The sequence below is a fragment of the Tenrec ecaudatus genome, chromosome 1 (genome assembly GCF_050624435.1).
Source record: "Tenrec ecaudatus isolate mTenEca1 chromosome 1, mTenEca1.hap1, whole genome shotgun sequence".
Lineage (NCBI taxonomy): Eukaryota > Metazoa > Chordata > Mammalia > Afrosoricida > Tenrecidae > Tenrec > Tenrec ecaudatus.
Window position 1 is genome coordinate 223,675,151 of NC_134530.1, and position 67,503 is coordinate 223,742,653.

Genomic DNA, 67,503 nt, shown 5'->3' on the forward strand with positions numbered 1-67,503 from the left:
GCTGCCACCCCACCTCCTCCAGACTGCCCTCACCAGGGGCCTCAGCACTCTAGAGCCACAGCCATTCGGCCTCCCCTGCCCCACGCTTTCCCAGCCCTCAGCCTTTCAGTGCTGACACGGGAGGGGCCTGGCACACCAGGTCAACTGACCACAACGGCTTCCGAGTTGCCGATTTCAGTGATGTCACCCAGTCCATCCCATTTCCTCTTGCCTCCTATCCTCTTTTCTCTTGCCTCCTATCCCCCCCTCCCCTGAGCTCCATGTCCTCTGCCAGTTCAGTTCTGCCTGGTTGGCTTCCCCAAGCCCCGGGAGGTGGTCTCCCAGAGGCTCACAATGGGAGTGGGTGCAGGAACAGAGACAGACAGCGAGGTCCTCGGAGTACACTGGGGGATGGAGGAGGAGGGAGAAGGGCAGAGAGGGGCAGACGTGTTCCCGAGGAGGAAGGAATGCCATGCTGTGTGGGCAGCATCAAGGACAGTGTCATGGATGTGGGGACTTTGGGGCTGGGTTTTGAAGAATGAACAGGAGTTTTCCAGCAGTTACTCCAGCTGGGGAGGAGCAACCTGGACCAAGGCACAGAGCAGTGAAAAGGCGGAGTGTGCACAAAGGAAATGTGTGTAGTTTGACGTGGCTGCAGAGAGCGATGGGGGGCAGAAAGGCAAGATAAGCTTTCGAGGGAGGCAGGGGCCAGGTCATGAGGGCCCGGAGGTGCCGGCGTAGGCCACAGCGAGCTTGACGAGACTTGGGACGGGACGGGACAGGGAATGCTGAGCATGTCTTTTGCTTTGATTTTGGAGGGAGGCTTTCAGCTTTCATCAGGTGCTGGGACTGCCTTGGGACAGTGGCAGAGGAGCCCCGCTGTCAGCTCTCTTTAATCCAGTAAGAAAACAAGTGTGCCCCGTTATGGTCATGATGGCTTGGAAGTGCCACTCAAGTTCACCACCGTCAAATCGAGTCTGTCCAAAGCTACAATTTCCAGAATTGTAAATCTTTTTTTTTTTAAAGTTTTGTTAGCACTTCATCCACATGTCATCCACATGTCATCCAATTCAATAATCATATCATATCAAGGAGAGTTATATGATGGTCACCATATTCAACGCTAGAACATCCTCTTCCTTGTGTTCATCATTCTTCTAATTATGGCCAAAACAGACACAACAAAACATTCTCCGATTCCACAGCATCTACTTGTATCGCTCAGTGACGTTGATTATACTCTTCATGTGGCACAACCATTGTTGACATCCTTTTCCAAATTATTCCACTGCCATTGACATAAACTCAGTGCCCCGTAACCAACACCTCTTCCCCTTCCACCCATGGTAACCACCGGTCAAGTTGGGCTTCTCTTTTTTTAGTAATTTTCTCAATATAGTAGTCACATATCATACACTTCCATGGCTAAATCACTTTTTAAATGAGTTGTATGTGTATCCTCACAATCAGTTCTAGTGTTCCCGCTCCCCTCCTGCATCCATTGTCCTCTTACTCTCCCCGCCTCCCAGGCCACCCTCCACATGCCTGATAAGCCATCTCATTAGTTACTGTCTCTATACGTCTACTCCTTTGTACTTCGCAAGCTAGAAAACCCAACAGAAACCATCAAAAGCAAACAACCGTAGTAGGATAAAGATAAAAATAAACGATGAGAGTATTTAAAGTACGAGTAAAATAAAGAGAACGAGTGGAGTATTTAAAATGTCAGAGAAGAAATTTCCTTCGTGGAACAAGCAACCAATACTTGAGCCCAGAACAAATTCAGGTTGAGTCAGGAGGGAGGTCAACTGACCAAGTATCATACTAACCACGGTCAAGTTTACAAGGCTCTGTCCAATAATGAAGCTGTTCCCATCCCTTGCTGGTGGCTGGAGGGGATCTGCCAGTGGCTTAACCTCACTCATCTACTCTGCAGATGGATGTGGGGCTCCACTCTCCTCCATACCCTTCCACAAGTTGGGTGTTCACGATCTAAGCTCGGATACTTTTCCCTTCGTCGTGTTTGGATTTTGTTGTTGTCGTCTCTGGACCGCACCAGCTGGTGTGCCTCTTCCGTGTGCACGCAGTTGATGCCTCCCTGAGACAGCTGCTCAGACGTTCATTTTTAATGAAGCTCGCCAGTGGCAGACTGAAGGGAGGGCTGTGGGGCAGGGAGCTGGAGGGCCTGCAGGGTCCTGGCCTCGGCTCTCCTCTCTGGCCTTCAGTGAGGTTCCCCCCAAGGCAGTTAGTCATCACCAGCCCTGCCCTCTCCCCAGGCCTCCTGGACATCTCCAGACCAGGATGTTGCACCGGCCCCTCAAAGCCCACCTCTCCATCAGCATCTCCGGTCCCCTGTGCCCGTACAGTACAGCGATGCTCCTGACTGCTCATCTTTAGGCAGGGCACCATTGAATGGCTCGAGCGGTTTACAAAGCGTCTTGATCAACCCCATATTGTCCATTCTAGTCTTGAATCTATCCCCGCCCCATGCACACACCCCTATTCACAACCCCCTTGCCCCTGCCTGGACCAACTAACTCAGCTCACTCAAAGGGCCCCTTCCCTCCCCAACACCCTGTCCTCTGCCCTGCCAAACTAAGACACAGGGATAACCTTTAAACCTCAAAGCAAAACGATCCTACGCAGTCATCGGTAAACTAAGCCAAAACCTAGCTCCATTTTCTTTTCAAGTTGGCTGTAAGCATAGAGTTCATATAAAGAAGTACCTGCATGCGTCCCGACCGATCCCAGTCTACTGGAAGCCCAGAGGAGAACTGCAAGGGGCAGAGAGTCTGAACTCCTGATGATGTGACAACATGGGCAGAGGCAGTGCGAACCCCCGGGTCACTGAGCTGTGCATGGAGAGACTGTGAGGGCGTGTGGATTTAGTTGTGTGTGCGGACATCAAAAGGAAAGCTGAAGACAAATATCCAGGCCCCCTTTGGCAAAAACTCCCATTCCCTCCCCCTGCCCAGCAACCGCTAATCAACTTTGGTCTCTATTAGATAGTTGCCTCTTGGAAATACTTCACGTCAGTGTAGCCACATGACTTTGTCCTTTTGTGGACGACTTATTTCACTCAGCCTAATGTTTTCCATGTTAGGTTGGGTTCGGCAATGGGCTTGGGCACAGGCACAATTGTGCGCATGGCGTGAGACAGGGCAGTGCTTCCTTCTGGGCGCGTAGGGCCTCCAGGGGCTGTCCTGTGGCACGTGGGGGCCTCTAGGGGCCATCCTGTGGCACGTGGGGGCCTCTAGGGGCCGTCCTGTGGCGCGTGGGGGCCTCTAGGGACCGTCCTGTGGCACATGGGGGCCTCTAGGGACCGTCTGTGGCGCGTGGGGGCCTCTAGAGGCCGTCCTGTGGCGCGTGGGGGCCTCTAGGGACCGTTCTGTGGCACGTTGGGTCTCTATGAGTTGGCTTGATGGCCCCCCACCAACAACAAGGTTTTTGAGGTTCCTCACGTTATAGCAAATACAGGACTTCCTATCTCTTCCTGGCTGCAGAGTACTGCGTGTGGGCCTGCACCACGTGTTGCTGCGCATCCATTCATCCGTGGACGGACACTTGGTTGTTTCCACGTTCGGGCTCTTAGGACCAATGCTGCCATGACCATCGGTGGCTCTGTTCAAGTCAACCATTTGGGGCAAAGGAAGCAGAGTCGACTGGATGGCAGTGGGGTCTTTTGGTTTACACCTAAGAGTGGAGTTGTTCGGTCATGGGGTGCTCCTTGGTGGGATAAATGCTGGACAGCTAGCCACAAGGTCACAACTTCAAAACAACCTGCTGCTCTGAGGGAGAAAGTGGAGGCTCTCTACTCCTACCAGGATCTAGAGCAGCGGCTCTCCACTCCTACAAGGATCTAGAGCAGCGACTCTCTACTCCTACCAGGATCTAGAGCAGCGGCTCTCCACTCCTACCAGGATCTAGAGCAGCGGCTCTCTACTCCTACAAGGATCTAGAGCAGCGGCTCTCTACTCCTACCAGGATCTAGAGCAGCGGCTCTCCACTCCTACAAGGATCTAGCGCAGCGGCTCTCCACTCCTACCAGGATCTAGAGCAGCGGCTCTCCACTCCTACCAGGATCTAGAGCAGCGGTTCTCCACTCCTACCAGGATCTAGAGCAGCGGCTCTCTACTCCTACAAGGATCTAGAGCAGCGGCTCTCTACTCCTACCAGGATCTAGAGCAGCGGTTCTCCACTCCTACAAGGATCTAGCGCAGCGGCTCTCCACTCCTACCAGGATCTAGAGCAGCGGCTCTCCACTCCTACAAGGATCTAGCGCAGCGGCTCTCCACTCCTACAAGGATCTAGAGCAGCGGCTCTCTACTCCTACCAGGATCTAGAGCAGCGGCTCTCTACTCCTCCCAGGATCTAGAGCAGCGGCTCTCCACTCCTACCAGGATCTAGAGCAGCGGCTCTCCACTCCTACCAGGATCTAGAGCAGCGGCTCTCTACTCCTCCCAGGATCTAGAGCAGCGGCTCTCCACTCCTACCAGGATCTAGAGCAGCGGCTCTCCACTCCTACCAGGATCTAGAGCAGCGGCTCTCTACTCCTACAAGGATCTAGAGCAGCGGCTCTCTACTCCTACCAGGATCTAGCGCAGCGGCTCTCCACTCCTACCAGGATCTAGAGCAGCGGCTCTCCACTCCTACCAGGATCTAGAGCAGCGGTTCTCCACTCCTACCAGGATCTAGAGCAGCGGCTCTCCACTCCTACAAGGATCTAGAGCAGCGGCTCTCTACTCCTACCAGGATCTAGAGCAGCGGTTCTCCACTCCTACAAGGATCTAGCGCAGCGGCTCTCCACTCCTACCAGGATCTAGAGCAGCGGCTCTCCACTCCTACAAGGATCTAGCGCAGCGGCTCTCCACTCCTACAAGGATCTAGAGCAGCGGCTCTCCACTCCTACCAGGATCTAGAGCAGCGGCTCTCTACTCCTACCAGGATCTAGAGCAGCGGCTCTCTACTCCTACCAGGATCTAGAGCAGCGGCTCTCCACTCCTACCAGGATCTAGAGCAGCGGCTCTCCACTCCTACCAGGATCTAGAGCAGCGGCTCTCTACTCCTACAAGGATCTAGAGCAGCGGCTCTCCACTCCTACCAGGATCTAGAGCAGCGGCTCTCTACTCCTACCAGGATCTAGAGCAGCGGCTCTCCACTCCTACCAGGATCTAGAGCAGCGGCTCTCCACTTTCCTAATGCCGCGATCCTTTCATACAGTTCCTCATGTGGTGGTGACTCCCCCAACCATCACATTATCTTCCTTGCTACTTCCTAACTGTCATTTTGTTACTGTTAGGAATTGGGGACCCCTGTGAAAGGGTCATTCAACCCCCAAAGGGGTGATGACCCACAGGTTGAGAACCACTGATCTAGAGTCTCAGAAACCCTTTTGCATCGGTGGCTATGAGTCAGAATTGACTTGCTGGCAGTGGGGTGGGGGTTGGGTTTCTTGGGGTTGATGGGGCTCCCAAGGCCTCTTCATCCTCAACGCGTCATCTCCAAGTCCAGTTCCTCTCTGCGGGTTTCTCTGCTCTGTGCCACCTTTTCTCCCGCCTCTTCAGCTCCTGGAGAGGAACATCCACTCCTACTGTGCTTCACGCATGCTTCTGCGGGAACACTGGACACACTGGGGCCCAGCCACGTGGTTGCATTCCTCTCTCCCTATAAACCCCGAGCGCCTTCGACTTCCCCGTGGCTGGGCTCCCGGCACCAAGCGCAGTGACTGACACACGGAAGAGCCAGCACACGTCTCCACCTGCAGCTGGCGTCTGACTGCACAGAACCCTGGATTTCAGGGCTGGGTTTGGGGTCTTTCTGGGCATTGTCAACTCTCTTTTTGTCAGTGTGGGTCTAAAATAGACACACGTGGCATTCGGCACCCCAAGCATTAAGTGTGCGATTCAGCAGCCTTCGCCGTGCTGTGTGACATCACCACGGTCTACCATCCCCCGGGCTTCCTCGCCTTAAACAGAAACTCCATGCCCCTGAAGGGATCCGTTCTCTCTAACTCAGAGAGCTCAACATCCGTACCATGTCCTGGAAATAAACTCTACACAGAGCTTCTGTCATCAGTGAGTGATTGAATAAGTACATCCTTTGAGAACAAAGAAGGCATTCATCCCATTAGGTAGGTGAACAAACTGAGGCCCAGCTCTGAAAAAACTGGCTTCGGAGGCCCAGGAGAACCAGCGCTCTCTGCTCCCTTCTCCCTGCCATGGGAAACTGAGTGCTTCTGCCCAGCTGAGGCTGCTCGGCAGCCCAGTGACAGGTCCAGTCTGCTAACTAAGGGCCACTTGCTCATTTTATCCATCTTTTTGGGTAGTTTTGTTGCCATGGTGATGTGGTGTGTGTGTGTGTGTGTGTGTGTGTCATTTGGGAGGCACTGTGGGTGCCGGGGTGGGGTTCTAATTGGTTTGATGGTTGCTAGGTCCGCAGGTCTCTGATTGGCCAGCTCTGTTTCTGTGCCCACCCTGTCCTGGAGCCCTCTGGGGCTACAGCTGCTGCCCCATCTGAAGTCTGGATTGGCCCTGCCTGGTGCTGTGCCTGTGTGTGTGTCTGGGTGAGAGGTGTGCACACACGTACACGGGCATGCTTGCCCGTACATTTGGCACGCACAGTGGGGAGAGGGTGTGACGCTGGGTGCAGGGAGAAAGCAGAGGCCGCCAGCTCTCCACCAGAATCATCCGGGAAGCAGGTAAATGACATTTTCCTCCTAATCCGCCTGCCTCTCCATATATAGCTGAAGGCGCTGGCCTGCAGTAGGCCAGGGGAGGAATAAGAATCGGCTGAATCCAGCCAAGTCCTGCTGCCCACCCCCACCCCCCACCCTCAGACTCACAAACCCTGAACACTAGACTGGGGGTGGGGGCAGGGGCGGCCAGTCCTGGGGCTCAGGTTTCTGCTGTCAGTCCCCTGGCTCCCCATCAGCGGTCTGCGGGCCCCCTTGCACTCCGAGGGCCAGGCCCCACGAGCATTCTTCCCAACGTGCTGGATAGGAAAGCAGAAGCCCCCGGGGAGCATGCTGCACCTTACCGACAGACAGACTCAAGCCCACGGACCTCCCTGTGGTTCCTGAGCCACTTTGGGAGACTGCCTGCCGGGGTGCGGGGCTGGGTGTTTGAATCCCCTGGGGAAAGTGGGGCATGTTGGAACTTTTTTTGTTCTCTTTCAGAAGCTGTTTGAAGACACTGCCCACACAGGGTGTGAGGGAGCGTGGGTCCCCCGCTGCCCACTCGGCCGCTCGTGTAACTGCCGGCTGTGGCATGTTGGTGGTAGAAGGCCGCGAGCCAGGCTGCTGCTGCAGCCCCCCTGTGCCACCTGCTGCCCTGGTCTCTCAGCACCCACTGCTAAGGCCACTAGGGATCCACAGAGGCCCAGGCTGGTGCAGGGACCAGGGCCCGGGGGCAGGATCCGAGGGAAACACCCAGCTGAGAGCCTTCAGTCTGACCCTCTGTGGGCTGCAGAGGGGGGAAGAAGCAGCATTGATTGAGCCCCGAGTTTACATCTGGTGGCTCATGAAAACCTCCCAGCAGCCCCAGGAGGGAGGGACTGTTACCTTCTCAGCGTTACAGACAGGAAACTGCAATCAGAGATGTAAGGACCTACCCAAGGTCACACAGCCTAAGGCTTTCAAAAACCCAAGGCCTTTGTTGGGGCAGCAAGATGGGAGTCCCACCTGGGAGGAGGAGGGACCAGGTGATGATGCACGGCTGCTGAGTTGAGACACGTGGGGGTGGGTGGGAGATGACCTGGAGATGGGGCGCGGGGGCGGGCGGGGAACGGGGGGGGGCACTAAAGATTCTGAAAGAGTGTTTAGAAGGGCAGTTGGGAGCAGAAAAATGAGGATGGCTTAAGCAAGGCATGTACACACACACACACACACACACACACACACACACACTGCACTCCCTTCTCAGCTAGGAGGCTTACTCACAAGCCCAGGCTCCTTCTGAACCCACTCTCCCTTCTACCCGTCCAATTCAGCGACATGCCCTCCTCACGCCCCTGTGGCTGCCGGGTTCCAAAGGCCCAACACGCCATATTTTGAGTCTGCTCCCCACAGACCCCCATCAGCAGCCCACCAGCTCCCTCTGACCCTGGGGAGCAAGATGATGCTTCTAAACTTAGAGAAGAGATTGGAAAAGTTCCCTTGGCTATCCCACGGTCAGCTCTCCGCTGAGCAGCTATCCCTGGCTCTCAGGCAGTGAGGGCTCCCTCCTGGCTCACATTGGCTCCCTTGGTGACCGCCTCTTTGCAGGCTGCTTCTCCCACCGACCGCAGAGCTGCATGAGGACAGGGACTGAGATGTCAGCTCAGCCCTATGTCCCTCGGAGTCAGTACAGTCCGGGCACCTAGCAGGTGCTCAAGAAGTGTTTGTTAGACACTGCTGAAGGATACCTACTGCTATGGAGCTGCTACCGTGAGCCAGGCTCCAGGGCTGGCCTGTCACCAACCATGTCATAGGAGCTTGTTCGCTACTTTCTTTCAATGCATTTCTTTATAGAAGAAAAGGGAATGGACATATAATCCAATGCCTTTGAAGCTGACTTTAAATTGGAATCTAAAAGAATCGTTATTATACACAGACGTAGCATAGAGGAATCTCTCGCTCTGCAAAAATAAAATACTTTTTTGCATTAAGACGAATCAGAAGATTGGTAGATGTGTCACCTCAGGCACAGGCTGTGCTACTATCTTGAGTTTGTAAATTGTCCTTTTGATACCATCCTGCTTTCTTCTGTAGGTACAAATAAAAACACCGGTGACACTAAAAGCACCCAAACAGAAAACGTTTTATTTTACATCGAGTGAGGGCTGACCGAGCAGCCGGTCAGTTTCCCATCCAGCAGCTCTGATGCATCTGGTTTTGTGTCATGGACGGCACCCCCCAGTGTACCATCACTTATACCCCTTCCTCTCGGGGTTTCCTGTTCCATTGCTTGGAACCTTGTCCTCAGGGACACGCTGCCCTTTTCGATCCCAGTGGTTGCTCCTCTCAGACATGCGTACCTCCCCGGGGATGGTGCTCTCATTGGAGACTGGTCTGTCGTTGGACAATTGAGCCACAGGGATGAGCTCAGCCCTAGATATGAAGGACGAGTAAGGGCAATGGTCTCAGGGGGCTCTACGGGGATTTCAATCATGGATTTTAAGAAAGTAGACTGCCTAGACTAGACTCCCACTCTGGCACTTCATTTATGGCGTGCGCGCCCCGCCCCCGCCCCCTGCCCAATCACTGGGAAAACCTTTCCTCCCCTCTCACTGGCCTCTCATCCTGCAACCCTCAACAGAGCACCAGCTCTGTTCCCGCCTCCGACAATCAGTGCACTAGCCTCTGCCCCACAGCACAGCGACTGTGGAGGCCGCCTGGCCCCACAAGCTCATGACCTGCACGATGGCTTCTCCCTGTGTTTCAGTGGGTTGATTCTGACTCAAAGGAACCACCGGTGACAGAGTAGCACACTCGTCTCTAAGGAGGTGGCTGCTCTGACAGCTTCACTACCCCTGGGGAGCCAGCGGTGGGGGGGGGCAGCAGGGAGTAGAACTTGGGACCATCTCAAAAGATGTTAGTCAAAGGAGAAGACAACTGTTTTGTGTTAGTGGTTGTTTCTTGTACCATGATGTCCAAGTCCTTACAACAAATGTGTAAGCGAGTTATGACCACCCCATTTCACAGACGCCAACCCGAGGCTCCGCAGTGAAGAATCAAGAGGAGTGGGTACGGAAGTGTGTGTCTGCCCGAGCTGCGTATAATCAGCTCGATGTGAATTGTCCGTTCTTTTCCATTTGCTCGTTTTCCCTCTATTAGCACTTGTCGCCTTCTGCACATACTAAATGTTCTTCTTTGTGTAGTCTGGGAGACTCGGTGGCGTGGCAGTTACGAGTTGGGCTGCCAGCCCCCAGATCAGCAGTCCTTCCTTCTTTCTCCCCACCTTCAGAACCGGTAGGTATCCCTGGGTGGCCTAAATGGGTGCTCAGCTAAATAACCAGAGAATCCACCCCGAGGTGCCCTGGAAGAGAGGCCTGGAGATCGGCTTCCAAAAGGGCACAGCCATGGAAAACCCCCTGGAGCCCATTGGTGGTCTACACAAGGGGCTGCCATGAGGTAGAGCTGGCTCCATATCGTGCATTTGGTTTTGGTTTGCTAGCTCCCGTGGATAGCTTGCGCTGCAGGCTTGATCACATCCATGGTGCACGGCTGGAGGGCTGCGTTCAGTCTGCATTCTCAACCACCCATTCCCCATGGGAAAGACCCATGATCAAAGCTTAAGCCCTAAGGAGTGGTTGTCACATCTGCTTGGCAGTATGGAGAGGAGTAGCCACACCCTTCTTGAGACCCCTCCCTGCCAGGCCCCGACTGCAGGGGACACAGACTGGGATCAGGTGCTCCAGCACCACCTCCCCCACTCCCAGCCTCTAGGCGGCAGCAGGTTGGCTGGAGCCCAGATGGGCGCTGTGATCCTCTGGGCTACTCCAGTTTGCCTTCGATCCCAGGATGTGGGTGGAGTGGCCATTGACTGGTGCTCAGTTCCTAGATTGACACTCACTCCTGGTGGGAGTTGGGCCTGTGCCCTCTCCCTTCTGTTCCTCAGTTTCCCCTTATCTGTGGAACAAGAGCTGGATTAGCAATAGCTGCAGGCGGCCTCAGAGACACTGCGGGTTGGTTCCCAACCACCGCAGTAAAGCGGTATGGGAATAGTCAGCCACATGATTTTGTTTTGGATTCTTGGGGCAGACAAAAGTCCTTCTTATAACATGGTCTGTTAAGTGTGTAGTAGCATGAGGGAAAAGCTTGAAATATTGTGAGAATTACCAAACTACGACACAGATACACAGTGAGCACAGGCTCCTGGGGAAAGACCTGCTGAGAGCAGAACTGCTACAACCCCTTTCAGCAGGCAAAAGCACAATGAGGCAGCCTGCACTCGGCCTGGCTTCTAGGAGGACTCTTCATTGGCCTGTGGCTTCATTCCAAAGGACAAAGGGAATAGCCTTCAGGATAGGAAATAGGAGGGAGGCTGGTAGAGAGGGTGTCATTCTGACCCTGGGGACATGGGGTCAACAGGGGTGGGGAGTCTGCTCTTAAAGGTAAGTGACAAGCCTAGTGGACAGGGCACTGAGTCCCAGGACTCTAAAGAGGGAAATGACAAATGGGATTGATTGTCCACATGTTCACGGCTAGGCCCTAACCTGGGAAGGCAGAGGGCTGTATTTGGAGACCAGCATTCTCAGCAAATCATCCCTGGTCCCCTGGCTCCACGCCAGGAGTGACCCAGCCCCGGACGGCCCGAGGGCCAGCGGTGGCCAGGCCTGGGAAGGAAGCAGGAAGAGGCGCTCGGCCCCTGGTTCTCAGAGTGGGAGAAAGGGGTGGGCACCCGGGCACCGAGAGCCCTGGGGATTGGCAGCGGCCGTGGGCAAGGCGGGAGGGAAGGGGGAGGAGTCAGCCTGTACGTGAAAAACTCTGGCGGGGGCCGGGCTTCTCCCCTCCCCCTTCTCCTCCTCCTCCTCCTCCTCCTCCCCCGCCCCTTCTTACCCACCTCCCTCCACCCCCTCCCTTCCCCTCCCCTTTTACCTCCTCCTCCTTCTCCAGCTCAGGTTGCTGCTTCTGGGGGAGCCGCTCACCTTTCCGGAGCTGGGGAAGCAGCCCCAAGCCGGGCGCGGACCCGGGTAGGGCGCAGGGCACGGCGCTCAGCCCGCGGCACCCTGGCCGTCGCGGGTGGGCGCTGCGCGCGGCAGCCCCCTGGACACGCGCGGTGAGTCCCGCGGGTGCCGCGCTGCGCCCGGCTGGCTGGGCGGGCGGCGGGGGAAGAAGTGTGGGGGTGGTCGGCGTAGGAGGGGGCACCCCGGCGCCGGGTAAACCGAGCAAAGGTAAAGCCCGCGGCTCTTAAAGGCGCAGGTCTGCTTTAGCCCTGGGGCAAGAGGTTGGAAGGAAATACCGGAGCGACGTGGGGCGATCAGAGGCCTCAAGGCGTGCGTGTCTGTGTTTGGGGGTTCGTGGTGGTCTGCAGAGGCCATTCCCAAGTTCCCGGTGCTTACTCAGATCTTCCTCCTCCCCACAGGGAGGCTCCCTCTGGTCCCTGGGCTCCCGCCTGCACCCCTACAAAGCAAAGTTCTCCTCCGTTCTCCTTCTGGAACTGGCTGCTGTCCCGGTGGGCGCCGTGACTTCTGGGGAGGGTCGGGGTCAGGATCCCTGTAGGGGAAAGGACTGGCGTTGAAGGGCTTTCTGGGCTCTTGTTAAGTTTCCATAGTGGCAGGCCGCGGGGTGGGCTGCTGGAGCCCCCGTCCCCTGGAAGGGCACTTGAACCCCTGCTGGCCCCCTGCTGGCCCTGCTGGGGTAGGGGTGTGAGGGAAAGGTTCTCTGGGGAAGACCATACCCACCACTCTGGGCCGCAGTGGGAAAGGAGGTGAGTGTGCCGGGCTTCCTTGCTGGTATTGGGAAATGATTGGAATATATATCTGAGGTCCGGCAAGGACTGGTTGTCACTGCCTCCCAGGCGGCCTGCGGTGGGAGTCCGACTGTGTAGACTGTGACTCATTTTCTCAGGGGAAGGCGCGGCGCGGGCGGGGGGGGGGGGGGGACGGGACACCCTCATAGGCATTGGTGGCCTCTTTCTGAGTCTCTCTAAGACCCTTGAGGCTGCCACTGCCCGCGCGCCCCCCATCAACCTCAGTTCAGACCTGAGTCCCGTGACTCCCTGACACCACCGCTGGCGGCTGGCCCCTCCTGTGTCAGCACCCTGTGAGGTTTGGCAGGGCCCTGTGGCATTCCCCACTGGGCACGGGTACTTCGCACATTCCTGGACACTGACCTGAGGGCACAGCGTCCTCGAGGATGCCCTGGCATCTGGCTGGCAGGCAGGCGATTCCTTACCTGGCTGCTGGGTTTAGAGGATTTGGGTCAACCTCCTGAAGGCAGTCTGGAGAGGGAGTCTCCTTGCCATAGCCAAGTCCCTGAGCAAGGACTACTCTGTCCCTGCTACCTTTTCTGCAACTGCCCGTGCCCCCCTTCTGCTTCCACCTTTGCAGCCTGGGGGGTGCGGGAACCAAACTCACCACCAGTTCCAAGGAATCTCCCTGTTGGCTGCCACTGCCCTGCCACAGATCAGGGCCCCCTGTCCCCAAAGGTACTAGGGCTCCAGGAGCCAGAGTAGACCTCAACACATTACATCCGCTGCCTAATGGGGCTATCTTATTTTATTAAAAAAAATTTTTTTTAACAAAACTGACTGCCATTGAGTCGATTTTGAGTCATAGTGACCCTATGGGACAGAGCTGAACTTCCTCTGTGGGGGCTCCCTTATTTCAGATGTCCCCTGTGGACTGACTGGGACAGCCTCACAGTCACCTTAGGAAGTGGGTATTCTTAGTCCATTTTACAGGTGAGGAAACCAAGAGACCAGCTGTCCCCAACCCACTTTCATCCCCACTTCCAGCTGACCCCGCCTGCCAATCCTCACCCCAGCCCCTGCAGTGGGAGGGCCCCAAGGCCACTCTGAGGTCTCCAGTCTGCCAACCGCAGGGAGGGGGTGGGGCTCCAAGCAAGGAGGCCTGTGCCTGGCAGAGGCAGGCTGCTCGGTGGGTTACAGGAGAGGACAGCAGTTGAAAAACTAGGGGGGGGTCCTGGGCTGAGAGCTATTGGATCTGGGTTCCTGCAGAAAGCCTGCCCTGGGGTCTCAAGGTGACAGAGCTGCCTTTTGAGGCAGTGTGTCTTCTCCCCAGGGACTCAGAGGTCAGTCACTCTCTGCCCACTCTGCCTTTCCTGTGCCCAGGGGGACAGGCTCCTCACTGAGCCTGACTCAGCCCCTCCTGCCACAGGGACTGTCTTCTCCGGGGTCACTCTGCTGGGAACTTGTGTCAGCTATGTGACCCTCACTCCCAGCAAACTCCAGATCATCCCCAGCCTGGATTTCCATGTCTGTGAACTAGGAGCCACAGTAGGGAGCGGGGGCCTATGACCGAAGGGAATGAATGAATGCACAGTGGCTGGTGGATCGCTAGCCTTTCTCCATGTGCCTCTGGGTGGACTGGAACCACCAACCTTTCAGTGAGCAGCTGAGTACTTCATTGTTTGCACGACCCAGGTACTCCCACTGGGTGCACTGAAACACGCACACACATACACACAAACCAACAACTCAAATGCAACCCCCATTGAGTTAACTTTTATTTACTGTGCCCCTCTATGACAGGGTAGAATTTCCCCCTTTGGCTCTCTAAAGCTTTTCAATCTCTCGAGGAGCAGCTGGTGGGCTCAAACTGCTGACCTCATACTTAGCATCTCAGAGTGTAACCCACTGCTCTGCCGGAGCTCCTTACTGGTTGTTCAGCAGATGTTCAATACTCGTAGCTGTAGTGGCAGTTGTTACTTCAGAGGATTTTTCCAGGCATTGTAACGTGCCCAGCATGAGAGGGGAGACTGAGGCAGGCCTTGTTCCCACACTAGGCTGGGCCCTTCGGTCATGCCGTGCCTACTCTCCAAAGCAGGGAGGACAGAGAGGGCAGAAGAAAGCAGCCTGCCGGGAGGGCACCAGGAGTTTGTGCAGTGCTGGGCCCTCCCTTCTAGTTTCCAGAGAATACCAGGGAAGCAGGTATGGGGAGTGTGTGAATCAGCAGCTCCTGCTTTAGGGAGCCCAAGGCCGAGCCTCCTTCCCTGGAGTACCAGACCCTCTCCAGATTCACTAACCGAAGTCCCTGTTCTCCTCTGCTGTCTGAGCGGGAGTGGCTGGCCTGGAGCCAGACCCACCTGATTAGCTTCACCCTTTAGGGAATGAGGCGCTGTCCCACTATGACCCCGGCTCTCCCCATCCCTGAACCCTTCGCCTTCACCCTCCAGGCCTTAGCTGCTGAGTGGGCACTTTCTGGTCTCCAGGAGGCGGGGGCAGACCAAGGCTACCTTGCCCTGTCCTGTCCCTTCTAGCAGCACGCACGCACATGCACACACGCCAAACTCAGAGTCCCTCCGAGGCAGGGCTCGCTGCAGCTTGGGCAGAGGCCTGGGACCCTCAGATCCCGCGGAGTTGGGAGCTCGGCCTGGCCGCTGAGCAGCACGTAGGGAAGAGGGAAGGCTACAGTCGCATCTCAGCTAGACCTCCAGTCCGAGAGAGAGTCCAGCCCAGCAGCTCCTGCAATCTCCCCACTTCTGCCTGCGGGGAGGGTGACAAGGGGGAGGTGTGGCTAAACAGAAGAGGATCTTGCAGTTGCCCGACAGCATGAGTGACTCTGGTGAGACCAGCAGGGGTGCCCTGGTTGGGGACAAGGAGCCCAAGAACACAGTGGGCTACAATGTGGGCTGTTAACTGCCAAGTCAGCAGGTCGAAACCGCCAGCCACCCGTCGGGAGAAAGATGAGGCTGCCTCTTTCCTTCAAGACCCCAGGGAACAGCTCTCCTCTGTCTTAGAGGGTTGTTAGCAGTCAGTGGATTCGATAGCAGTTTGGTTCGGTGGCTGTTTTGGTGGGACAGGGATGCGATCCTCTTTCCTGACAATGGCCCCCATCTGATTCGCTGCCCTCTGACACTCAGTTATGTCTTCCCTGGAAATGGAGTCGTGAGGGTAGACAAGATGGCCCCAGGGGGGCTGGTGGAGGGCTTTGGGCAGTCTGGGGCTTTGGGGGCCATTCCAGCCACCTCTGCTTCTCCATAGGAACGGGTCTTAGGGTAAGTGAATTGCTCTCCCAAGTTACAGGATCCTCATTTGTCAAATGGGGAGAATAATGTTATTCCTTCATGTGGCTCTCAAGATGCAAGTCAGCGCGTGTTCACCATCTCCCACATCAGTGGTGCCGTGGTTCTGTGCTTGGCTACTGCTAGACCAAAGGTCAGTGGTTCAAATCCACCAGCAGTGCCATGGATCAGGCCTGCTTCTTCCGGGCGGTTCTACTCGGTTCTGCAGGGCCGATGTGAGCTGGAGTCAGCTCGGCGCCACACAACAACCCCGCCACGATGGAGGGCCTGGGTAGTGCAAACTATGACTGCCCTCGTGGCTAGCTGAGAGGCTGGGGGTCAAGTCCACCCAGAGGGATGTCACAAGAAAGGCCTGGCGATCCACCTTCCCAAAGCCAGCCCTGGGGAAAGCCTGTGGAGCACAGCTCCACTCAGAGACTAGGGGGGCCTCCCAGAGTCTGCGTCAATGGACACCCTGGCTCGGGTCCTTGGGGATGCGTGGTGGCATGTGGCGAAGGAGTCCCGGTCACCTAGCAGATACACCCTGGGCTGTTTACCACAAAGTCGGCAGTTCAGAGCCACCTGCTTTCTACTTCTGTTAAGAGGCACTTGCAGGGTAAGTTCTCACTGTGAGTCAGCATCACCTCCATGGCAGTGAGTGAGTGTGTGTGGGGGGCATTCTACATCTGGCCCTGCTCAGTACCCTGGCCCCTACTCAGAATTTCTCTACAGTTAGGATCTCTGTAGAAACCAAGGTTCAGACCTCAAATTGAGAAGAAAATTCCCTTCTTAAGACATGTCGACTCCCTCTCCCTCTGTCTTGGCATAAGAAGATGGAGACCCCTCCCTCCCTGCCGCCCCTCATGATTCCCTAACTAAGCCTGACCTTTCCTGCCCGGACCCTTAAGCACCAGAATCTCCTCTCTCCTCTGGCCTCCAGCCGCCCCAACCAAGATGACTGGGCCATGGGGAGACAGACGAGTCTTTTCCCATGTCCTCCCAGCAGGGTAGCACTAGGTCCAGTGCTAGAGGGCCTCATCCCTCATGACGTAGACATAAGCCACTCGGGACACTCAGGATGGGCCCAAGAGAGGGGTAACAGAGCCTCCTTGCCCCTGACCTGGAGCCCTGCTAGCTGGTACCACTCTCCACTTGCTGGGGCTGGGCTGATGCCAGACCTGCCAGGGCACCTTCTCTGGGAAAAGGGGCCTTGAGTGGGCAGCTGACACACACATACACACCTGGCGATGGAGCCCAGTGGCAGGGACATCATCTTTGGGCAGACCTTGGGTCACCCAGCCCTAGGGTAGCAGAAAGGACATGGTGCTCAATGTCACATGCCCTCAGTTCTGGCCTCAGCTCCACTCTGCCCACCTGGGTGGCCTTGGAAGGTCACTCCTCATTCTGAGTCTCACCTTGTCACCTGAGACAGCAGGACACAGGTCAGGGGATTTCTTTCTAAAGCCCCATCCAAGCCTGCTGGAGTAAAGGCCAAACTTTTGCCAAGACTACTGACAAGAAGGCCTGTGTTCCGAGGGCCCAGGAGAGGGTCGACCTGCTATCCCTGCATACTTGTGAGCACAAGGGCCTCTCCCCAAAGAGGCCTGGGGTCCTGGAAGGCCTCCTCCTGCCAGATCACAGTGGAAGAAGTAGGTGCCAGAATGAATCCCCTCCCCAGCATTGGATGTTCTAGGGCCAGGACTTGGAAAACCGCAGCCCTCGGCCCAATCCAGACTGTCCCTGAGTTAAGAATAGAATTTATATTTTTAAATGCTTGAGGGGATGGGGGAGAGAGTCAGAAGAAAATAGGAGTTCCCGTCACTTGAAAACGATACGAAATGCACAGTGTCGTGTTTATTGTTAAAAGGTCTCAGATCAAAGGCTCATCTCCCACTCTGTGGGCGGGGGGAGGCTTCCTCCGCTGTCTGCTCCCCCCATGCACCCTGAGCCCCACCCCCTCTCCTTAGTCTGCGCTCCCACCACACACGCAGCCACCAGTCGGTTATTAATACAACAAGGAGCATGTTTGGAGCATCTGCTGTGAAAAAGACGATCTAGACTGGCACCCACTCACACCCGTGCCCGGACATATTGTCGCTGACAGCTTTTGCATCGCAATTTGGGATAGAGACCATATGGCCCCCCCAAACCTAGAAGGTTTTCTAGCGGACCACCCCTCCGCTCACCGCCATTGTCATGCTCCCTGCCCCAGCACTACACCACTCCAGCTGATCCACCCAAAAGACGCTTCTCTTCGTTTAGAAAGCACTCTTCCTGTTTTCTGCTTATGGAAGCAATGCGTGTTCATCATGAAAAATTAGAAAGTGCAGATAAATGAAAGGGGGCATTAAAATCACCTGTAATTCTATTACCAGAGATAATTGCTGCTCACACTTCGAGTTCTCCTTCTGGATCATGGAGGGTTGTGTCTTTATATGGGGACGCGTATGACACATGACACTTGGCTATCCATCACCCTAAACGTTGGCAGGTGGAACCAGGGTTCATTCTGGTTTGACCCCTGGCTGTGAATTTGTGTTTTCATCCTGGTGGATGCCTGATTCAAATGTACAGTTTAACAAGGTCCCCCGGGGCATCCTCATAGATGCCCAAGTGATTCTTATGCCTCCGAGTCAAAGCCAACTCACAGTGACTCTGTAGGAAGGGGTAGAACTGCCCCCATGAGCTTCTGAAAGGGTAACTTTAAAAAAATTATTTTAATTTTAATCCTATATTTCTTTATAAACAATAACAATACTAACTTGTATTATTTTTTCTCTGAATTTGCCGTAACATAAGTCATATCACTTTCTTTTTTTTTTTTTACATTTTATTAGGGGCTCATACTACTCTTATCACAATCCATGCATATACATACATCAATTGTATAAAGCACATCCATACATTCTTTGCCCTAATCATTTTCAAAGCATTTGCTCTCCACTTTGCATCAGGTCCTCTTTTTTTTTGCCCTCCCTCCCCACTCCCCCCTCCCTCATGAGCCCTTGATAATTTATAGATTGTTATTTTTTCATATCTTGCCCTATCCGGAGTCTCCCTTCCCCCCCTTCTCTGCCGTCCATCTCCCAGGGAGGAGGTCACATGTGGATCCTTGTAATCAGTTCCCCCTTGAAAGGGTAACTTGATGGGAGTAAACAGCCTCGTCTTTCTCCCTTGGAGTAGCTGGTGGATTCGAACTGCCTACCTTGTAGATCACAGCCCAGTGTGTAATACTCCACCCTCAGGGCCCTGTTGATTCTTAGGCCTGGATCTTGTTAAACTACAGATTTGGGTTCAGGATCTCTGGAGAGGCAAATTCTCTGCAGGCTGTTGACTTACAGTCCTGCTTTGAGCCCACGCAGCCATGCTGTGAAAGAAGGGCTGGCAAGCTCCTGCCGAAAGATCACAGCTCGAAGCCCTTACAGAGCAGTTGTCCTCTGCGATGCGCTGGGTCTCCATGCGACAGTAGCAATGTGGCTGCAATGGGCTTGGTTTCCTTTGGGGCATGTACAGAGGGGCTACCCCCAAAAAACAGAATGGCACTGGGCAGAGCGAAGCTTTCTTAGTACGCATTTTTCCCGCTAGGCCAGCATAGAGCAACTCGCTCTGAGTTAGTGCACCCAGTGGTGTCCCTGGAAAGGTTCTCTCTGGTCACAGTGAATTTTTTTTGTAAAAGCAGTTTTGCTCAAACCTTGATTTTTGGTGGTGGCCGATTAGTGAGGAGGGCATGCAGCTGTGGCATTTTGTTTCCTGCTCAGGAAAAACACCGCAGAAACTGTGGTGATGTTGAACACAGCTTACAAGGACAGTACTGTAAGAAAAACTCAAGTGTACACGTGGTTTTCTTGTTTCAAAAAAGGTGAAATGTCAATTGATGACAGACCTCATTCTGGACGTCTGTCAACTTCCCAAAGGGAAGAAAATGTCAACTCGTAGTGCGTTCCACCAGGTCAGACTGTTAATCAAGCTTTCTACTTAGAGGTTCTGAAAAGATAGCATAACTGTGTGCGACAAAAAAGGTCTGATTTGTGGCAGACGGGAGACTGGTCTTGCCACCATGACAATGCACCTGATCACACAGCCATCTCAGTGCACCAGTTTTTTTGGCCAAAAACAGCATGCCTGTTTTGCCCCGCACACCTTACTCACCGGACCTCACTCCGTGTGACTTCTTTTTGTTTCTGAGAATGAAGAGGGACATGAAAAGACAGTGATCTTTGTACATTAAAGAGGTGCAGAAAAAAAGCGAGGGAAGTGCTGTCAGCCATCCAAACAGATGAGCTTGAAAAATGTTTCCAAGAATAGAATCGCAGATTCAACAAAATGTATTGTCACAAAGAGTACTTTGAAGGTGTTAAGTTTGTTTTGTAAAAAAAACCATTAATGCATGACTTTTGGGAGGGAATTCCAGGGTTTGTGGGGGGGGGGTACCCCCTCTATGTCGGTGTTGGTTGCAAGTCAATTTCACCTCTCAGCAGGCAACCAAAGGGTGGAGAGTGGAGTGGATGTGGATCCAAGCCATCAGCCAGTCTTCTTGGTGGTTACCTTGGAAAGCGATGGCCAGGCCTTGCTTTATTGGCACCCCGGGAGGGATGAGACCCATAGCACACGCTGCCTACCTCTACCCTTTTCACCTGAAAGCACATCTCAGGGGAGGACTGCCTTGGAACCATCTCAGGCCCTGGGGGCCAGGCAGACAGAGGTACCTGTGGTCACTTGTCAAGGATAGCACTCTGAATCAGGGAGTCACTGGCATGTGAGTGGTGGCTTCCACCACGGGGCAGGATGAGCTCACCCTGGAATAAATAACGTGTCAAAGGGGAAGATTCAAAGGCCAAAGAGGAACTCTGGGGAATGGCAGTGCCAGGAAGTGAAGCTGCCGGCAGAGGAGGGCCAGGTTATCATGGAGGCCCAGGGAGTGGAGGTGGGAGGCAGAGGGGAGGCAGAGGGAGGCAGAGGCTGGGACCAGGGTCTCACAAAGGCAGATGTTATACAAGAAGTGCCTGAGTAACTGGTGCGCCCCCACCCCCCGGGGCCCTGAACACCCGTCAGGTGGGTGATGGACACAGGATAGCTGGGGGGACAGCGGAGGAGCTGTGAGATGTTCATGGCTTCCCCCAGCAAGCTTGGGGGATGGACGGGAAGGACTGAGAAGCTGGGGAGGGGCCCGAGGAGACATTCTAGACCGGAATGGCCGCCTGGGCCCAGCCTGGTGGGAGGGAGGCCAAGGGGGCACTCCACATGGCTCTGGGCACAGAGTAGCCCAATGGGACTGTTGCTGGGGGGATGTGGAGCTGTTCTTCGAGGTTGAGTGGGAAGGGGAAAGGTGGCAGAAGATTGGCCTGCCGTTCCTGCCAGAATGTTGGCTTGGGGCCGTGTGGGCCAAACTCTTTGGGGAGAGGAGTATAAATAGGAATATGATGTGGGGATGCGGGAAGTCTGCCCCGCCCCCACTTCCTACCCATGAGACTCAGAGGTCCCCAGGGATGCCCGCGGCCTAAAGGCCATACAGTGGCGCCGTTGCTAAAGCCGGCATGGGAGGTCAGGTCCCACGACAGCCACCAAGGAGCGTGGTAGGCCAGGAGGGCGGTGGAGGGGTGGCAGACAGGCAGCGGCTGCTTCCTTCCCCTCCTTGCTCTCTGGACAGTGGGGGCTTCGCCATCTGCACCAAAGCGCACGGAGAAGCAGGGGATGTGAGCCTTTGGGATTCGGCTAAGGCTTGGGAATTCGGGAGCACTGGGCACGTGAAAGCTTCCCTGGAGGTTTAGAATAGGGGCTGCTCCCGGCCACGGAGAAGGGGCTCCGGTACCGGGGATGTCTGAGAGGGAGCCTTGGACACACTGGCCCCTTCCTCCATCTTCATGGACACTTTACCCCAACTTAGAAACCCAGAGCCTCCCCCAATACTACAGACGAGGCCAGGTCCCCCAAAAGGATCTGGAGAAAATACCAGATGGTGACACACATGCCTCCATACGTGAGCTTCATGCAGGCAAACGGGGCCCCATGGGGTTCACGTGGAGCACGCCACAGAGGGGCTGGGAGGGGTGCTGTGGGGGCCAGGCCCTGCGAAGGGGGCTTCTGGACTTATCAAGACCATCCCCCCCAGGCCCTGGAGGTCTCCACTCCATGCCTGTGTGGTCCCCAACCCCTCTCCATCCCTCCCTGAGCAGGACCCCCAGGAACCTCACCTGGGAGTTGTTGCTTTCTTTCTAACAGCCCCCCATTTCATGGCTCCGCCCTCACCATTTGGGACCCAGGGCTGAGCTGAAGGAGGAGGACTGGGAGTTCAGCTGGGGCCCCCAGTGCCCCCATCCCCAGGACCTGGAGTCCCCTGGGGCGTTCCTGCCCCCAGAAGGCCCCCGGGAGCCCCAATTCACAGCTCTTGTGTGTCGTGTTTACCGGCCAACCGTCTGAGGCTTCTCCACAGGCCAGGCCTGTGTCAGACCCTGAGAAGATCATGATGGATCAGACTCGGGCCTGCCCTTGAGACGCTCGTGGGCAAACGAGGGAAGCAGACCAACAGTGACAGCCCAGAGAGCCACATGTCCTGCTTGGGCAGTCGATAGCGTGTCGTGGTCATGCAGCGCCTCCTGCACCTGGTTGGGGGCACATCTAGGGAGTCTGGGGTTGAGACAGAAGGCAGGAGCCAGGCCAGTGCGTGGGCCCTAGCTCAGCAGCTGCCGGAGGCAGTTGGAACTCATAGAGACCCCGAGTGCAGGGTAGAGTGGGCGGTGGCGGCGGCCGCGGTGGTCGTCTTGGGGAAGCAGATCACCAGGCCTTGCTTCCGAGGCATCTCTGGGCAGACCCAAAGCTCCAGCCTTTCCGTGAGCAGCAGAGCACGTTAACCCTTTGCACCATGCAGGGACTCCAGAGCCCTGTCCAGGAGAGGATGAGCCCAGAGGGGAGTCCCTGGCCTACCTGACCATGGAAAGAAGTGTCTTAGTCATCCAGTACTGCTGGAACGGGAAGACCATGAGTGTCTGGCTCTCGGCAAACATGCTTCTCGAGTTTCTCACCACCATCGAGAGCAGTGGTTCTCAATTTTTCTCATGCTGTGACTCTTTCAGACAGTGCCTCATGTGGTGGTGACCCCCCAACCATCCATTTATTTTTGTTGCTACTTCAGCACTGTCATGAATCGGGTGACCCCTGTGAAAGGGTCGTTAGACTCCGAGAGGGGGGCGGACCCGCAGGTTGAGAACCGCTGATTTGGTCCATTCGGATCTCTGGTAAGGTGCCAGGGTAAGCGGCTGGCTTTCTGCATTCAGAGAACCCGATGTAGGAGAGGTTTCCTCTCCATAGTAGCCCTGGAAGAAAGTCAGTCTCCTTTCCTGGAGTCCTTGGAGATCTGCTTGTACCTTGACGTTCAAACAGCAAGAAAGCCAAACTCACTGCCTCCTGTTCCAACTCAGTGCCCAGGTGGCTTGGGGCTGCTACCCTCAATGACGGCAGTTCAAACCTACCAGACGCTCTGAAAGAGAAAGATGAGGGATCCTGATCTGGGAAAGATTTACAGCCTCAGAAGCCCTCAACAAATGTTATGATATCTGTAAGAGTTCCTAATATAATGATTAGAAAATAATAATGATAAATGTTTGAAAAAGAAGAAAGAAACCCTTAGCAGCCTTTCTACTCTGTGCTATAGGGTCTCCATGAGTACCCTGGCTTAACAAGTTACAATTCAGGATCAGAAACACCTAGGATACAGTTCTTCAGTCAGAGCAGCTGCTCAGCCAGCTGAGAGGCAGGACTCTCTTCTGACTTCCAGCTCCCGGCCTAGCCTCTGCCCTGCACTGACAAGGGTTCCAAGAGGCACCCTGCTCTGCCAGCATGTCTCCTGCCTGAAGGCATTCAGCTTTCTGACTCCGTAAGTTGGGATATGCCATCTCCTGCTAGTCTCTTGGTTCTGCCTTCTCTGCTTTTTCCTTTTCTTCCTATCTCCCTGTGCCCAGTGTTACAATGTTGTCTCCGGGTCTAGACTCTAGAGGGTCCAGTGCAGGGACCCCAGAGTCCCAAGGATGTATTCTCCTCCCAGCTCCTCTTTCTCGGTGGAAGTGATTTCCGCCCACTCTATTTAATCTCCTTTATAGCTAGCTCATAAGAGATGGATTCTTTGAGGCTTTAACTTACTTCATGTACATAACTGCTCATTCACATCTTCTCCAGCCCCTATTTTCCTCACAGAGGTTAGGATTTACAGCACAGAGGATAATTACATCATATCACAAGATGGAAACATAATGACATGACACAGGCCTGGCTCAGGTGACATCTATTTGGAAGGGGACACAATTCAATCCATAAGAAGGGAGCTACCATTTAGTGCACACAGACAGTGTGCCCTTGAAAAGCGACTGAAAGACGATCTTTGTCCTCACGGGGCTCACTGCTTATTGTAGAGGAAAGAGGCTTCCAGAAGCCATTGGGAGATGGGCTAATGGATGCGTTTGGCCCTTGTTCCACATGAAGGCAAATCCTGAACCCCTGGAGGCTCCTTCCTCATGTAAGGAGCCAGGGAAACAAACGTGATGAACACAGTTCCAACACAGCCTTCTGAGAGTAGGCATCACTACTATGGGAGGGGGGGGCGGCAGCCTGGCCCTCTACCTGGAGGAAGGGGCATGGCCATCCCCCACAATCAGGGGAGGCAAGGCTGAGTGGAGTTTGATGTGGTTCTGCCAAGAGGGGACTAGGAGGAAGGGTCTCCTGGGCCAGGCCACCAGTGTGTGGAACGGCATGGAGTGCAAGCGTGGCTTATTCTGGGAAGGCCAAGTACAATTGGGCTCTGGGGTGGCACTCCAGAAGCAGATGGGGTGACCAAAGCCCCAGAAGCTTGATCTGATGGGCACAGAGTCTGCACTCTGTCCTGTGGGCAGTGTCCAGGCTGAAGGGTTTTAACCAGAAAACCCTTTAAAACGTGGACATCCAGCAGCCTGTTAGGGCTGCCTTGGGGATTAGGCGTTCTCCCCAGTTAGCAGACAAGCAGACTGAAGAGCAGGCCATCTTCCCAGGTCACAGCGCTAACAAGCGGCCCCTCTGGGATTTCTTCTGAGCTGGCAGACAGCAGAGGCTCTGAGAACAGGCTGGGCAGCAGGTGGCCCTCCCTGTGGGACATTTCCCAGTCATCGCAGGACATCGTAGGGTCAGTAGTGCCTTTGCCATGACCATAGGTGACCTCGAGCCCCAGACGCTTCACCTCTGCCCATCCTGCAGAGATGTCTTTGCTCCTGGAAGGCCTTCCCGCCAGCTTCATGCCCTGCGAACAGAAGCCGTGGGACTCTCCAGAGCGCCCCCCTGCATGCAGGGCATTTGCTCCCTGGCAGGCCTGTCATGTCCACCTCAGTTCTGGCCCAGTGGGGTGAGGGTCCGGGTTCTGCTGCTCGGCAGGCAGCCGAGGGGTGACTGCCTCCCCTGAGGCTTGTGCTGGACTCAGGACTGCCTGGGGCTGTGCAGGGCAGGGTCAGCTAGAGGATGAAGGAAGAGATTGCATCTCGGCTCCCGGCAGGCGTGCTGCGGGAGGAGGGAGCAGCGTCTGAAGGGTGACGTGGGCAGACTTGATCAGCCGTGGTCTCTAGTTCCTTTGCTGCGCACCAGAGGCCCAAAGTAGCTGAGTGGTTGAGGAGGGACCTGGGAGCAGGAGGCAGAGGGCATCCTGCCCGTGGGGGCGCATTCCCCTGTGCAAAGGTATGCAGGGGCTTGCTTGTGGGAAAACTGGGGGGGGGCTGGGGGGGAGGGATTGCTCCCTACAGATTAGCAAGTAAACACAAGTGAGTGGGCAGGCTTGGCTTACTATCAACGGGGCGAGCACCTGGGCATGGGCCCCAGGCTGGACAGACAACTGGAAGAGGTCCTCTTCAGCTTCTGTCCCAGTGACCTTCCAGGTGGGAAACCCACCTGAAGGAAGCACTTGGGGAAACACCTCACCTGGCCTGGAGCACAGGAGGTGGTACAGGTTTGTGCAGTGAGGGGCCAGAGGGTCAGAGAGCCCCGGGGAGAATCACCCTCTGGGCTCTGGGGTTCTGAACACCTGGTGGTCCTGGGGGATCAGGATGCTTCCTAAAGCCCAGGAAGCCAGTACAGCATGCGAGTGTGCTTCCTGGCACAGAGCTCGTGTGGGGGGCACGGGGAGGGGTGGCGCCGGAGAGCAAGGAGGACCCAGCAGGCTGGGGGGTCCTGTTGTCACCAAGCTGACTCCAACTCATGGTGTGCCCTAGAAAACGGTGCTCCCCAAACCAGACCCTCTGCCTTCGAGTGGGTAGCCTCCTCTCTCTCCCTGGGAGCTGCCGAGGGTCAGCCTTGTGGTCAGCAGTCCAGCCCTTACCAGACAGGGTCACCAGGGCTCCTTAGGGTTTTCGATCGGCTGGTCTTTCAAGAGCCAGGTCACCAGGCCTTCCTTCCAAGGCACTTCTGGGAAGACTGCATCCTCCAACTTCTTGGTGTTTATCCCACCCAGGGGCTCCACAGCCAGGAGAAAAGGCCTTTTTCTTTTTCAGGGTAAACGCAAGGGAACCCCACTCCCTTCTCTCCCCCCTCCCCCCATCACCAGGGGACTCGTGGAACCTAGAGGTTAAGAATTGAAGCTGACCTCTCCTGCTCTTTCTACAGGCCCCTAAGCAGCATTTCTCTGAGGTGGCAGCTCCTTCCTGGTTGACTGTGTCCTTGGCCAGACTCCCTCTCTGCCTTGAGGTCTCCAGGCCAGGGGCTCTGGGGGTGTTCCAACCCCCCGGACGGGCGAGCGGGCTGGCGAGCAGGCAGGCCTTCCTCTACTCCCTGCCTGTGGCCAGAGCCAGGCTGGGTTGCTCTGGGCATCTTTCCCACCTCCTGGGACAGCCTGGATCCCAGCCAGCGTGGCCCTGCCCAGCTGTGCCAGTCCATGCTCTCTCCCAGGTGAAGGAGGAGCCCTGGTGGTGTCATGGTTACACGCTGGGCTGTGATCCACAAGGTCTGCGGTTCAAAACCACCAGCCACTCCTTAGGAGAAAGACAGGCTTTTACTCCTATAAAGAGTTATAGCTCCCATCTCGGATTCCCACAGGGGCAGTTCTACCCTGTCCTATGGGGTCACTTTGAGTCAGCATCGCCTTGATGGCAGTGAGTTTATCCTCTTTCTCCCTGGTGGGGACCCTGACCTGGGACCTGTCCCTCTCAGTGCAGTAGTTGAGACTGCTGGTCACTGACCATGCTCCCTACTGCCCGTCTATCCTTCAGCCACTGGGGTCCCAAGCCACCTCACTGGCCATAAGGACTCTGTGAGGGGGCTTGGATGGAGTATGTCTGGGGGGGGGTGCACGTTTGTGCATCTGAGAGAAGGAGAGGTGAGGAGCAAGCACTGAAGGACGCAGTCCCTGTGCGGCGCACGAACACACCACCTGCCTGCCTGCTCCTCCCACCTAAACTCCACACCTACTTGCACTGTCTGAGCATCCTGCTGGACTCCTCTCAAAAACCCTGGACCCCTCTGGCTCCCCTCCACGCCCCTCACTGCTCCCCAGCCACTATCTCTCACCTGCAGCCCCCAGGCTGGACCCCTTGCTCACCTTCTCAGCATGGTCAGCCGAAAAGCTGCATGGGGTCCTATCATACCTCTGCCCAAATGCCCCCATGTCCCCGTAGGGTTCCCACTGGCCATTCCGGGACACACCCCAGCGCTCCTGTCTCAGACCTTTGCCCCTGCTGCTCCCCACCCACCTGCCTGCCCAGGGTTCCACCTGACTAACCCCCTCGCCTACTTGGACCAGTTCCTCAAAGCATGTCCTCAGAAAGGCCTTTCTGATCGCCCCGAGTGGAGGGGTGACTCTGCCCGCCCTCCTGCCTGCTTTACCCTCTTGCACACTGTAGGCTTTATCTGTTTATCTGGGCATTTTTCTTTGGATCTGTCACCTCCCCTCCTAGGAAAGCAAGCGCCCTGTGGGCAGGCCTAACATCTGTCTCCTTCTCTGGTGGAGTCCCCAGGGCCCGAAGCAGTGCGCCGATGGTGTTCCGGGGATGTGGTTGGCTGCTGCTGAAAGTGGAGGCTTCGGTCTGCCCAGAGTCCCAGTGGCATGGTGGTTACGTGCTAATGTTCTAAACCATCAACCTCAGGAGAAAGACGAGACTTCCCACAGCAGTTACAGTCTCGGAAACTCAGAGGGGCGGTTCTACCCTGTCCCGGGTGGTCGCTGGCAGTCAGGTGAGCTGAGTGTCCTTGAGAGAGAGCTGCTCCTGCGAAGATGACTCGGAAACCCTGTGGGGGAGTTCTGTTCTGCCCCCCCGGGGACCCTGTCCCTCGAGGGCCGCCTGTGACAGCAGCGGCATGACAGCAAGGTGCCTGGCGTGGAGCAGCATCCAGTGCAGATGAGGGGAAGAGGGATGCGTGTGTGGCGTCACTGTGGTCCAGGATAGTGCATGGCAGGCGGGCATTTCTTCTGTGACACCTGCCTGGAGAGGGGCTTAGAGATCAGGTGTTAATGGCAGGGTCGGAGTCCGCACCTGGGTTTGCCTGGCTTTAAGTGTCAGGCTGAGAGAGCGGCGCACCCCCCACCACCCACACCTGGGTCCCAGAGGTTCCCATGGGCCAGGAGAAAGGGGGAAGGGGGTCTTGGAGCTGGTATACTTGGCAATGGCCCACAGATTAGAGTGGGGGGTCTGTCCCAGCAAGACAGTACCTCTCTCTGAGTGTCGGCGACCTGGAGGGTTGGCATGGATGATGAAAGAGCTCTGGCCTTATGGAAGCTGAGCTTCTTGCCCTGGCCCACAGAGGCCTGGGCCTCCAGACAGCCTGATCTCCACCCCCACCCCCACCCCCACCCCTGTGCCACTCGCTCTCTGGTACCAGCAGGAAGTCCTGGGCCCAGGAGGAAGTGACCGGCAGCTAGCCAGAAGCTATACAAGCTTCCCTGGGGAGCAGGTGGGAGGGTAGGCCTGCCCCCACCCACATCCCCCCCAGGAGGACTCTGCTCCAGTGCCCACCCCAGCAGAGCCAGCATCTCTAGACGCCCATCTCCCGCTCCCCTGGCACCAGTTGTCCGGGGACAACCCCAGATGGCTCCCTGGCCTGGGGACAAAGGCCGTGCTGTGCCCAACCCTGGACTGGCCGTAGGCAGGGTCACACTGAGCCCTCTGTCTCCAGTTGGGGGTGAGGGGCAGACAGCACCAAGGTGACAGGCCTTTTTCCTGTCTCCCTTCCCCCAAGCCCCCTTCCCCCCATCTAAGGAGCTGAGTCCCCCGAGGGAAAAGTGACTGCAGGCATCGTATGGGTCGACCAGGGAACAACAGAGTGTTCACTGCCCGGCTGCCCTGTCACACCCAGACCCCACCCTGTTCAATGCCCCCATTGTCTCCAGCACAGAGAGTTGCCACCCCCAGCTGCCTGCTCCCCTGCCACCATCAGGAAGTCCATCCCTCCATCTGCCCTCCATCCCTCCTCCTGGAATGACAGCCATTTCCTCTTGGGCGCTTCTCAGAAGTGGGTGGAGGGCAGCCGGTGCCCATCTTTCTGTGTCCTTACCCACCCCTTTAGCTACCCCTAGCTTCACCCTCCTGGCTCAGTGCTCCCCACCCCAGGAGCCTGCTCCCAATCACAGCGAGGGCAGGTGAGCCTGGAGCCTCAGCTCCCCTTCAGCCCCCACAGTGAGAGCCAGTGGCAGCGTGAGCAGGAGGGAGATTTATGGCCACTGCCATGGATTCCTGAGCCGCAGACCATCTACCCAGCTGTAAATCCCAGGCTGCGGGACAGCTTTCTGCGGAAGCCCTGTTTTTAGAAGGGGGTGTGGCCGCTCTCTCAGGCCTTGCCTTGCTGCACACACATTTCTCTCTCTCTCTTCCCCCACCCCCCAAACTGACAGCCCGTGGCCATGCCCAGGGGCAGCAGTGCCTGTCCACCAATGTGTCTGTTGTCTCCTTCTTTAGGAGAGAGGAAGGGGGTGCCTCCTGCCGTGTCCAGCCTGCACCCCACGCCCTCCCCAGCCAGCACCTCAGCACAGTCCCTGGGAGGAAGACGTTCAGACAGGGCACCCCAGATGCTTCCCAGCCATGGCTCCCTGACCCCCTCACTGGGGATGTGATGAAGAAGGCCTGCTCCCGGTACCGAACTCACAACCCCACGGGGCGACTGAGGCCCAAGCATCTGCTTTATTTTAACCAGCACCCTCCCCTTCCCTGCCTAGTGAATCTGACAGCAGCCAAGGTTAAGAACAGTTTGTCTGTGCTCAGGGACGTCCACACTCCTGCTCTCTGGGAGTGGAGCCACCAGGAGTGGCTGGCCCCTGGATGGACAGAGTGTGAGCCTGGCCCAGATCCCTCCCAGCAGCAGGATCACCAGCAGAAAGACTCAACACCTCCATGAAAATAAACCAAAATCCACACCAGGTTCCATGTTCACTCCAACTTGGGACCCACGTGGGTCCGAAACTGTACGGCAGTGGTTCTCCACCTTCCTCCTGCCATGACATTTTCATACAATTCCTCATGCGGTGGTGACCCCCAACCATAAAATTATTTTCGTTGCTATTTCATCACTGTAATTTTGCGACTGTGATGAATTAATTGGTCGATCCCTGGGAAAAAGTCGTGTTTGACCCCCAAAGGGGTCGCGACGTACAGGTTGAGAACCGCTGCTCTGTGGGGTGGTTATACATCAGAATTGATTTGATGGCAGTGGGTGGGGCATCTTCTGAAAGTAGCTCAACAGGTCTTTCCTCCTGTGGCACTGCTGGGTTGGCCATCTTCGGGTTGGCAGCCATTGGTGGTTGGTAGGAACCATTGTACCACCTCGGGGATCAGGATCATGCCCTATGCTCCTCCAGGACCCCAAGTACCCAGCACAAAGCCTAGTACATACTAGGTGCTTGTTGAACTGAACCGAATGAGGCTTTATTTAGGACCTGTCAGCCTGAGGACAGACAGACAGCCTGGTTCTACATCCTCTCTGAGCTTTGGGGAGCCAGAGGACCATAGCTTAGCTGGTGGGGGGCAGTCAGGAGCCCACCGGCCAGAGAAAGGGCCCTCTCCAAGCTGGCTGAGGGCAGAAGGACATGTTCACGGAGCAAAACAAACATGTTACTGACCCATAATCCCTTAAACCAGGAGGATTCAGGAAGGGCCTGGTTGCCTTGGCAACTGGGTGCTGGCCAGTGGCAGGCCCGAGAGTATCCCCCAGGAGATGCGTGGGCTGTGCTGGGTGCAGGGCGGCCCCTCCCCTCACGGGCTCCTAATGCCTTGTTGGTAGACCTGGGTCCCGCTGCAATGCAGGGTGGTGGGGCAGAACAGGACAAGGGAGGGGCTGGAGAACTGCCCCTTCATGGACTCCCAGAGCAGAGGGAGACGGCAGAGTCTCTGGGGACAGGACTCACTCTGGGGGCCCCGACCAGGGTCTTCCAGCTCCAAGGACACAGGAGTCAGCAGAGAAGGGGGCCCTTTGGCCAGGGCGAGACCTGAGGGAGAATCCCACCCTCTTACTGCAGAGGGGGTTACTGACCCACTCAGGTTGCCCTTCCCTGGGGCCTGTTTCCCAGTAGACCAGCGGTTCTCAACCTGCAGGTTGCGATCCCTTTGGGAGTCGAACGACCCTTTCACAGGGGTCACCCGATTCATAACAGTAGCAAAATGACAGTAATGAAATAGCCGCAAAAGTAATTTTATGGTTGGGGGTCCCCACCCCATGAGGAACTGTATGAAAGGGTCGCGGCATTAGGAAGGTTGAGAACCCCTGCGCTAGACCTTTACAAATGCTTCTGTCCCTGTCCCTCCCCCCAACTTCAGCCTGAGAGGTGATAGGGTTGGGCTAGCTCAGGCCCAACTTCCTCTCTTTCATTCATTTCCTCTTTCTCCCTTTCTCCTGGGTTCCCAGGACAAGCCAGAGAGGCCTGCTGGGTGAAATGTCCAAACCGGATCTTCTCTGAAGGGAGTAGGCTGGGCAGGTGGCTCACGGGCACCGGCAAGGCCTCATGCCTTTTAATGTGCATGCTGTCTTACATGCAAGTCAGCAGAGCTGCTGGCTTGGGACCTCTCTCTCTCTCTCTCTCTCTCTCTCTCTCTCTCTCTCTCTCTCTCTCTCTCTCTCTCTCTCTCTCTCTCTCTGGCCCTCCCTGCCACACTGGCTGGCCCTTCCTCCGGCCTGCTGTAGCCCCCCGGGGTTGATGTCGTCGGTGGGGATAGGGGATGAGGCGAGGTGGTCGGGACATCATGCACCCACCATTTGCTGCACTGGTCAGTGCAGTGGGCAGCTCACTCTGCTTGGGGGCCCGAGGTTTGACGGCGCCCCTGGCTCCCAGCATGCCCTGCTCCAAAGCCCCTGTCCTCTGCAGCCCTGGGCCATGCGGCCAAGCCCTGGCTGCACGCGCCATGCGGGCTGCACCTGGTCGCCTGCTTCTCACTGGTCCCCCTCCCCAGGACCTCCCCTGATGACCATGAACAAGATGAAGAACTTTAAGCGCCGCTTCTCCCTGTCCGTGCCACGCACCGAGACCATCGAGGAGTCCTTGACCGAGTTCACGGAGCAGTTCAATCAACTCCACAACCGCCGGAATGAGGGTGAGGGGCCCAGCCTCTCCCACCTTTGATGACCCCCCCTCGCAAAGCACCCCTGGCCTGCCCTTGCTTTTGTGCGACAGCGCCGCCACTGCTTCGGGCTCCTGGTTGCTGAGTTCAGGCTGGATTGGGGCACGGGCTTCCCTCCATACAGGGAAGCGACCTGACACCTCCCTGCCCCCCTCTTAGGCCTGCAGCTCGGTCCACTGGGCGGAGACCCCCAGCCAGAGCCCAGCACCTTCTCCCCCACGGACAGTGGGGAGGACCCAAGGCTGCTGTCCCCTGGCACACAGTACCGGCGGCAGAACCAGCGCCGATTCTCCATGGAGGTGAGACATGTACACAGGAGGTGACTGGCTCCGGAGCCAGACTTCATGGGTTCAGTTCCTAGTGCTGCCATTGTGCTGCATGTAACCGCTGGCAAGTTGCTGAGCCCCTTCGTACCAGGGTTTCCTCATCTCCAGAGAAGGTCACTCAGAGGTTAAATGGCCTAATCGATGCTAAGAGTGTAGAACATTCCAGGTACATAGCAATTTACTATTGTTTTCGCTGTTATGCTCACATGCACTGGGAGTAGTCACCTCGTGACGATCCTGCCCGTCAGAGGAGTAATGTAGCCGACTGGGCTTCCAGCACCTGGGGTCTTTTCCAAGATTACCGCCAGCTGCTGCGTCTGAGGTGTTTTGGGTGGATTTGAACCCCCAACTGAGCATGTAGCCACTTGTACCACCAGGGACTGGCGGGTGTCCCCGTATGTGAAAGCGTGCTTATGGACTCCGTGTCTGCAGGCTCAGAGCGGGAGGGAGTACCCAAGGGCACGCAGCAGCCCCTGGCATTCATGCCTATGGGCTGACTGCACCCATCCTGGATGGGGCCTTTGAGGGCTGCTCTGCAGCGCCCAGGGTGAGAGACGAGGGCCCCACAGCAGTCTCTACCTGAGAGCAAGCATGGTGTCCCTGCTTTCCGGTCCTGATCCCTGCAGGACATCAGCAAGAGGCTCTCTCTGCCCACGGACATCCGCCTGCCTCCGGAGTTCCTGCAGAAGCTTCAGTTGGAGAGTCCGGCCTTGCCCAAGCCGCTCAGCCGCATGTCCCGCCGCGCGTCCCTAGTGAGTTCCAGGACAGACAAGGAAAGACGGGCTGTCACGGAGGGACACCCTTTCCCCAGCCTGGACACACCAGTCTGGCCATCACCTGTCCCCGCTACCTGCATCCATTTCTGGAATGGCTGCTGGGGCTCTGGCGCCACCTGCTGGCCACAGCAGATTCAGCTAGCCTTCCTTCTTGTATAGCATCCGTTCCCTGGGTCGATCCCCTGGGGCCAAAGTCACTCCCCAGTCCCGGGGTGCGCCACCAGGGTAAGATCAGTCCACCAGCTGGAACCTGGTTCTGAGACCTGGCTGCCTGTCAGATGTGCCTGGGAGCATCTTACACAGAGACTTGCCACTACCCACAGGTTCAGGGCCACAGGATCAGCACAGTTGAGGGTTGAGGACCACTGATCTAGATGCTGAGGAGGGAGACAGAGCCAGGCACAAGATGAAATGAAGAAAGGGGCACAGTACCTGCCCTCAGGAGCTTGTCATCTGGGCTAGGCAGACAGGGGGAGACAGGTGTGGATCGGTCCCAGGAGCCAGCATTCCGCTGGGTGTGGGAGGAAGAGGCGTGAGGCTGGGAGGGGCCCACCTCACACTGCCACTCTCAGGGAGAAAGCGGAGAGGAGACCAGGAGACCACGGTCCTGGTAGCCTCAGCTGTCCCTCTTGCTTCCAACAGGCTGGAGGTTGGGGAAAGGAGGGTGGTGTGCTGTTGAGGCCCCTGGGTGGGGGTGCCCCAGGGGGCTGTCACTCACAGGAGCATACTTCTCTCCTCAGTCAGACATCGGCTTCGGGAAACTGGAAACATACGTGAAGCTGGACAAACTGGGGGAGGTAAGCGGCTCGGTCTTCTAGGGCAGGGTGGCTGCAAGGCCGGCAGGGCTGCCAGGCACCCAGCTCCCCCCTATCACTGTTTGCCTGGATGCGGAGGGGTCCGATCGGGACCCTGCAGCCAGGTGCTGCAGTGACCCTGGAAGGGTCCTGGAAGGGGATGCACACGTGGGGAGGTCCACAGGCTCCGGCAGAGGCTAGCCTTCCTCTCTGCCAGGACTCCTCGCATGGGTTCTGAGGCCCTGGGCAAGCACGTGGCCTTGCTTCCTTCGTCGGTCAAATGGAGATGTCATGGTTCATCCTCATAGGATTGGGAGGCTTAAACAAACACTCCCCACTTTCCCTTAAACACAGTAAAGCTTCTTGTGGTCCTTGGATGGTGCAGAGAGTGCACGCACGCTGCCGCTCCCTGGGAGGTTGGGGGCTGAGGCCACCCGGAGGTGCCTCGGGAGAGAGGCCTGGCGATCCGCTTCTGCACACTCCGCCCCTGAAAGCCTCGTGGGGAGGCAGGAAGTTGGCGGAGACTCAGTGGCAACAGGCTAATACATTTGGTAGCGCTGAGACAAGTGAGACACACAATGAAAACCCAAAAAGCAAATCCAAACTCCCTGCTACCGAGCAGGCCCTGACTCAGAGGACAGCGTGGAACTGCCTCTGTGGGCTTCCAAGACTGTAACTCTTTGTCGGAGTAGAAAGCTTCCCTTTTTTGCTTGGGGAGTGACTTGGTGGCTTCGAACTGCTGACCTTGTGGTTGGCTGCCCAATGTGTAACCACCATGCCAGGAGAGCTCCTGGAGCGACCTGTATGCCTAACCATTAGCCATCATGGTGTCGGGCTGGAGGTGGGGGAGGTTAACAGAGAGAAGGAAGACTGGGTCCTCCCCCTTGAGGACCACAGGGAGGAGCCTCCATGTGAGGTCAGCACAGCACACAGAGAACAAAAAGAGCATCCTCACAGGAGGCCAGCACCCTGGAGGCAGAGGCAGGAACAGGTCAGTGTATAGGAATGGCTTCCCAGAGGAAGGACCTTTGGAAGAAAAAGAACTTCAGTGACATGGGGAGGATGCTTTGGCTAAGGATGCAGCCCACTGGAAGGCCCTGAGAAGGGAAGGGTCTGGACACAGGTGACGGGGCTTAACCGGGGCCCGGGGCTGATGAGGTCCTTGTTCCAGGGCACCTACGCCACAGTCTTCAAAGGGCGCAGCAAGCTGACGGAGAACCTGGTGGCTCTGAAGGAGATCCGGCTGGAGCATGAGGAGGGGGCCCCCTGCACGGCCATCCGAGAAGGTACAGCCCACCCCAAGTGCTGCCTTTCCTGGGAGCACCCTGGGAGGAGCTTGGGAGCAGAGGTCACTTCCAGAGTAGGGGTTCTTGCGGGGGGCAGTTCCAGAAAGAGAGGGCCTGGGGGCACCTGTGGCCGGCCTCAGGGACCAGGTGGACCTGTCTCCCCACAGTGTCTCTGCTGAAGAACCTGAAGCATGCCAACATCGTGACCCTGCACGACCTCATTCACACGGAGCGGTCCCTCACGCTGGTGTTCGAGTACCTGGTGGGTGGGGCTGGCGGGCCCATCCCTGTGCTGGGGGGCCTCCAGGACGCTCCCAAGCAGGGTGGGGTAAGGGCTCTGGCCTGGGCACAGCTGGGAACCCAGGGCCTGATATGTCCTACGGCCTGTCTCACCGCTGGGCTTGGGCTTGGGCTGGGCCTCGGAGGGGCTTCCAGCCAGGGGTCAGGACGGGCTCTGTGTTCCAGGACAGCGACCTGAAGCAGTACCTGGACCACTGCGGGAACCTCATGAGCATGCACAATGTCAAGGTGAGGGCCTCCGTGCCAGGGATCCCCACCTGGGGACCCACTCTTGCTCTGCTTGCTCAGCCCTTTCACCGTAGGCAGGAGGGAAGGGGCCAGGCCTTCGGTGAGCCCTGGAACCCAGGCCCAGGGCCTTCCTCCCTTGCCTCCCGCCTCTGCCTCTGCTGATCCATTTCCCCAGCTGTCAGAGGGGGTCCCTCCAGAGTAAAGGAAGCCTTGGGGGAGCTCAGCTGAATAGCCGGACAACTCCCCCTGGCGGGCTTTCGGCCCCTCTGCACATAGAGCCGTCCCCTCCGAGGACGCTCCCCCCTGAACAGAACCAGCTTGTCCAAGCCTAGTGCCAACCCCTCCTCAACCCCAGAGGGACACAGCCCCCCTTCATGACTGCTTGCTTCTCCCCTCCCTGCCAGATCTTCATGTTCCAGCTGCTCCGGGGGCTTGCCTACTGCCACCGTCGCAAGATCCTGCACCGGGACCTGAAGCCGCAGAACCTGCTCATCAATGAGAGAGGGGAGCTGAAGCTGGCTGACTTTGGTAAGGGCTGGCCCGGGGGTCTGGAGGGTGGATGCTGGGGGTGGGGGATGGACTGGATTGTCGACTGAGTGCACCTGTGAGTGGAGGCTCAGTGCCCTGTCTGTCCCCAGGACTGGCCCGAGCCAAGTCAGTGCCCACGAAGACCTATTCCAACGAGGTCGTGACACTGTGGTATCGGCCTCCTGATGTGCTGCTGGGCTCCACAGAGTACTCCACCCCCATCGATATGTGGTGAGTGAGGCGTGGGGCCTTCCCACGCTGCCAGACGCTCCTTTGCTGCCCCGTGGGCTTCTGGGAAATATGCCCTCCCTTCTGACGGAAAGCCGGTGGGCCGCTGCTGAACAGGGGATTGAAATTAGAGGTAGAGAGGGCATCTGAATACGGAGCATATAGATGCTCCCTGAGTGAACATCTGGGATGTGCCCCCAAGAGCGGGCAGGGGATGTCAGAAGCTCCTGAGGGCATGGGGTGCCCCCCCCTCCCGCACAGTAGATGCAAGAAAACAATTCCTAAGTGTCACTTGGACTGGAGGTCTTGGGAGGGATGCCCCATTATCTTCACGCTAAAATTAACACACAGGTGCTATCAGTGGATGAAAAGCTAAAGCAAAGTGTCCCATCAAAGGCTAGGTGGCCTGTGCCCCACGGTTTGCCTGGAGAGGGCTTCTGCGTGCAGGCCCTACGGGTGGACGGTGGTGAGGGCATGAGTCAGGATGCTGGCCCAAGCTCCCAGGGTGATGAAGCCCACCATAGAGGCTGCTGTCGGAGCTGGGCTGGGCTGGGAGCCACCCCTGCCCTGTCACCAGCACCCACCCGTGGCCTGTCCCTTCCCCTGCTTGTTGCTCCCCACAGGGGCGTGGGCTGCATCCACTACGAGATGGCCACAGGGAGGCCCCTCTTCCCGGGCTCCACAGTGAAAGAGGAGCTGCATCTCATCTTCCGACTCCTGGGTCAGTGTCCTGCCACTCCTTGCCATGCACACCAGGGGGCACTGGAGCTCCACCCCACCTGGCACCCGAAGAGGCTGCACTGGGCTGCAAACCAGTGGCCTTACCCCTTCTCGCCCTCACCGTCCACGCTGCACCCCTCACCCATGCCCCCCACTCCCTCTCTTCCATCCAGGGACCCCTACAGAAGAAATGTGGCCAGGTGTCACGGCCCTCACCGAGTTCCAAGCCTATAACTTTCCCCGGTACCTGCCCCAGCCGCTCATCAGCCACGCTCCCAGGTATCCTGGACCACAGGTAGCTCCTGTCTCCCACGTCACCCCCTGGCCCTGGCTTCCCCTCCACGAGGGCCCTCCCCATCACATCCCACCCCCACACAGCAAGGCCTGCATCTGCTCTTTCCCCCAACAGATTGGACCCTGAGGGCATCAACCTCCTCTCCAGCCTCCTCTTGGTGAGTGTCCTTCCGCCCAGCGGGGATGGGGATGGGGATAGGCAGAGAACCAGGGCCGCTCCCTGGACCCTGCACCCCACTTCATGGCCTTCATGCTCAGAGTCTTTCTCTCTCTCTCTCTCTCTCTCTCTCTCTCTCTCTCTCTCTCTCTCTCTCTCTCTCACACACACACACACACACACTCCCACCCCCAGGCCCATGAAGCATGCTTGTCTCCCACAGACGTCCACTCGCTCTGAACTCCAACCTTGACTCCGACCCTGGGTGGCTTTGAGTCTGCTCCGTTCCCTTCCCGTGCCTGCTTCTCAGCAGTAAAGCAGAATTAACCAGGCACCTTTTATAATGGCTGTGAGGATGGGTGAAGGGGATGGAACCCCCCGAGGACGGTGCCCATCGGACAGTAAGCACCCGTTTGGGAACAGTCGCTCTGTTCAATATTCACGTCACTGAGCGTCCTGGCAGAGTCTGGGACAGAATCTCCATCCCAGGAGCCTGAGACAAGCCCCATTGCTGGCTCCTCTTCATAGCCTGGGACCCCAGGGGTAGGCTGGAAGAGAGGGCTGGTGACTGACCCTGGGTGCTGCTCAGATGAAACCGAGACCCACCCCAATGGGGGTGCTCTAACAGTGTGGGAGCAGGGCTGCCCTGAAAGGTCCCCATGCCCCTCCCCAGCCAGGCCCCAACGCTCCTTTTGTACTGTGCCTTTCAGTACGAATCCAAGAGCCGTGTGTCTGCAGAAGCGGCCCTCAGCCATCCCTACTTCCGGTCTCTGGGTGAGGATGTGCACCAGCTGGAAGACAGTAAGTGTTACTCGGGAAGGGAGGCAGCGCTGTGGGAGGCTGAGCCAGAGGGGGCCTTGGGGGGGCGGGCTCAGGTCCTCCTCTCCGGTTCTCATCAGGGGTGCTGGGGTATAGGCCTGCAGGACTCAGCTGGCCCCTGTCCCTGGACCTCAGGGCCACTGTGTGGGCATGGGAACAGCAGGTTTCCAAGCAGGACCCTCAGCCCCAACTTTCCTTGCCTTTCTCTCCCCCACCCTACGCCCCTCCAGCTGCCTCTGTCTTCTCCCTGAAGGACATTCAGCTCCAGAAGGATCCAGGCTCCAGGAACCTGGCCTTCCATCAGCCAGGTAGGCCATGCGCCTCCCACCCCACCCCTGATAGGAGAGGCAGGAGGAAACTTCCTGGGCTCCCCAAGGCTGGCCCCCTCAGGAGAACAGGGAAGACCGCTGCCTGTCTCCTGCCCAGGCCTCCCCAGACAGGTGCTCATGAACATCCTCTCTGCACCCCTGAGCTCCCTAAGCAGCTCCATCCCATGGAAAACAGTCCTTTGTCTTTGCAACCCCAGGCAACTGCTGCCTGATCTCAGGGTCCTTAAAGTACCCTCTGGAGCTGGTATCACCAGCGAGCGCTCCCGTTTCTCAGTCTGCAAAACCGAGGCTTGGAGAGGCCCCTCCTCCCCATGTCACTGCTCGAGGGACATACCTGTCCCTCCCGATTTCTGTACCCCCACAACTCCCTCCTTTCCTCTCTGCTCCCCAGGACGAGGGAAGGGCCGGCGACAGAGCATTTTCTGATCAGAGCGCCCGGCTGCAGCTGAGTGGGGAGCGGTCACCCGTCAGGAGGATGGGGCCTGTGCTGTCTCAGACTGAGCCAGGAGGACTGTCCGGAGTGGCCATCCTGCTTCCCATGCGCCTCCCTGTGGCCTTGGCCTGGCCACCAACCCCTTTGTCATCACCCTTGGGTGGGGCCTGAGTTGCTTCCCTGGTGGGAGTGGGGGTGGTCTCAGACTGTTTTCCACCCAGACAGAAAGCAGGTGCCAGGCTGAGCACCATGCCCCCACTAGGGGCACCCTCACCCCCCAACCTTGACCACCTTCCCCACGGAGAGCAGAAAGGGGTGTGGCAGCTTGGCTGGGGTCCCAGAACCCTGGGTGCCAATGTGAATGCTAAATCCTACCTTCCCCTGAGGGTCAGGTGCCCCCAGCGCCCCCTACCTCTTCTCACTGCCTGCACCGCCTCTCTCTTCTGAGGCCCCACACCCCTCAGGTTCCACCCGAGGTTGGTGGCACTACAATGGTGACAGGTGTTCCTGTGCCTACCCCAACCCCCTCCCCTGCCTAGTCTGAGTAGAGTGGCCTTAAATGGCAGGTGGTGGAGCCCCTGGAGCTCAGACCCCAGTGCCTACCTGTCCCCCTTCCCAAGAATGACTCCTGCTTATCACCCTGAGCCTGATAAGCCAGCCCTCAGTCTGGGGCCTGGGGAAGAGCCCCAGATATGAAGGGTCACCCTGACCTTGGTGACAGGCCACCTTGGCTCCTTGGGACTGGCCCAGCCTCCCAGGTCCCTTGCATCCCAGGCCCCGTGACGCTGTCCTTGATAGGTCACACACGAAGGAGAGCGGTCGGGCCAAGGTCAGCACAAGAGGTGGGTGGGACCAGATTGTCCTGAGAGCCCAGCCCCAGCTGGAGGCCCCAAGGAAGGCACCCCCCTCACCATCCCCGCCCAGCAAGCTTCTTCTACCCCAAGCCTCCATAGCATGGGACTGAATCTTGACAGAGGCCAGACCACCCCCCCACCCCCACCTTTCTAAACAAGCCCCCTGCTGAACCTCCCCTCCTCAACCTGAGGGTACTCCCCAAAGCCCCTCTTCCCCACCTCCAGGGATGCCTCCCTCCGGCCCTTCTCCACTGTACTGTGAATGTCCCGTGACTCAGCACAAAGACAGATAATATATTTAATTCATGTTGTACGGAAGGAGCGCGCTGTCTCGTGCAGAAAAGCTGACTGGTGGTTGCCGAAGATGAAGGAGCTGGGTTCTTCTCCAGGCCTGCAGGGCGTGGGGAGGCTGGCTCTCACAGACGTGTGTGTGTCTGTGTGTCTGTGTGTGTGAGTATGCGTGCGCCCGTGGAGGTGGGAGATGCCTCTTAGCCAGAGCCGCCCGTGATGATGGTGAAGGCAGAAGAAGCGCCATCAGGCCTGGGCCTCTGGGCGCTGCAGCCTGGCCTTGGCTGGCCAGAAACGGAAAGAGGGGAGGATCTGCTGTTTCCGCCACTGGTCCTGCTTCTCCATGAGCCTCCACCCCAAATGGCTCCCTGTCCTCCTGGGAAGAAGAGAGGCTTGAAAAAGGCCAACTCCAGGACAGCAGATCTGGAATTTTTTTCTAATTAAATAAAAACCAACCGTTGCTGTTATTGATCTAGACTAGCCACCCCAGTGTGTGTCAAAGGAGACCTGCGCTCCCTGGGACTTTCAGCGGTAGCTTTTTCAAAACCCGATCACCAGGCCTTTCTGCCTAGGCAGCCCCCAGGAGGCCTTGAACCCCCAACTCTTTGCATAGCTGCCAAGCACAGTAACCATTGACACCACCCGGCCGCACTGTAATGCTGGCCCAGCCTTTAATGCCTACCAATCTCGAATTCCCTTCTGCTCCCCCAAACACATCTGCCTTGGTGCTGCGCACAACTGCCTTTCACACACCTCTCCCAAGACTCCTGGAATCTGCTCTCTGGTCCAAGTTAGAGGCCAAGCCATGTCTCCCAGCCCTCGCCTGTCCCATAGGCTCGTCTTTGGTCTTAAGCACTTTCTAGTTTGCTCACATGTTTCCAGAGGAAGATGCTAACGGAAGCTTGGGTGGTGTCTCCCCAGACCACACTGGAAACGAGGTGGATACCAGGGCTCAGTTCTCAGCCCAGTACCACACCCCCGCCTTCTCTACAAGCTACCAGATGCCCACTGTGGGCCTGCCACATGGCTGAGCAGCCAGTACCTGGTGGGTGAAGAGGGCCCCCAATCGCATGGGTGCAAATCGGAGAAGTGCTTGGGGGCAGGTTTTAAGCGGAATTCGGAAGGAGACAGGGCCTCGGTTTCGTAAAGCTCCCTTATCTGTTCCAGGCACTGTGTCGGATCATTGTCTTCATGAATCCTCCCAGACACCCCAGTTCTCCCTGCTTTTGCAGATACGATGAACAAGGCTTCTGGGGGCTGAGAGATGTGCCTGGGACACACGTCACATTAGAACCCCTGGAGCCTGAAACTCGAGCCACGGGGGCGAACCCCCAGGCCGTCTTGCTCTTGAGGGTTCACATAGCAACTGTTCTTGCAGCTGCTGGGAGCTGCGTGGCAGCCCACACCCCAGGCTGGGGCTCCCGAGGACTATGTCCTGGGATGCTAGTGGGCAAGGGCTCAGCTGGACAGGGCACCACCAGGCCTCCATGTAGACGTGGTCTCCATTTCTGGTGGCTGCTATCACAAGACCACAAAGCAGCTGGCTTAAAGCAGCAGATGTGTGTTCAGGCCTCACAGTCTGGAGGCCACACATCTGGGCTCAAGTGACCAGCAGGCCGGTCATGCTGAAGCTTCTGCGGGAGGACCTGTTCTCTGCCTTTCTCGTTGCTTCTGGGGTTGCTGAGAACCACGAGGATCCTGGGATTGTAGAAGCATCGCTCGTTTCTTGGCTTCCATCACCATGTGGCGGTCTCCCTGGGCATCTGTGTCTCTTCTCAAAGAACGCCAGTCCTACCGAGTTAGGGCCCGCACCACGAACTTCAAAGGAGCCCTGGTGGCTGCTAACCCCAAGGTCAGTGCTTTAAACCCACCAGCCGCTCCACAGGAAAGGGATGAGGCTCCCTGCTTCCGTAGATTGATGGTCTCAGAAACCCACAGAGGCAGTTCTACTCTGCCCTGTGGGGTCACTTTGAGTCAGAATCAACTCATTGATCACGGATTTGGTGGTGGTATTTTCTCTGTTACACCCCTCTGACTGCATCTGCAAAGACCCTGTTTCCAAACTGGGTCACATTCATTGGAGCCAGAGGGTGTTTGACTGGAGCATGTATTTGTGGGGAACACTTCCACCCCTAACTGCTCCAGGGTTCTCTGGGGTCATGGTGACTAAGCAAAGGACAGCCGGATTGAGGAACAGAGAGAGGCCGATGGCTTTGGTTATGAGCCGTCAGAACAGGAGGGCTGGGGGCACTACCACGAAGCTTCCCCAACTCCACCCCCCTGAGACCGAGCCCTGTCCTGGTCCCTCTGCTGCCTGGGTACCCTCCACAATCAGCTCCTCACACCTCCTCACAGGGGCTCTAGGGAACCAGCCAGTCCTGTTCAGCTGCCATCCCAGCCAACACACCATCACAAGTTCTTTCTGCTTTGCTCTCCCTTTGTCGCCTGATCCTGGGGCGCCCGGAAGGCCCGGGACTTGCCCGCTTTGTGTACCCTGCTCACTCTGCAGGAGCACATGTTGGGGGAGCTGCCTGCCACGAAGCCCCGTCTGATGACAGCTGCAGACCATAGGTTGATGCCAGCTCCTGCGCATGCCTTGCTCACACTTGCTCCATCCTAGTGGCACCTGGGCTGGGTCTGCCTTCCCCCACCCTTCCTGTAGGTGCGGCCACCCTGCTCTCTGCATCCAGTTGCCAGTGCTGTGTAATCTGAATTAGTGTCCACTGGTTCACCTTTCTAGGTTCTAATATCCTTTAAGGGGTTTCACAGAAACTCAGCAACTAAAATTCATAATTTGATTAGGGAAGTGAACCAGGGGTGACGTCAATGGGAATTGTTTACCAGGCTATGCTACCAAGACTCGGCTCTGCTGATAAATGCCCAAAGGGCCTTCCTGCTCTGCGGGAACCCACACCCCAAAGGCACTCAGCTCAAGCTCTGTGGATCAGCAAACCCAGCTCCCCCGAATGAAGCGCCCAAAGGCACCCCACTCCGGTAAACCTCACCCCGAAGCCACTCAGCTCCACTTCTGTGTGTTCACCAAGCCCAACTTCCTGAACTCGGTGCCCAGACCCCCCAACCCCCCACACTCTGCAAACCAGCCTCTGGCACAGAAGCACTCCGCTGTACTCACTCCGTGGGCGGGGAAGTCCACCGCTCTGCGCCAGGCTCTGGCTCTGCTGCTGCTCCTCTGATGTAGCTGTCCTCTGGACCCAGGAGGGTCTCTGCACAGGGATCCCGGGTCCAGGGGACATGCTCCACTTCTGGCTCTTGCTGATCATGAGATCCCGCCTCCTGCTTCTCAGAGGGCTCGTTTATACACAGCAGGGTGGCACTCCAGGGAATCCCATCAGTGTCTCCCTCCACCTTCTTACCAGAGCCATGCAGGGAAAGGTGATTTGGGAGGAGTTAGAGACTTTGGTCAGAAGAGCCACCTTCAGTCATTCACTGCCCCTATGAGGGCAACTGGTGCCCACCAGGCTCCCCCGACTGTACAGTGTGGAGTGTGGTCGCCAGTCTGGCTGTTGCTCTTCTAAGCCACCCCCCAGCCCGTCTCTGCCACCTCCATCTTGGCTCTGTCCCCGCTTACAGCTGAACTCCATGGCACCCCAGGTACCTTTAGCTCCCGAGAAAGTTCACAGCCTACGAGTGCAGGGACCGAGATGAACAGCGCCCCTACACACACCTTCCAGGAGCTCTGTCCGTCCTGTGGGCAGAGAGGGTCATTCTTTCAGCAGACTCCTCTTGGGCCCTGGTGGTGTGCCAGTTTGTGAGCAGGACAGGCCAGCCCCTATTCTCAGAGCTTCCTTTGTAAGCTGGGTGGTGGTTATTCCCCAAACACACCCAGCAAGGCGGCAGGAACACAATGAAGCAGCACAAGGCAGCCTGTGAGCCCAGGGTCGGGCCGGACAATGGCAGGGACCTGGTACAGCCCAGGGTGAACTGTGACTGATGGAGGAGAGGGCCATGTGGGCACAGGAGCCAGCATAGGCCCCCTGAGAGGCACCTGCTATTTGAGGAAAACAAAGCGGAGGCAGAGGCACGTGAGGCATGCTGGTCTCCGTAGGGATGTCTGAGTGGTGAAAGTGCTTGGCTGGGTTTGAGTCTTTCCGCTGGCACGTCAGAAGAAAGTCACTGGAAGACCTTGACCTTGGAGCACTGTTCTACTCGGACACACACGGGGGGTTGCTGTGAGCTAGAGCGGGACTCCGTGAGACATGGATTTGGGCGGGGAATCCTTGTGGGGGTACAGGTTGTTGGGCATTCACCACAAGGTCTGAGGTTCAAAACCAGCAGCCAGTCCAGGGGGAAAGAAGAGAGCTGCCGTCTTGGAAACCACAGGGTGGTTCTCCCTGTGGCTCTGAGCTTTGAGATACTGGTTACTGCACAGCGTGGTGAACGTACCAAATGCCACCCAAAGTGGTTACTCTCCTGTTATGGATTTACAGCATCAGTTGTTTTTTTTTAAATCATTGTATTAGAAGCTCTTACAGCTCTTTTAACAATCCATACGTCAAGTGTATCAAGTACATTTGTACATATGTTGCCATCAACATTTCCCAAATATTTTCTTTCTACTTGCGCCCTTGGTATCACCTCTTTTTCCCTTCCCTTCCTCCCACTCCCACCCCACCCTCCCACCCTGGTGACCATTTGATAAATTACTATTATTTTCATATCTTACATGGATACATGGACCGCTGTCTCCTTTCACCCAAGTTTCTGTTGTTCATCCCCTTGGGGTGGGGGGTTATGCATTGATGCCTCCTTTCTCCACTCCGCCCCTTCCCCCCGACCCTTCTGGTATCGCTACTCCCATTTCTGTTCCTGAGGGACGTATCTGCCTGGATTCTGTGTGCCATGAGCTCTTATCTGTCTCTGTATACAAGCTCTGGTCTAGCCAGAACTGAAAGGCAGGACTGGGGTCATGATAGTGGCAGGGGTTGGGGGTGGGGGATGAGGAAGCCTCCAGGAACCCGAGAAATATTGCGTGTTTCATCAGTGCTATACTGCACCCTGATTGACTCATCCCTTCCTTGTGACCCTTCTGTGAGGGATGTCCTATTGTCTGTAGATGGGTTTGAGGATATCTGCTCCACGCCCCTCATTCTCAACAGTATTTTTGTTGTTGTTGTTTGGGGTCTTCTGGTGCCTGTTATCTGATTCTGTCGACACCTCATGATCACACAGGCTTCCGTATGGGCTGTTGCTTCTCAGCTAGATAGCCGTTTGTTTACCTTCAAGCCTTTAAGACCCCAGATACTATATCTGTTGATAGACAGGCACCATCTACTTTCTTCACATTTGCTTGTGCACCCGCTTTGTCTCCAGCAATTGTGTCTGGAGGATGAGCATCACAGACTGTCAGGTTGTTAGAGCAAAGTGTCCTTGTGTTGAGGGAGGGCTTGAGCAGCGGCCCAAAGTCCATCCACTTCCTCAGTGTGTTGCCATATAAATATGTGTACATAGGCCGATACTTCTGTCTTTATGAATTAATATGTTTACATAAGTGCACACCTATGTTTGTACCTCTACCCATAGCTTTGCTTCCTAGATCGCTCCTCTGATTCCTTTCACCCTCCTCCTGCCCCACCTTCACTCTTGCCCTTCTTCTGCCTCATAGTAGTTCCTCTCAGCTAGATGGCTGTCGGTCCAACACCCCCAGAATCTCTATGTCATCCTCATTGTTGATTTTAATTCCCTAATACATCATCAATTTAAAATTCTTTCAATTGATCAAAACCACATGTGATGCTCAGATCCCACTCACCCACTAAACCAGATTCCCTGCTTTTGGGACAGTGGTCTGGACTTGCGGTTTTACTCTCACCGACCCCCATTTGAAAAGCCACGTCAGCCCCTGAGAGGGAGCTGGGGGCAGACACAGAGGGCAGCAGGAGACCTCTGGGCTATGAGTGCTGGCGGCGGTGTCAGCAGCCCCACAGATCACCAGCAGGCATGGTGGGAGCACCCACACTCACAGGGCTGCACCCACCTGCCTACCCAGGACAATTGGCATCCCCTGGACCAGGTGAGCCAGCGGGAGCCTCTGAAGTGAGGCCAAGTGCCAGGCACTCAAGGAGTAAGGGGGCGTGTGCAGAGTCACACCTCCACCTACCTGTGTGTTGGTCTTGGCCTCTTAGGTCCTAGGACTGATTCCAGCTGTGGGCACAATGGGAATTAGGATTCCTAAAGCTTATGAGGATAGGTTGGCAGGAGGTGGGGGGAACACCTCTGGGAGGAAGGGATGGACCCTACCACATTACGGTCGTCTGCCCAGGACGATTCCCAGCCTCCGGCAGATGCTTTGTGTGCTAACCTTCCATGCCAAACACGTGGGAATGGAATGGACAGCCCACTTCACAGTGCAAGAGGAAGGGGGAGTTGAGGTTCACAGCAAAACTTTCCCTTGTGTGGGAGACCTAGATCCGATCCCTGGCCAGTGCACCTCATGCCCAGGACCACCCAGCTGTCAGTGGAGGTGTGCATCTTGCTAGGATGCTGAGCACCTTTCAGTGGAGCTTCCAGACGTAGACGAGCTAGAAAGGCCTGCCCATCACTTCTGCAAAACCTGTTACCAGAGTTTTAGGGCCTTGTCTTCCCAAAATAAAGATTTACTTTGAGAAGCACAGAATGGTGCTTTTCGTTTTGGTTTTTACTACTAGAGAATTTGATTGAGAGTCTCCTGGGAGAGAGAGAAACAGCCCCACCAGCCAGCAGGACTGGCTGGACCTTTGGGGGCTCCTCTCCGCCCCTGCCCGGTTCTGAAAGACTTTTTACATTTGTGCATGCAAGAGATAGTTGGGGAACTTCTAATGGGGGCAGCTAGGGTTTCTGGGAAATTGAGTCCCAGGATATTGCATGGACTCTGTCCAAATCTCCATCTTCACTCCCATGACCTATCACACACCCATGGACCCCGATGGTCCAGCCAGTCCACAGGCAGCCGCCCAGGAACGGGCCGCATTTCCTCCTGTCATGAAGAAGTTACGTAACATCAGACTCCGCATTAACGAACATTAGCAAGAAGCTCAATAACAGCGTTCTGGTGCCAGGCTGCCTGGGCCTGAATCCTAGCTCTTTTACTTCCTAGATACAAACAGGGCTTCTCTGGGGATCATCCCCGCCCACCCCCCCACCGTAAGATGGGGGGCTCACCATAGGATTTTAGCACACTATTTGTTATCCAGGTGGCTCTGACTTGGGCAACTCCTTGTGTCTCTGGGTAGAACTGAGCTCCCCCACGGGGTTCTCAGTGGTGGATTTCTCCTAAGTCGATTGCCAGGTCTCTCTTCTGACATTCCTCTGGGTAGACTCGAACCTCCAAACTTTCTGTCATTATAACCACCTGTACCACCCAGGGGCTCCACTGGGCACGTAGAGAGAGCACAGCTTGGGTATCACGCCGCCCTAAAGGCTTCTATAAAGGGGGCTGAGATTGTATGGGGAGACAGGAATGAATGCAATCCCCTTTGTCCATCTGTCCGTCCGTCCATCCAGGTTGTTCCCAGGCTTTGAGCTGCTGCTGAATGCCCTTCACCTAGTGCACGCTTACTGGTTCCTAGACAAAGTGCTAAAAGCCTCACAAACACTCTCTAAATAAAAACACAGTGGGGTTGGGGGTGGATTTATGTGTAACAGTCAATTTATTCCAAATCTTCTTGGCCCCAACCAATCTCCACGAAGCATGCCCGGCACACGAGTCAGACGGAAGTAAAGAGCGCCCGTCCGCCCCCACAGCCAGGAGCGATAGGCTGATGGCAGAAATCACAACCAGGATGCCAGCAACACCGAGTTCTCTTATCTGCGTGTTGCAGAGATGCAAGAAGGATAATTAGGAGGAGGGGGCGACACTGCTCCCTTCCTCGGCCTCTACAGGGCCTGCCTGTTCTGTAAATCTGTAAATCGACACATTTTAAGGCTCGGTTTGCAATTAGGGATGCAAAGACGAAGCATTCATAGACACTCGGAAGGGAACACAGACTAGAAGCCTGGTGGACTCCTCCTTCCCCAGCTCCCTCCTTTCCTAGCAGCAAGTCTGCCTCCACCCCCCACCCTCCCCTCCCCTGGCCATGCCACCGTGCAGCCTTGAAACACAGACCTCTCTGGACAGAAATGTCCTGAAAAGCCACATCGAAAACCCAAGTTCGTTTCTAGGTGTTTCCAAACCTTACTTTCCCAGGGTGAGAACACTCCACCCCCACCCCATCCCCAGGACATGCAAATAAGCATGTTGATGATCCTGCTGGCTGGTGTCTAAGGGCTGGCTCAACTCTCTCCAGCAGGTGCCAAAGCCCTTTGTGGTCTGGTTCTGCCCTGTCCGCCCCACCCCCTGGATTCAGCCCTGTCTTCTCCCCACCACTCACTCGGTGCATTCTATACTGTTACTGCTAGACTAAGGACCCCTCCTCCCCCAGCCTCCGCATTTTTGATCCCAAATCTGGACTGGACCGCACACATTCAGCTCAGTCACTGCACCCTGAGTGACCTTGGGTGTCCCACTTGGTGCTCTTGTCCTTACAGTGGACGGGGGCCTGTATGCCCGCAGGGCCTCCTGCCACTTCCCGAAAGTCACCCTCATCTGCCTGTTGACCCTTTGCTGTTTCAGTTGAGCCACTTGCTCTCCTTTTCAGATTAGGCCGCCTCCAGGAAGCCTCCCTGTAATCATCCCCATGAGCACAGCATGCCAGTGGGAGCAGGCATCGCCCTTCGTAACCAGAGACAAGCCATCTTTACAGGAGCAGACAGTCTCATCTTTGTCCCATGAAGCAGCTGGTGGACTTGAACCCCTAACCTTGTGTCCAGTGTTTAACTCACTCTGCTGCCGGGCTCCATTAGTTGAAAAGCCACCCCCAAGACACACAGCTTAAATCAAAAACAGAGAACTTACTCGGAAAGCGTGACTTCTAGATAAGTCTCTCAACCCTCCCCCTGCCAACTGCAGGATCCCTATGTCCAACGATCTAGAAATCCAAACTGCCTACGGTGATAATGACCTTGGGTGGGCAGAGTGGCTGCGACAGTGAGCTCAAGCATCCCCAGGATGTAAAGCAGGTGCGGGCCCCACCCCGCAGTGCTGCCTTCCAACCCAGCAGCACCCTTCCATAGCAGTCCTTCATCCAGGTTTTCAATGTCTCTCCGCTTAGGCTTGAGTTAAACAGTGGTTCTCAACCTTCCCACTGCCGCGAACCTTGAATACAGTTTCTCTTGTGGTGGTGACCCCCCCCAACCATAACATTATTTTAGTTGCTACTTCATCACTGCAATTTTGCTACTGTTATGAATCGGGCGACCCCGGTAAAAGGGTCATTCGACCCCCAAAGGGATCGCAACCCACAGGTTGAGAACTTCTGGGTTATAACCTGCCTGGGTTCCTGAGATGGCATGGTAGGCTGGTGGTGGTAGTAGTGCCAGCAGAGGGACACACCTGCCTCTGCCCACCTCCAGCCCCTTGTTAGGGCAATGACAGTCACTCCTCTAGTTGCCAGGTTGCTTTGGGGCCAGGACCACATTTCGTCTTTGAAAGCTGGCGGGAAGGCCATCGCATGGGGCACGTGGAAATTGAGGCCCTCCAAGGTTTGCTCCTCTAGTTTTGTAGCAAAGCAAGTTGACCCCCGACCAGGGACCTCTACCTGCTCCCCAGCCAGTACCCCATGGGTCACTGATTCATAACCTCCCGTCTGCCAGCTCAGCATTTAATCCATCCAGCGTCTGGGCAGCATGAGGTAGCGGAGCCAGAATAAGCAGATTTGACTTCTAATCAGACTCACCCAGCTGGTTCAGACTCCAGCCAAGCTGAGGAACCGGTGGCGCTCCCCCTCCCCCCCACTACCACCATCCTCCAGCCCATCTCCTAATCCCTCCCTCCTCCCACGCAGCAGCCTGGGGAGGACAGGTGCCCACAGACAGGCAGGGCTGCTGTTTTCCTCTTCAGCCGTGTTTGGCCGGTGCCCATTGTGTGGGCTGGGAGTACGATGTCACCAAGTCCCCGGGGTAGGCTCTGGGGTTGGGGGAGCGTTTCCCAAGGGGACTGACCAGTTATGAATGGATGAAGCTTTTCAGAAGCTTTGAACTTGCTTTGGATCGGGAAGACTGGAGGTGCCCAGGAGAAGGGACTTGGGTTTGCCCTGCTTCCTGGCAGCCAGGGAGGTCAAGCTCCCTGGGGTCTTTGTAGACGGGGCGCCCTCCGTGTGAAGGGAAACTAAGGGGGTTCCGAGGGGGTAGGGGGTGGAGTGGGGCTGTCCAGGCAAGATGACATGGTATATTGTTTATTATCACACCTTTCCCAACCTCAGGGCTTCCAACGGGTTTGACCCGGTTCAGTCCTGGACAACGATAGCAACACCGAAATAGACCCAGATACCTAAAGTGTGGGCAACCCACCTTCCAGCCGAATAACAGACAGGCCTGTCAACAGAACAACACCCTGAGGAACAGGCTTCTCAGAACAGCTGAACCCTATGAGACCCAAAGGGCAAAGCCACAAGTTCTGGAGGCAGGAAAGGCGGGCCTGTCAGAGAAACCCGGGACAAATCGGGATGAGTGTGTCCCATCGGGAGGATTGCACTGCCCGCGGTTGGATGGAAGATTGGCAGGCTCTGTAAACTCTCACCCACATCACAAAGAGATGTTCAAGATTTTAAAAAATAAAATTGTAAGTCTCCAGAAGCTACCTGGACGGGGAAAACGACCAGTCACAACCCGGGCCCAGTAGACCAGGTGAGGTGAGCCCATTCAGGAGCCTGATAGGTGAAGCAATCGGATCGCCGCCAGGTGTCTGGAGAGTGGCGCACAGGGGAAACAGGGAAGCCAGTGATCTTTGAGCTGGGCCCGGCTAGTTTTCCCTCTGCCAGTGGAGAGAGATGGTTGCTAAGCAAAGGCCTTGTGTTCTCAAAGGGCTTTCTGGCAGGGCTTTGACTGGTTGCTTTTCTGGGGTGAGAGTGCCAATGCCTTCATGTGCTAATAATTCAGGTTCGCTCTGAAACAGGTGGAACCAGCTGAGGTTAAAGTGTCCAAGATAAAGTGGCTCTCACCTGAGGACAGAAAGGAGCTGTTCGCCTTTAAAAGCGCCCGCCCCCAGCTCACCTCAAAGGAAAGAGAAAGCCACAATTGTTTTGGAAGGAGCTTGGTGTTTACCATTGTTTGCATGCTGCTGTGTTCTTAACCTTCTTGCAACTGGGCCCTGACGCTTCCAGGAAAGGCATTTAGGCATCTGTTGACACTAGCCCGGCGTGCTTCCAGAGCACTGCCTCGGGCCTACATAGACCCTCATAACTGGATCTCATCCCCATAGCAGTTCCAGGAGGCAGCCTTGCTCTTGTCAGATGTCATGGACTCCACAGCTAAGAATCACAAAGAGGACACAGCCATTGCCCAGTCTTGCATCTTCATGGCCAGTGGGACATTGGGGCTGTTGGAGCCCATCTCTCGGAGGGCTCCCCCAGTGTTCCCTGATCCTCTTCTTTGCCATCGCCAAAAACCTCCCTGCCATCAAGTCCATGCCGACTCACAGCGACCCTATAGAACAGCGGTTCTCAACCTTCCTCAAGCCTTGACCCTTTCATACAGTTCCTCATGTTGTGGTGACTCTCCAACCATGAAATGATGTTCGTTGCTACTTCATCAGTGTGATTTTGCTACTGTTATGAATTTGCTACTGTTATGAATTGAGCAACCCCTGTGAAAGGGTCTTTCAACCCCCAAGGGGGCCCGCGACGCACAGGTTAAAAACTGCTGCTATGTGAGTTTCCAAGACTATTACACTTTACAGGAATAGAAAACCTCTTCTTTCTCCCTTGGAAAGGCTGGTGGTTTCGAACTGCTGACCTTACGGTTGGCAGCCCAACACATAACCACTACACCACCTGGCCTCCTTCCTATGCCAACAGTGAGGCCCTTTTCTAGCAATTGGTCTTTCCGGGCAATGTGTCCAAAGTAGGTGAGCTGAAGTCTCTCCATTCTCTCTTGTAAGGAACATGCTGGTGGTACTCCTTTGAAAGACTGACGGGCGCCTGCTTCTGGCTGACCGCACGGTATTCAATAGTCTTATCACGGCAGTCTGAAAGATCAACCCTTTTTCTGTTCTTTTCCATTGTCCAGCGTGGAAGTAGGGGTCAGGAAATAGGCAGGTGCCATGCCCATTGAAAATAAATCATTTTTGCCTTTTGCCTTGGAGAGAGCCTGGAAACAGGATGGGGCACCAGCAGCTCTATTGGAGGCACCTGCGAAACTTAGGCCAGGGTTCCTGTTCTTGCCACGTGTGCTGAGACCGGCACGTTCTGATCCGGAAATAGGGCCTCAGTATGTGCCGTCAGCGCTTCGTCAGTATGCGAAGGACATCGGCTTCATCAAGCTGGACAAAGTGATCTTTGGATGGACAATCCAACACCGCTACCCAAAAGAAGAAACCATGCCAACTATTTGTACATAAAATTTTAAAAATTCAAGTCTGAAAAAAAATCATTTTCTTTTTTCTCTCGTGTCCTCACTTCCGAGATGACCAAGAATAGGCGTAACAATAGCCGTGCCAAGAAAAGCCGCGGCCGTGTGCAGCCCATTCGCTGCATGAACTGCGCCCGCTGCGTGCCCAAAGCCAAGGCCATTAAGAAGTTCTCCATAAGAAACATAGTGGAGGCCGCGGCCGTCAGAGACATCTCCGAAGTGAAGGTCTTCGACGCCTACGGGCTTTTCAAGCTGGACGGAAGCTGCATTCCTGTGTGAGCTGGCCATTCACAGAAAAGTGGTCCGGAACTGGTCATGGGAAGCCCGAAAGGACCGAACCCCCCCCACCTCGATTTAGACCTGCAGGTGCTGCCCCACGACCTCCTCCAAAGCCTATGTAAAGATTAGAAGCTGAAGAAAAACAAACCTGAAAGGAAATAAAGTGGAAATTGTTCACGGGGGAAAAAAAAATCATTTTATTGGGGGTTTGTACAACTCTTATCACAATCCATACATACATCCATTGTGTCAAGCATATTTGTACATTTGTTGCCCTCATCATTCTCAAAACATTTTCTTTCTACTTGAGCCCTTGGTATCAGCTCCTCATTTTTCTCCTCCTTCCCCGCCCCCCAACCCCATGAACCCTTGGATAATTTAGAAATTATTATTTTGTCATGTCTTATACTGTGTGACATCTCCCTTCACCCACTTTTCTGTTGTCCGTTCCCCAGGGAGGGGTTTTATATATAGATCCTTGTGATCAGTTCCCCCTTTCTACCCCACCTTCCCTGTATCACCACTCTCACCACTGGTCCCGAAAGGATCATCTGTCCTGGATTCCCTGTGTTTCCAGGTCTTATCTGTACCAGTGTACATCCTCTGGTCTAGCCGGATTTGTAAGGTAGAATTGGGATCATGATAGTGGGGGGGAGGAAGCATTTCAGAATTAGAAGAAAGATGTATGTTTCATTGTTGCTACCCTGCACCCTGACTGGCTAGTCTCCTCCCTGCAACTCTTCTTTAAGGGGATGTCCAGTTGCCTACAGATGGGCTTTGGGTCCCTACTCCACACTCCCCCTCATTTACAATGATATGATTTTTTCTTCTTTGATACCCATCGCTTCTCAGCCTTTTGGCTAAGATCAAGTGATACCTGATCCCTTCGACAACTCGTGATCATGCAGGCTGGTGTGCTTCATCCATGTGGACTTTGTTGCTTCTGAGCTAGATAACTGTTTGCTTATCATCAAGTCTTTAAGACCCCAGATGCTACATCTTTTGACAGCCAGGCACCATCAGCTTTCTTCTTCACATTTCCTTATGCATTCACTTGTCTTCAGCAATCAGGAAGGGAGGGTGAGCATCATGAAATGCCAATTTAATAGAACAAAGTATTCTTGCATCGAGGGAGTACTTGAGTGGAGGCCCAATGTCCATCTGCTACTTTAATACTAAACCTATAAATATATGTACATAGATCTATTTCCCCATTCTCATATATAAATATATTTATATATGTACATGTCTGTATTTAGACTTCTATAAATGTCCTTTGCCTCCTAGTTCTTTCCTCTATTTCCATTTACTTTCCTCTTGTCCCACTATCATGCTCAGCCATCATTTGGGTTTCAGTAATTCCTCTGAGTTACACTGCCCTTGATCAAGCCCTACCAGGTCTCGTACACACACCCCCCCCCCTGCCCCGCCACTGATTTTGGAACAATTATTGTTCCCTTGTCCCTGTGTTTATTAACACCACTTCCTTACCCCCTTTCCCCGTCTCCCGTGCGCCCCCAGAACCATTGGTCCCTCTGGATTGTTTATCCAGTCTATCTTATCTAGATAGAGCTGCAGAGATAATAATATGCACAAAAACAAGACAGAGCAAAACAAAGCAACAAAAGAAAACAACAATAATAAAGCCAATGACAAAAAAAAGAAAAGCCTGTAGATAGTTCAAGGTCTGTGTGTTGACCTTTAGGAGTGTTTTCTAGTCTAGTCTGATGGGGTGCCACACTCTGGCCCCAAAGTCTGTTTTTGTTACTCTCTCTGGGACTTCCTTGCTCCCCTTGCTGTTCTGTTGCATGCCCTTAGTGTTTTGCCTCTGTGTGGTGGGGTCAGATCGAGTGCAATTCTCACACTGTCTCCGGTGTTGTCCCCTGTAGGGCTATGGGTCAGTGAGGATTGTCGTGTCTCATAGTGGGGCTGACCCTATGGTCCTCTCTGTGCATTGGCTGCTCTGAGTGAGGATATCGTCCTCAAGGTCTGGTGGGCCAGGATGTGCTCCACTCTCTCTTCCTCCCCCTTCACTTGCTCCCGTGTGCCCTGATAAGACATGTCCCTCTCTCTGAGCTGTAGCTTCAGTGCTGTCCTCTGAAGTGAATTCTTCTGCGGAGAGAGGCACATGCCCATTTTTAACAGATGAGGACTCAGGCTGAGGTTCAGTGTGTTGGAGTTGGGAATTGAATGGAGACCTGTCAGGCTCCGAAGTCCATTATTCTGCAACAAGATTTCTCAAACATCTCTATGCATAAGAACCAACAGGGTAGCAGGACGAGGAGGCAGCTTTTCTGGCCCCAGTCCTTCCTCCCCCATCCTAACTTAATAAGTCCGGGTAAGCAACTAAATTCATCACCATCGAGTCCATGCCAACTCATGGCGAGTCTACCAGACAAGGTAGAACTGCCCCTGTGAGTTTCTGAGACTGTCACTGGTTAGGGATGCAGAAAGCCTCATCTTTCTCCCTCGGAGCTGTTCGTGGTTTCTAATCACCAACGTTACGAATTGCAACCCAAAGCATAACCTCTATGGCAGCAGGGCTCCTCTAGAAACCAGAGCCAGTCTCCACACGTCTATAACACAGCACCAACGCCGCTGCAGCTGAGTCCATTGTAATTCACCGCAACTGCACAGGGATACTCAATCTCCGGACAGCAGAGGGTCCGCCTCTCTCCGGCCACGTGATTGGTGGGTCTACACCACGCTCCTCCCCCTCCTGAATAGTTTTCGCACAGATTGAGACTCCCTGCCTTGGGGATCCCACTTTATGACCTTAGCAACCGACCTCTTGTGAAAACCTCAGAGAGTCCTCCCCTGGCTCCATTCCCTGCCAAGCCCTCAAGCCCTCCCCTCTGCCCTCCACTGCGCCAGAAGGTCAAAGGAACAGAACAGTCTCACATCACTCACTGCATTTTATTATATTTATATATATATATATATATATATAGAGAGAGAGAGAGAGAGAGAGTTATTTATAATATATAAAATATATTTATAATATATATTTGTGTTTTATAATATATATATGTAATCATTTTATTGGGGGCTAATTCAACTCTTATCACAATCCATTGCATCAGGCATATTTGTACATTTGTTGCCATCCTCATTTTCAAAACATTTTCTTTCTACTTGAGCCCTTGGTATCAGCTCCTCAGTTTTCCCCTCCTTCCCCCAGTCTCCCTCATGAACCTTTGATAATTTATAAATTATTACTATTTTTTCACTGACTGTTGTCTCCCTCCTTCACCCACTTTCTGCTGTTCATCCCCCTGGGAGGGGGTTATAGATAGATCATTGTAATCGGTTCCCCCTTTCTCCCCCCACCTTCCCCTTCCCCTCCTGGTATCACTACTCTCATTTTTTGGTCCTGAAGGGTTTATCTGTCCTATATTCCCTGTGTTTCCAGCTTTTATCTGTACCCATGTACATGCTCTGGTCTAGCTGGATTTGTAAGGTAGAATTGGGGTCATGATAGTGGGGGGAGGAAGTATTAAAGAACTAGAGGAAAGTTGTATGTTTCATCAGTGCTATACTGCTTGTCTCCTCCCTGTGATCCTTCTGTAAGGGGATGTCCAGTTGACTACAGGCTTTGGGTCTCCACTCCTCATACCCCCTCATTCACAATGATATGATTTTTTTTCTGGATCTTTGATGCCTGATACCTGATCCTATGGACACCTCCCATGTGGACTTTGTTGCTTCTCAGCTAGATGGCCGCTTGTTCACCTTCAAGCCTTTAAGACCCCAGACACTATCTCTTTTGATAGCCGGGCACCATCAGCTTTCTTCGCCACATTTGGTTATGCACCTGTTTATCCTCATCGATCGTATCATGGAGGTGTGCACCCAATGATATGATTTTTTGTTCTTTGATGCCTGATAACTGATCCCTTCAGAACCACGTGATCACACAGGCTGGTGTGTTCTTCCATGTCGGCTTTGTTGCTTCTGAGCTAGATGGCCGCTTGTTTATCTTCAAGTGTTTAAGACCCCAGACGCTATATCTTTTGATAGTTGGGCACCATCAGCTTTCTTCACCATATTTGCTTATGTACCCGCTTTGTCTTAAGCAATCAGGACAGGAAGATGAGCATCACAGAATGCCAAGTTGGTAGAACAAAGTGTTCTTACGTTGAGGGAGTACTTGAGTAGAGGCCCAATGTCCATCTGCTACCTTAATACTAAACCTATAAATATATGTACATAGATCTAATTCCCTATCATCATATATAAATATATATACATATGTGCATGCCTATATTTAGACCTCTATAAATACCCTTTGCCTCCTAGTTCTTTCCTCTATTTCCATTTACTTTCCTCTTTTCCCACTATCCTGTTCAGCTTTCATTTGGGTTTCAGTAATTCCTCTGAGTTACATTGCCCTTGGATCAAACCTTACCAAGCCTCCTACACCCTCCTCACCATCGATTTTAGATCACTTGTTCCCTTGTCCCTGGGTTTATTAACACCCACTTCCTCTCCCCCACCTCTCCCTCTCCCATGCGCCCCCCCCGCCAAACTGTCAGTCTGTCTCCAGATTATTTATCCCGCAGAGACAATAAAAAGCACTAAAAAAAGACAGAGCAAAGCAAAGCAACAATAGAAAACAAAACAACAACAACAAATATGACAACATAGAAAAGCTTATAAATAATTCAAGGTCTGTATGTTGACCTTTAGGCATGTTTTCCAGTCAAGTCTGATGGGATGCCACACCCTGGCCCCACATCGATTTTTTATATTCCCCAGGGACTGCATTGCTTTGCTCCCCTGTGGTTCCGTTGCACACCCTTCGTGTTTCTCCGCCATGTGGTGGGGTCAGATAGGGCACAATTCCTGCACTGTCTCCAGTGTTGTCCCCAGCAGTGCTATGGGTCAGTGAGGGGTGTTGTGTCCTGTGGTGAGGCCGGCCCTGTGGTCCTCTCTGTGCATTGTCTGCTCTGAGCAGCAATATCTTCCTCGGGGCTTGGTGGGCAAGGATGTGCTTCGCTCTCACTCCTCCCCTGGTTTGCTCCTGTGTGCTCTGATCAGATGCGTCCGTCTCCCTGAGCTGTAGCTTCAGTGCTGTCCTCTGAAATGGATTCTGGGGTGGGGGTGGGGGAGCTGTCCATGTTGTTGGGATTGGGGCTGGCCCCGCAGACCACCTTTTATATTTTTAAGTGGACAAGAGAAAGATCTGAGCCAGAAGATGGGGATCAAAGGCCCTCATGCACCCCTCAGATGTCTGCGGTGCTCTCACCACCTCTAACGACCTGGAGCCCACCCCGCCCAGATAGGCCTGGGGTTGTTGCGAGCTTCCATACAGTGGCCTATGTGCCAAAGGACCCATACGTTTTTGGGAGGAAGACCAGGAAGCCTTTGGCCGGAAGAGTCCGCTGATACCCACTCAGCGTCCTAGCTTCATGCAAGCCTCCAGGGACACATGGGGCAGCTGCCCACCAGTGTATTGACCGGGAATGGAGCCTGGCTCTCCAGCATGAAAGATGAGAATTTTTACCACTGGACTATCTATCGCCGCCATTCCTAAGCACAGCCGGAGCACGCTTTGTAAGCGGAACCTCCTGTTCCGTTGGAGTCGCTTTTGAGATTATTTGGTGAGTTTGCTAAGATCACTGTCCCTGGGCTCCATCCCAGACCTCTATCTGGACAGATCAGCATTTTAAACACCTTCCCCAGGCAATTCTGAAGCAAACACAGGGTTCAGGAAGAAAGGGATTCTTGTGGCCTATCGACCCAGTGGGGTGGGGTTAGTTGGTGAAGGATCTTGCTTGGTGTGGGAATTCAAGTTTTGAATCCTGCTTTGGCCACGATGTGAGCCAGGGCAGGTGACTGAACCTCCCTGAGCTCAATTCCTCACAGCAAAATGGGGCCGATCCTGTCCCTCTCAGGCCTGCTCTGTAGATCCCGGGAGCAGCAGTTGGCTCTGAATGAACAGCAGCAGAGATGTAATGCAAGAAACGGATGCTGTTGCTTAAACAAAAACCCCACCGCTGTGTAGCCAATTCTGACTCGCAGCAACCCCTACGACGGAGGAGGGCTGCCTTATTGTGCTGCGAGCAGACAAGGGGTCCCGGAGAGTCCGTGGCTGTAGCAGCCAAGGCATTGACTGGGGAAATTCTAAGTCCATTTATGCCGCCACTGACTGTAGCAAACAGTTGGGTTTGCGACCACCTAACTGCTTCAGAAATGTGGTCAAAATCAAGCAAGCAAGCCTTACACTAGGTGACAAGAAGCAGGCTTTGCAACAGGAGGTGATTAACAGGTTTTCTAGTGATCAGAGGACTTTCTAGGATAGGACAAAAGGGTGCAAGGTTCACAGAAAACTGGTTTGCATTTCCCTCAAGGGATTATTAGACCATCAATTGATATCTCCATCCCTCCTGGGGCTGCCAGGCCAGTCCCCCTAAGATTTCAGGCTTCATTGCTTATCTAAAGGGTCCCCCTTCCCCTTCCCAGGCTAGAACCTCTTTGCTGATTAGGTTGAAAAGGATTTTTTTTTTTAACTACAAGGGAGGAGCTGTTAAATCCTGGGCCCCTTATCGCTTTAACCCTTAGCCTCATCGATCAGCAGGGCTTCTACAGCTGCAGTCTTAACAGAAAGGGAAGTGGCCCCTCTCTCCCACCCAACACACAGGAGCTGGGGAGCGGGCTCACGAGCTCAGACCCCCTCTCTTTCTCTTTTGGTGAACAGCTGAGAACTTAATCCCTGCAACATCCGGACTCCTTGTTGAAAACTTTTTATTGTCTTTAGACAGTGCCAAAAACTGGTTGCATTAATCCAAAGATAGGAAACTGCCAGAAATCCAGGCTAGTTTACAAGAGGACATGGATCCTAGGATAACATGGCTGATGGATGCAGAGAACGCCAGAAGTATGTTTACCTGTGGCTTATTGACACAGCAAAGACATTCAACGGTGTGGCTCAGAACAAAGTGTAGATAGCATCGAGAAGCGTGGGAATCTCAAAAGGCTTCATTGTGCTCCTTGGAACCAAGAGGCAGCCCTTGGAACTGAGCAGGGAACACTGCCTGATTTAAAACCAGGAGAGGTGTGTGTCAGGGTTGTGGCTTTCACCGTATTTATTCAAGCTGTAAGTTGGGCACATAAAGCGGAGAAGCTGGGCTGTGTTGTCAGGATCGGAGGGAGACTAACAAGCCGCGGTCTGCAGATGATACCATTCTGCGTGGAGAAAGCAGAGTCCTGGAAGCACTTCTGGGTAAAGATCAAAGACAGGCTTCAGTACGGACTACAACAGAAGGAAAAGAAAACAAAGGACAAACCTCCCACCTCCAGCCAGTCCTGGGACTTTGGGGCTCGGCTCCAGGGGAGTCCCTCTGGGACATGGGGGTGCAGTGAATGGTGTGACCCTCTGCTGGGCATGCGGCACAGTAGGGGATGCTGGGCCTCTCTATGGGCTCCAATGAATTTCTTCCCTTTGGCTTAAAAAAAAAAAAAAAAAGGAAAGTAAACGAAGGACCTTACCTCCTGACCAATAAAGCACATCATCGTGCTAAACAAAGAAAAGGCACTCACCTTGAGGCCCCAGTCATGATAGTGTCAGGCGCGTCCTACGCAGGCGGAAGCTGGACACCGAATGAGGAAGACTGAAGAAGAATGACGGTGCTGGCGGAGAACAGTGGCTATTCGAGGGGGTGCCAGAAGGGCAAGGAAATGTGCTTGGGAGGAGTGCAGCCAGAGCACCCCTTGGGAACAAAGACGCTGGGACTTCATCTCACAGACTTTGGGCGACGTGCTTGGCAAAGTTAAGAGCCAGTGTAAAAAGAAAGACGCCCAGTGACACAGATTGACCCGGGGGGTTAACAATGGGCACAAGCATGACAAATGTGTGAGGATGGGGCAGGACAGGGCAGTGTCCCCTTCCATCTGCACTGGGTGACTAGGAGTCTAGACCGACCTGACTGTACTGCACAACAAAGCAATGCAGCAGAGGCCTCCCAGCAGCCTCGAATTTCCAGAGACTCTCCTGACTCTCCATGTTGGGGAGGAAAAAGCTGGAGTTGGGGTGGAGAGGTTAAGCTTCAGAGACCTGCTCTGATGGGGTGACCTGTGGGGGAATCCAGGGTCAGTCCATGACCCATAGGATCCTGAGGTCAGGTGGCTTGGATGTTCCCACCACTTCATTCCTCTACCCTCCACTCCTCAGCCCCTCAGCTTCACTTCAAGAGATCATGCCAAAAGCCTGGCCTCTATGGGGTCCCTGTAAGAACCCTCCTCTCCCGCCCTCTCTCAGCCTGCCTCTCCTAACGGTGTCTGACTACCTGTGTCTCCCTCTCTCCGCCTGCATCACCCTCGGTGGCTTCAAACCCAACCCAGCCAGTCACTATCCAGTCGGTCCCATGCGCTGAGGAGACTGTGCCACAGGGGCTCCTGGCTGCCATCTCCACGGAGGTAGGCCCTCGCCCTTTTTTCTGCCCAACTGCTGGGTGGGTCTGAACCACCGAGCCTCAGGTTAGTGTCACCCAGGCACATTCAAGTGACTCCAGAGAGCCAGCACTGACCTCCCTACCCCTTACGTTGCGGTGGCCTTCAGCACAATAGCCGTGCTGCGCAGCCGTCACCTGCATCTGCTTCCCAAACATTGTCCTCACCCAAAATAGAAAAGAAAAGGACATTGGAGACCCCACACCCGTGATGCACCCTCTCCCCTGGTCCCTGCCAGCTGGCGAGCATAAAGCTGCTTCCCCGGGATCAGACAGCATGTGTCCTTCTGGGTCAGCTGAGAATCGCCTCCGGGCCCTTTTAAGAACTTGGCGACATGGTGGTTATGCCCTGGGCTGCGAAACACAAGGTTGGCAGTTTGAGACCCCCAGCGGCTCCACCGGAGAAAGATGGGGTTACTGCCTGGGAAACCCCCAGGGGAAGTTCTCCCCTGTCTTACAGAGTCAATTCGAGCTGGCGATGATTCGTTGGCAGTGGTTTTTTTGTTTTGAACTCTGAAGTAGGTGGGGTGTCACACACCAGATCATCGCTCTGGTGTCGAATACCACCTAGACAGCTGAGCCCTCCGGGAGCTTGTCCTGCCCCTGCTCTGCTTTTTCCTCATCTCCCTTTAAGCAGATGTTATCTTCCCCTCCCTGTGCATTTTTTTAAAAACTGCCCTCCCTTTCTCAGTCTCTGATGTTCTAGTAGAAACACCATAGGGGGGCGTTTAAAGAACAGAAACATATTTTCTCACAGTTCTGCAGGCACCACGTCCAAATCAGAGTCGGAGCTATGCCCTTGAAGGCATCCGGGTAGTTCCTTGTATTCCTGAGCTGGTAAACGTTCCATGTGCGTGTACGTGCTGCTCCTGCTGCCGGCACACATGGTGTCCAGGGTGGCCCGTCACTGTTGCAGCCAGAGGCAGGGACCAGGTTGATTTTAGAAATTCTAAGTTTGTTTCTGAAAGCGCTGACAGATGGATTTAGTAGGGTTTGCTACCCACAAACTGCTTCAAAGGCTCAGTGACCTTCCCACAAGTTATATACCCCAAACTTTGCGACAGGTTGGGGTGGGAGACAATTTAACAGGTTTTTCAACCAGCCCAGGAGATAATTGATAAGTATTACAAAGATCGGGCCCTAACCAATGTTAGCAGGCTTCAGAGGAAAACCATCTACAATTCCCCAGGAGACGATCAGATCAGCAACTGACATCTACGTTTCTCCAGGGCTGTCAGGCCCGAACTACTCTGTTGCTTATCTAAATGTCCCTGCTTGTCACCTTCCTGAATTAAGTTTAACAGGAATTTTTTACTACAATGGAGGGGGCTGTTACATCTGGGGTCCCTTTTAACAAACTGAATCTCAAAAGACTGCATCCCCAACTGTGTTACATTTCCAGTATGTGGATTAACAGCGGGTCAGCTCTTTCACCCCCTCCATCAATCCTGATTTGATCTCAACGGACTTGGTTGATGTTAATTATTCTGGGTGACTTTATGAAAAACGGTGACATTTTGTTGCATAAAGTAAATAATAATCATCGTTGTTATGAAGTTAGTTCCAACACATGTCAACCCCGGCATTCCTGAGGCCAGGGCTCCCTCGACGGTAACCTCTCCCGAGGCTGCACAAGGAGCCTTTTCCCACGGTGCCGCTGGAAGGACGACTGGCCCACCTTTTGGTCCTTTGTCAAACGCACGCCCTTGGCACGGCCCCAGCTCTTACTGCACTCGGTGTGCTACATTATAGGCCGTCGTACCCACAGGTAGAGGCGTGTGGATGCCAACACACAAAATTTGGGGAGATGCAACTCAATCTATAAGAGCCCTCAACAAGCACGGGGATCTTCCTTCCCGCCAACCCCTCACACGGTCTGGGGAAAGGAGCTGGTAAAACCAAGTCCCAGCGAGGACGCGGAGTCTCTGGGTGGTGGAAATAGTTACATCTCTGCTACCAGTTGACAGCTTGGTGCTTCGAATCCCCCTGGGGACACTGGGAAGACAGTAGCCCGTGTCTGAAAGACCGCAGCTTCGAAAACCCTAAGGAGCAGCGTTTTCTACCTTGACCAGATGAAGTCTTCAAGGGCAAGTAGCAATAAGCCAGACCAGAGTCTAGCCTATCCCTGCAGCCCTCTGCAGGAGGTTGTCCTGGACAGGAACCTGCAAGCGTGGGCACAGTGGGGCTGGAAGAGGCCCTGTCCACAGACAGCACAGCATCATGCCTTCAGGCACGCACTGGCAACTTCACTTCTTTGTGCCTCAGTTTCTCCATGCACAGAACAGAGACACAATCAACTTACCCATGTTATGTGCTCAGGGAAAGCACTCAGAGCGAGCTTAATACTTCATACTTAAACCTGTATTAAGTGCTCAGTAAATATTAATCAGTACTTATGCTTGTTGATGAGAGGATTGTGAGCTCAAGGGAGACTTTTCATGGTCTTTCAACTCCAGAGCCCTGAGACCAGCCTGAGACCTGCGCCTGCCACATTCCGGTTGAGCCCTGCCCGCCCTGATCTGGGAGTGATGTGGAAAATGAAGCCCACGTGTCTGAGCTCTGAGGCTGGGATTGGTCTCCTTGGGACTCAGGAGAAGGAGGAGAACAAGGGTGACTGGATTATGGGAGTGTCTCTATATTAATTTTATGTTATTTATAAATAATTTTAGTGGGGGCTCTTATACCAATCCATCCATCCATTGCGTCAAGCACATTTGTATATATGTTGCCATCATCGTTTTCAAAACATTTTCTTTCTACTTGAGCCCTTGGCATCAGCTCCTTTTTTATACCACCTCCCCATACTCCCCACCCTCATGAACCCTTGAAAATTTATAAATTATATTTATTTTCATATCTTACACAGTTCAGTCTCCCTTCCCCCACATTTCTGTTGTTTGTCCCCCTGGAGGGGGGGGTGGTGGAGGTTATACATCAATCCTTGCAATCGGTTTCCCTTTTCTCTCCCTTCTCCCCCGCCCCTTACCTTCCCCCTACCCTCTTGATATCACGACTCCCATTCGGTTCCTGAAGGGGATTATCTATCCTGGATTACATGTGTTGAGAGCTCTTATCTGTACTAGTGTACATGCTCCATTCTAACCGGATTTGTAAGGTAGAACTGGGTCATGACAGTTGGGGGGCGGGGCGGAGAGAAGCATTAGAGAACTAGAGGAACATTGTGTGTTTCATCGGTGCTACACTGCACCCTGGCTGGCTTGTCCCTTCCTGTGACACTTCTGTGAAGGGATGTCCAATTGTCTACAGATGGGCTTTAGGTCTCCACTCCGACCCCAATGGTTTACAACAATATAGTTCTTTGTTTTGGGTCTTCTGAAGCTAATAACTGATCCCATCAGCACCTCATGATCACACAGACTGGTGTGCTTCTTCCATGTGGGTTTTGCTGCTTCCCTGCTAGGTGGTCGCTTGTTTATCTTCAAGTCTTTAAGACCCCAGATGCTATATCTTGTAATAGCAGGGCACCATCAGCTTTCTTCACCACATTTGTTTATGCACCCCATTTTGTCTTCAGCGATCGTGTTGGGAGAGTGAGCGTCACAGAATGCCAGATTCTTAGAACAAAGTGTTCTTGTGTTGAGGACGGACTTGAGTAGAGGCCCAAGATCTGTCTGCTACCTTAACACTAGACCTATAAATATATGTACATAGACCTATGTTCCTATCCTTACATATTTATTTACATATATGCATGCCTGCATTTATAGCTCTATAAATGTCTTTTGCCTCCTAGTTCTTTCCTCTATTTCCTTTGCCTTCTGAGAGAGGCTCTATTCATGATTCTTTAAGCCAGGGATTAAGAGCAAGCACACATGGATGTGAGCAAATGCGACATCTGTTCCTCTCTTCATTGCCTTTTGGCTCAACTCTTGTGGGCTGGGGATGGGGGGGCTCCACTGCAGAGAAGAAGGGGCGGTGCCAGGGCTGTGAGTAGTGACTCACTCCTTGCTGAGAAGCTGGGGAGGGCTGCCATCCTCGGATTCTCTGCCCAGTCAAGCTGCTGTGTCATCTGTGAAAGGAACTGGCCACTCTTGGACCCTCCAGGATGGAAGACCACCCTGCGTCTGTATCCTCTCCTTCCGTCCACTTTCCCCCTGGAGAGGAGAGGCAGGGAGATTGGAAGCTTGGGGGTGGGGAATGTGGAAATCTCTGAGGCAAAGGTCATCTTCTGGGGCAAAGGTCAGCCCCATTTTCTTCGATTGACACAGGAAAATGGCCTCCTCCTCCTCCTCTCTCTCAGAAAGGCCTATCATCCTCCAGGGGGGCCCTCCCCTCAGACTATTAACATGGGGGCTCCGTCGATGAACTCTGATCCACACGCTCATTGGTTTGGAAGATGCTTTTCTGCCTCAAGATAGTCTCAAAATGAGGGCCTCGTGGAGGGAGAAGCTAAGCCTGCAGCTAAACCTGGGGGGACACACCGAGGCGACACCCCAAAACCTTGATCAAAGGTTGGATGGGATGAGACCTGCAGCCAAGAGCAGCGAGCACCAGAGGAAGAAGGGCAGGGTGTTGCGCCCATTCTCCTCCAGCAGCATGCTGCACCAGGAGCTGGGGCCACCTGGGAGCACAGGGACTCGCAGGGCAAGGTGGGGGTGCTAGTCTGGGCGGACTAGAGAAATCCAGGAAGATTCATATGTGGACAAGAAAGAGCTTTATATACAAGAGCAATTAAATACTGAGAAACCACTCCAGCCCTGTCCAGATCAAGTCCATTAGGCAGCTATTAGCCCATATGTCCGATACCAATCTATAAAGTGCTCTTACATGCAATGATGCCGGATGCAGAAAGATCACAGAGCAGTGGGTGAGATGTGTTGTGGATCCAGTGGTGTTGTAAATATCTCAGCGCTGGCAGGGTCTCCGGGTCTCCACATGGCTCCTCCAGCTCAGGGCGCCAACATGGTTCCACGGGTCTTGTCAGCTGCAATAGAGCCGAGAGAGAGAGAGAGAGAGAGAGAGAGAGAGAGAGAGAGAGAGAGATCGGTCCCAAAATCCTCAGGAGGAGCCCATGCCCGCACAGAGGCCTCAGTGGCCATGACCTGATTGACAGGCTAGACTCCACCCCTACACTCTTAATCCTCTCAATTTGACAAATGATTATATAATGACCACAGTGGGTACCTGTGGGGGCTCCAATTCAGAGGGAAACCTTCTCTTACCTGGAGCACAAAGGAACAAGTCACTGCTACCATCTGGCAGGCAGACCCCTGAGCTAGCCCTGGAGGCTGGACAGCATTTTTGCAGGGGGGCAGGGGAGAACCACCCAGAGGCCCTTCTGGGATCCTCGGTCCTCTGTGTGAGGGGAGGATGGGTGAGGGTGGAAAAGCAGCAGGGCTTCTGCGGGCGCTTCAGAGAGGCTGACTGCTCCTGGGGGCTACCAGGGGCTGGGCACCAAAGTACTTTTTAGTGATGGTTAGAAATAATATGTGTTTTATTCAAAGCTTGGAGAGCAATAGAAAAAAGAAGAAGAAAATTTAAATATGCTCATAGGCCAACTACCCGGAAAATAAAACCCACTGCTTCAATGGTTTTCCTTTCAGGTTGTTTTTATAGGTTAAAAATATGTACATAAAGAAACCATTGGTTCCAATCACCGGCATCGTAGGACTATTGCGTTTTTACTGTTCTGTACTCTCTTTACGTTTTAGGATGCATCTTCGTCCTGCAGACAGTGCTGCCTCGGTGAATGGCACCATGAGTAGCGTTGCCTTGTTCCCAACCCTCACCTTCCTGGTAAGTGTTCAGTCACTTACGGTTTAACCTGTGCA

At 54.7% G+C, this 67,503-nt stretch overlaps 1 protein-coding gene and 1 pseudogene across 1 annotated transcript; both read left to right on the plus strand.

Moving 5' to 3' along the window:
- The first annotated feature begins 11,537 nt into the window (after positions 1-11,537).
- On the plus strand, positions 11,538-41,005 carry CDK18 (cyclin dependent kinase 18). Its single transcript, XM_075529354.1, has 16 exons — positions 11,538-11,735; positions 32,014-32,154; positions 32,341-32,480; positions 33,134-33,259; positions 34,024-34,080; positions 35,249-35,363; positions 35,531-35,625; positions 35,829-35,891; positions 36,296-36,419; positions 36,530-36,650; positions 37,271-37,368; positions 37,541-37,646; positions 37,777-37,819; positions 38,529-38,619; positions 38,868-38,945; positions 39,358-41,005. The coding sequence occupies exons 2-16, from the start codon at positions 32,025-32,027 to the stop codon at positions 39,390-39,392; spliced, it is 1,422 nt and encodes a 473-aa protein (XP_075385469.1). The 5' UTR covers positions 11,538-11,735; positions 32,014-32,024; the 3' UTR covers positions 39,393-41,005.
- A 12,031-nt stretch (positions 41,006-53,036) lies between these two features.
- LOC142437341 (small ribosomal subunit protein eS26 pseudogene) lies at positions 53,037-53,399 on the plus strand (annotated as a pseudogene).
- Positions 53,400-67,503: the final 14,104 nt, after the last annotated feature.

What these genes read in the sequence shown, in the direction of transcription:
- CDK18 (XM_075529354.1), top strand. Translation starts at nt 32,025, where the DNA reads ATGACCATGAACAAGATGAAGAACTTTAAGCGCCGCTTCTCCCTGTCC. An exon ending in TCTCATCTTCCGACTCCTGG is followed by an intron (nt 37,369 to 37,540) that starts GTCAGTGTCCTG and finishes TCTTCCATCCAG; the next exon opens with GGACCCCTACAGAAGAAATG. An exon ending in TCCTCTCCAGCCTCCTCTTG is followed by an intron (nt 37,820 to 38,528) that starts GTGAGTGTCCTT and finishes TGTGCCTTTCAG; the next exon opens with TACGAATCCAAGAGCCGTGT.